Below are 72,089 nucleotides of genomic sequence, written 5' to 3' on the forward strand. Positions count from 1 at the left end.
ATGTAAGCGTATATGCATATGCATGTGCAGAGACACACATATATGTATGTATGTATATATATATATATGTGTGTGTGTGTGTAGAGAGAGAGAGAGAAGGAGATGTATTATATATTTTCATATATACACGCATAAATATACATGTAAACATCTATACAAATATATTTCTATACATATATATGCATATAGTTATGTAAGTATGTGTGGTGTGTGTGTGTGTAGAGAGAGAGAGAGAGAAGGAGATGTATTATATATTTTCATATATACACGCATAAATATACATGTAAACATCTATACAAATATATTTCTATACATATATATGCATATAGTTATGTAAGTATGTGTGTGTGTGTGTGCGTATATATATATATATATATATATATATATATATATATATTTCACTGTGAATGGTTCTGTTAAGCAGTGCCATTTCAAGAATTCTGTAAAAATAATAATAATAATAATAGTATTTTAGATGCTAAAGCATATAGAGATCACCGCACAATCGCACAATGACTAAGGGAAAATCGAGAGAGGAAATATGTTTTCCGTACGCGTCGGAAAACCTACTTTTTCTGACGAGGGCTGATATATCCCATTATTAGACTGTTTTTCTTTAGTTATTGCGCCGTAGTCACTATAAGTTTTATGCATATAAAATATTATTATTATTATTTACAGATATATATGTATGTGTTTTATTTGCCAAGTACACATGTACAATCTTCTCATTGAATTGATACAGTTTCCGCTTGTTCCTCTGAAGAATAGATTTTACCAATGCTACATGGGAAATATCTGTATCAGCTCTTATCTCATATCTCTCCTGTAGGTCTTTAGCTATCATGATTATGTTTATTTTATGGGTGGGAACGTAGGGAACATATTTACATGTTTCTTTCCTCTGCTGCATTTTGTGTGTCACATTAGATGCTTCAGATGACATGAAGTCCAATTTTAAGCCAAACGTAGACACTGCGAACAAAGTTACTGTGAGCAATATGCTTGTTGTAAGCCGAATATTCTAATAACCAAATTTTCTATACACCTTTGAGGTATTATTGGTTGTCTCATTATTCATGGGTCCATTATATCTCACGTTTTTATCATATCCAAAATAGTTACGTGTCGCCTGTTTGTAGAGGTTGTGTTGTCGTTTGTAGGTCTTCAGACGAAAGCAGTAGTTTTATACGTTTTAATTATCAACATGGACACTTGGACGCACCAAACTTTATTCCAACATCTGTAGAATGTTGGGTTATGAGTTTCAATTTTCCTGTTTTGATATGGCCTGTATCCGTCCCTTAGGCTTCAGGTCGTCGACAAAAAAAGGATATGATATACTTCTGGATCCATTTCTATGGTCACTAGATGTTGTGATCAGATATGAGAGTTGGTTTAACGAGTGTAAGATGAGCAACCCATTGGTAGAGAATACTATCCGACTGAATATTTTTATCACTGTTAATGACTAAATTGAAGTAATATGTTTTGATCAGGTTTTCCATGGCACTGACTAGAGGATGTGTTGACTTTGGGTAACTGTAGAATCTTGATAATCCAGCCTTGTAGCATGCTATTTACATCTCATGATGCCTTTTGCTTCTCGATCTAAATGTTTCCAGAAAACATTTAATATAATTCTATGTAGGAGTTAGAGGAATGTTATAACCTTTGCCTAAAACCGAAATTTTGGGGTTCAAACTTTATACATGCTTCATATAAGTCCTTGTTAAAATCGTAGATCCATTTTATAGAGTGATTTTAGTAACGTCTCGATTGAAAGTTATGCGTTTAACTATGATTATTTTATTTATTCACTGATATTTATATATGTTTTTCAAAACAAGCAATGATCTTCTTTAAAGGTTTAAACAAGGTTAGACTGGTCCACTGCTTGGGTAATCTTTCCTTTCAGTCTTTCTTTTTATTCTGCAATTTTATTTAAATGTGCATATTGAACAGTGATTCTTTATTCGTGAATTGATTTGAAATGTGGCTTGACTTATTTTTTTCCGTGTATAATGTTACCGTACTGTGTTTATATAGATACGTTAAGATATATGTATCCATTATAAAAATATGGGGCATTATCCTTTATTTTTTACTTGTTTCCGACTGCAGCCATACTGGGGCATCATCTTGAAGAAGAATTTTTAGTCGAATTAATCGAGATCAGTTGCTTTTTTTAGTCTGGTGATTGTTTTATCTGTCCTTTTGCCAAACTGTTAAGTTACGGGGACGTAAACACACCAACGCCAGTTATCTAGCACTGCTAAGGGTCAACTACAAAGACCCACACATATTAATGTACACACAAACACACATATCTATCTATCTATCTATCTATCTATCTATCTATCTATCTATCTATCTATCTATCTATCTATCTATCTATCTATCTATTTATCTATCTAGCTAGCTAGCTATCTATCTATCTAAACCAACTAAATCCACTCACAAGGCTTCGGTCGACCTGAGACTATAGTAGTAGCCCCATGCCCAATACGCAACGCAGCTGGACTGAATACGTAACCATGTAGTTGGGTATGAAACATCTTACAATACAATCACGCGAAAACAATTATGTAGAAATATTCAGAGATAATTATACCGCACTCTATAGCTCGATGTTTCCAATATTTCTTATTTCATCTTTACATCAGCAATAATTACACACGTCCGATACCACAATAGTCGCCTATATATATGTATATATATATATATATATATATATATATATATATATAATATATATATATATATATACATATATATATATATATATATATATATATATATATATATGTATATATATATATATTTCATATATATATATATATATATATATATATGCATTATGTATGAATGTACGTATGTACATACGTGAGTATGACGGTATGCATGCTTTTTGCACAGAAATACTGGAATATGTTTACTATCTGGCGTTTGAGGGAAGCAATGTGAAGAATTTATCAACAATAGTTTCTTGTTTTAATATAATAAAGTATGTTACTTCCTTTCTAATTGAGTCGTAAACAGACATAACCTTAGCCTGATGCGATTTCCGTGATTTTCAAGAAATAGGGAACTTGGAAACAATTTGTTTTTGATATGCATGTATATAGAACCTGGAACGCTGAATTGAAACTTTTCAGTAATATAGAATTATAGTTGCTTTGCAATTTTGCAGGTATAAACTTAAATATTTATGAGATCATGTTTAAGGACAATTGAGAACATCAGTATTGTTGCATAAGATGGTGATAAATGCAATTACATATAATTAGGGGTAAATTTGTCATGGCAATGTAAATTGTGATGAGACAAATTCACTTTAGATCTAAATGTCAATCTTTTATCTATTCAAATGCATTCTTCTTCAGAAATGTTTAATTTCTACTCATGATGTCATGACCTTATTAATGCAATGCTTCTACACACATATTAGTAAACAATGGCCGGTGAACTCAACCAAGGCATATGATTACTGATGCATAACTACAGAATTATATGTGTAGCAACACGGCGATAAAGGCAGTGTCACGAGGAAGAGGGTGAATGATCAATAATTCATTACTGCACTATGGCATTCTATTGTAACTCATACATCTATCATTAATGAAATCCCGTTCCTTCCTAGGGTAAAAATGTAACACGTAGTAGCAGTGTATATCAGAATAGAGAAGGAAGGCATTCGGGATTTATTAGTATTTAAGAAGTCTGCGATATCTTATGAATTATGGCCAAATGATTTAAGAGACACTGCTACTACGATTTTGGCATAGAAATAGTTGTAAGAAGTTTGTTTGAGGTAAATTCCCAATGAAAGTTTGTTACCAGACGACCGGTAGCAAGCTATTAAATATGTAAATTATGAATGTTATCTTATATCACATGTGAAACTAATATGTAAATAATGAAATTCTGACTAATTATAATAAAGCAACAATCGGGCATTTCTTTTCACTACAACTTTCGGTATGTGTGATATATCTTCTCAATCGCTTTCTTTTTTCTCCCTCTGCTTCTTTCTTTTTCTCTGTGTACATGTGCGCACACAAACACGCACACACACACGCACACATATATATATATACACATATCTATATTTATATATGTATAGGTGGGAGTAAGTGTATATGTCTTTTTGCACATGTAGAGGCAATGGGCAGAGCCTAAAAACTGTTTACTTATATTCATAAAAGAAGAGGGTTACAGAAACAATATATATTTATAATTCGATGCATGGCCCGCACAATGATATTAATTTCGTTGTCCTCTTTTCAGCAGTAGAATATATTAACAAACGAAACTAATTATCATTAATGCATGCAGGTCTATTTAAAGGATGCTGAGTTAAAGTTAATTCAATGGTTAGTGTATAACGAGATTAGAAATAATAGACCACAATGCATCAGAGCGTGTCGTTTCATTCCAGATGAAGCATTTATCAAAGAATCCATTGACATCTAGTTATGAACCGTATATTTCTAACGAGAGAGATGAACGTTCTATGTTGTTGGCTGTATAAAATGTGAGATTTACCGAACACAAGTTCGCAATAACAAATGCAGAAATAAATATTTTTCGGTGTTATAAAATCTTATATGACTGTGATATAAAATGCGACAATCTGAATCTTAGGAGCTTTATTAATATTACGCGCAAAGATGAGCTAATCATAGTTTTATAATTTGATTTTAGAAAAAAATATCTCATATATCTGAATAGCTGATTTACATGCACTGATATGAATATAAAATCGTAGTAGGTGTCGCTAATCCTGAGATTTAGTAGATGGTAAATTATTGCTCATGACATTCCATATTTTGTCGACGTTTAAACGTAACAGCAGTATGAATGCTGAAAAAGTTTACATATTACGAGGAGGATTTGTGGGATTTAAGAATATGATCACCTTCACTGATACCTCTAACTCTTCTTCATAGGCACACACACTCACGGACACATATATAGGTAGGGAGAGAGGAAGAAACTAAAAGCTATGTACATAAAAAAATATGCGCATATATATATATATGTGTGTGTGTGTGTGTGTATCTGTATATATCTATGTTTATATGTATATTTACAGAAAAAGGCAGTGAATGAGACAAAGTGGTGATGAGTTATACATTTCTCATGAAGCAAAGTTTTCATTTATTGAAGTATATTGACGAAACTTCACAGAAGGATCAATATGCATCGCACATAACAGAAAAGCGTCAAATATTCCGCCCTTCGGGTCCCATGAAAGCAAAGGGGTTAAAATCAATAAAGGGAAACTTGAGAGAAATGCAAACTTGTATGGTGTGTAGGAGATTTTAGTGCGATCTTCCAGTGTAGCTTTCCAGTTCTTTATGCCGAACTCCATTTAACTTCTCTAGTCTTTCTTTTGTCGCCCTCAACTTATGATCGTTTGACATTGGATATATATTTATGTTGTTGTTTGAACGGAAGATTCGATCAATTCACATATAATGCGCATGCTACTGCAAAAACACTTTTTTCTGAGCAAAATATGCATGTATAAATCATTGCTTATTTTCTTTGTATCAATTGCAACATGAGAATATGTTATTGAATCATTTTCACAATCACACGCACACACTTATGCACATGCACAAGAATTCGAAAATTTCTTAAAAAGATGAATGTGGAATGTTTAAAATTGCAATACCTAATACAAATTCACTCTTTCAAGTGGCAGCTGCTCTAGTGTGTGAGACAAATTGTCCTTCGGCTTATAGCTATACGTATCCATCTCCCTCGTTTAATACCCTCCGAGTTCATTTCATAATCATTCGCTTCATAATATTAGATGCTTGATAATTTGCCGGCTCAATGTAAGCAAATGTGATCAAAACGATAATATAATGCGGGTTTCTTTCTGTTATATGTGTATATGAAATATCAAATAGGCACAACAATAATGTGTTGTTTAACAAATTCACAAAATAAAACTACAATACAAAACGATAAATGTGTTCAAATGAAATTGATCGAAGACATGAAAATTTCGTCTGGTGAAAGGAAACTACTGTTAATTGATACTCTGTTCATTTGAAACGATTGGAATACCATATTACATTAAATAAACTTGCACTCGGAAATAGTCAATTATCGTCAGTTTCTCGTCTTGAAAAGTAGTCATACATCCCTCAAATTTATCACGTTTCGCAATAGGGATATCACTCCGAAGGTGCCATTTACAATTGTCCTATTCACGCTTGCAGGCAGAAACATTCCATTTCGTTCCTGTCGATTAAGATATATGATTGTGGTTCAAATACTGAATATTAACTGAAGTTTTGTTGTCCAACTAAAGATCTGCTTGCTTCCTATATAGCAATACAAAATCCGAAAAACAGCAACTAAAAAATGAGTAGATGTCAGGAATAATAATAATAGTAATAATCATTTTTCTAATGCACAGCGCCTAAAAGTTTGGAGGAGGGAACAAGTCGATTATATCGACCCGTGCACTCAACTGGTGCTTACTTTATCCATCTCAGAAGAACGAAAGGTAAAGTCGACCTCAGTGAAATTCGAACGGCTGAAATGCCTCTAAGCATTTTGCATGGAATGCTAACGATTCTGGCAGCTCACTGCCTTAATAATAATAATAATAATAATAATAATAATAATAATAATAATAATAATAATAACAATAATAATAATAATAATAATAATAATATAATAATAATAATAATAATAATAATCATAATAATAATAATAATAATAATAATAATAATAATAATAATAATAAATAATAATTTTCAAAAACCTGGATTTGTCCCATGAAAAAACTGGTGGGAACACAAACCACTTCCAGTGCTTGAAAATGACCTCATCGCACTCCTCTTGAACTTTACCATTCAAACTGACAGAAAGATAGATGCAAATAGGCCAGACATCATATTGAAAGACTCAGACAAAGAACATGCCTCCTCATTGATATGACTGTCCCAATCGATATAAACGCATCTGTCAAGACCTACCAAAAACTGAGCAAATATAAAGATCTTGAAATAAAAACCAGCAAAATGTGGAACCTGAAAATTAAAACAATACCTGTTGTCATAGGTCTCCTGGGAATGATAGCAAAAGGGGCTGATTGCTACCTAACTTAGATACCAGGAAACTCAAATATGGCAGAAATTCAAAAGATAGTGCTCATGGGAACTGCTCATATCCTACGCAAAATACTTTCTATGTAATCTCAAGGTTTAAAACAAATATAATTTTCGTTTTTTTCTTTTTTTTTAGACATTCACTAGGACAACACCCCCCCCCAAAAAAAAAACAACAAATATATGGCACACTAGGCATAACAACAACATGAACTTCCAACCTGTTGTCTCTTGAGGTCTCTGGGTGAGACTTGGAGCCAACTTGTACAAATATAAAGCAAAAGTCAAACGTATAATAATAATAATAATAATAATAATAATAGTAATAATAATAATAATAATAATAATAATAATAATAATAATAATAATAACAACAATAATATTAATAATAATAATAATAATAATAATAATAATAATAATAATAATAATAATAATAATAAATAATAATAATAATAATAATAATAATAATAATAATAATAATAATAATAATAATAATAATGATAATGATGATGATGATGATGATGATGATGATGATGATGATGCCTTGAAATGTTTCCACAAGGGCTGAAATTTTGGGGAAGGGGGCCAGTCGATTAGATCAACCTCAGTACGCAACTGGTACTTAATTTATCGACCCCGAAAGGATGAAAAGTAAAGTCAACCTCAGCGGAATTTGGACTCAAAACTTAAAGACAGACGGAAGGCCTCTCAGTATTTCGCCCGGAGTACTAACGCTTCTACCAGCTCGCTTCCTTACTAGAAAACATAATGGCAATACACAGACGTGGAACTGAGTTTATACGTGTAAACAGCAAAACACAACAATTTACAAGGAAAATTACCCAACAGTATATGTTTCACCAACAGGGAGGTGAGCCATGGAGAGGTTACCAAAGCTATCTCACCCCCTTTGGACTCCTAAGATTGAAGCATCTCCGGTAAGGCACCTCACTCCTCCTCACCCCATCCGGCCTACAGGCGCACAGATTTATTAGGCCCATTCACACGGGTCATCCTTGCTACATTCACCGACATTTGGACAAACTTACTGGTTGATAAGATCTACTTCTCCAGTCTTACTTTGCTTTTCAGGTGGAACTTGAAAAAGTCAATGAGGCCTTGACCAAAGAGGAAGGTGCCTATCTTCAGCCCTTTCAATCGCATCTACCATATCACCTCTTTCATCATTATCACCAGACAAAGAAAAAAACTACTCCTTCCCAGCCAAAGGAAGGAGGCGGGGTAATCTTGACGATAAGAAGAAAGAAAGAAAGAAAGAGGGAAAGAAAGAAAGAAAGAAAGAAAGAGCGATGATGAAGGTGAATAGGAGGAGAATGTTGATGATGATGATGATGATGATGACAGAGTTAACAATAATAAAACTGAGTTCTAACATTGTCTAATACAATCCTATTGTACAATATTAAATGAAAGTATAAGAATGAGTTTTTTAAACTTTATTCATTTGCTTATTTATTATACAATAAAAAGTAATTTGGAGAATTATATGTATTTTAGAAAATTGACATTATATATAAGAATTAAAGTAAGAATTCAAGTTACCGAAAATAAACTGTACGTTGCTACTGGCATATATATTAGAAACTAATTCAGGATAATATCCAAAGGCTATATTGAATTTGTTGCTTGTTTATCTTGTGTTATAATACGGGAAATAATCCGCTCATTCGAAAATACATAGTCAAATATAAGTGGAAGAGTATTTAAAATGTATTTGTGGTTATATTTTTTTTTTTGTTAAATATTTACTCATGCAAAAACAGCAGTGTGTGTATAGTCCATGATATTTATATCAATACACAATGTAATTAAACGACATTATCAGCTGCTGAATATTGAAGGTATAATTTTACACTAATGTGATATAAAGCAGGAAATTTAAATGTCTAAATATTTTTACCTATGTAATGCTATCATTTACAATCATAGCAATTTTCATTGTCCTTCTATCAGTGAAATATCAATAGCATTCTTTAAAAATTTTGGTACAAGGAAAATGATTAACTTATTGCATCGACATCAATGGTCAATATAACGACACCAAAATAATGGAATGAAACTAGACGTCGGTTAAACTTGGTTTCGTAAAATGTGCCGTTTAGAATTTTGGTCGAATTGCTAAAGATTCTCCACCTTGAAAACAGCAATCACAATGTTCCTCCCCTGTTCCCCCTACTCCTGCTCCACTTACTTTTGCCCGTCCTGATCCTGCTCCTCCTTATCCTCCTCCTCTACTACTACTACTCCTACTCCTCTCCCTCCTACTCCCCCTTGTCCACCTCCTACTCCTTCTCCTCTTCATCCTCATCTTCATCCTCCTCCTCCTCCTACTACTACTACTACTACTACTACTGCTACTACCACTACTACTACTACTACTACTACTGCTGCTGCTGCTGCCACTACTACTACTACTATTACTACTACTACTACTACTACTACTACTACTACTACTACTACTGCTGCTGCTGCTACTACTACTACTACTACTACTACTACTACTACTACTACTACTAAAAGTAGTAATAGCAAAATGAATTCAAGAGAATATAAGGGAAATTGTGAAAATGTCACCAGAATTGTTTCCTGCGTGGTTTGGAATGATATGGCGAAAAAGTAGGTAGAAAAGGACAGAGTAAAGATATTTGGGGACTTCATGATCCATTGTGGTCAGGGTATCAAATTTTGGAAACGCTATAGTTTGCTGGTATTCAATTAACAAAACCACGTCTAATCTCATATATCGCTTGAATATAAATTATGATTATCATTAGAGATTTCTTATCCTGGCGAATAGCTATTGATTGATTCACAAGGAAAAAGGTTTTTTTTCTCACGAGAGAGTAATTCTTTTTCACAGGAGATGAAACTTGCCTCACATATATTTCTAATTCTCATTCGGGTGTTTTTGTTTGAAATTTAATACAGACTGCTCATCACTTTCAACCACCGTCTCTTCCCTGTCCTCATATCTGAATGAGGCTGCACAAATATTTGTTCGATAAATACTTTATATTATTCTTATTTTAGTGACCTTCTTTCGACAATTCTAGCTTTAGGGTTATATATATAAAGTCGGTTTTAGCGTTATGTTTTTAGCTCCAAATAGCAAGCCAGTATAGATTCAAGATGCACAGCCTTTATGTGTCTTTTGCTCATAATACTACTTTCACGATTGCATTAGACAAACGTTATTACAGTGCTAACAGATCTGAAGTTGGATCATGCAAATCGAATAATGAGTTTTGAATTCTTCTCATCAGCAACCTCTACACAGGAGGAGTTCATGTGTTATTTTATGTTGCAGTAAAATATGAAACGATATGACCATAACATCCTGATCCATCTTTATACTGCAAAAATGTTTCATCCGAAATGTTAGCCCATATTTTGTCAGGAATTTGGTCATTGGTCATAGGCTCAACACAATCGCACACATGCGTGATATGACAGCTTTACTCCTCTTTAACAAATACTGTATGTAAATACTGCACGAATGTATGTCCCATATTATTTGGACCTGCGTTTTTGCCTAGGGTTGAAATATGAAACATATGCATTCCCTCTCACATTCACTCACAAAGGGAAAGCAATTTCTCTAAAAAATTTGTGGGGGCTGTTTCCAATAGATGCTTTGATTGAGTAAGAAAAGCAAATTTACCTTTAGCAAACAAGTAGGTTATTTTCTTTATCTTAGATCTGTTATAGCAGCTTTCGTACGGATATTCCTATCCTATATACAAAATGTTCCTATGGCTGTAATCTTCCAAGATTATGTTCCATGTTGAGAGTTTCTTGCTTGGAAGAACATTTAAGAATGACAGATTCTGTTATTCCTATTTACGCATGACGTGATAATTTTATGCATAATGTTGTTTATTGTTATTGTAGTAGTTGATTTTGTTCTCGTCAAAAATGTTCTTCATGTTTGATTTTTCCATTGGAATGTTGATTTTCTTCACTTTCTGTGATTGTGTGTTAACCGATACAGATTTCAAATTTGGTTTAGTTTTTTAATGTAATCTTTTGCACGAGCGAATGCCAAGATAGAAGACATTTTCGCCTCTATTTACCCTGGAACAAGTACATTGGCATATAAAACAATCCCTTGTATTGTCGAAAAGTCCCAATGTAAAATTGTGAAATGCAATATGTTGTTTCAAAATATCGAGCAAATTTAGAGCACCTTCATCACCTAGTAAGCATGTATTTATATATGTATAAATACATGTATATATATATATATATATTAATAGTTATCGCCATACTAATATGGTAGTCTATAAATAAGACTAAAGCTGTCGCTGATTAGCTCCAAGAGGCCACCGCCTCTAGCTAGCTATTTGACACACGATGTCTGACTAGCAAGGTGAAGCGGCTGACCTCCCCTGTTCGAAGGTTGTAATGGACGCAGGTTCGTGTGCCATATAGCTAGCTAGAGGCGGTGGCCTCTTGGAGCTAATCAGCGACAGCTTTAGTCTTATTTATAGACTGCCATATTAGTATGGCGATAACTATTAATACCCAGTAACGCTGCCGTAATCTCCTTTAGAGAGACTTAGTAATTTTAATATTTCTATTATATATATATATATATATATATATATATATATATATATATATATATATATATATATATATATATATATATATATATATATCACGTGGTGCTATTAAGTTAGACATGGCCTGGGCCAATCTTTAGTTGAAACATATCTAAGCTTATCTAAGTTTATATAAATATATATATATGTATATATATATATATATATATATATATACACCTAGATATTCATATTTTTCTTTTTCCTTTTGCATTCGACATGGTGTGAGCTATAAATTTCTAGTAGAAAATTATTTATAATAGCAATGATAATTGCTATTATTATGAATGAGGAGTGTTCCAGGAGTTCCAACAAAACACCTGAGACTGAAACAAAAATATAATGATAATAGTTTCACATTTTGGCATACAGTTAGCAATTTTGTGGTAGGTGATGAGTGGGAGAGATGGACCTCGGTGTTTCACTGATACTTATTTTATCGACTCTAAAGGATGCCAGCATAGTCGACGTCGACGGGATGGGGCATCAAAACGTAGCCTCAACAACAGCGCAGCTTACCACAATCACAGTAAAACATTAGTGTATGTAATGCATATAGAGAATTTGTGTTATGGATCATAAAGATATCTCTTTAAAACTGCAGCTAATCAGATTTTCTATACTTGCTGTCGTGAAAGACAACGAAATATTTTTCACATGTCGCGCAACCTGTGAAATACTCTTCTCGCTTACTTGTTTGGAATATTTGCCAGTGAATCTTGAAGGGTCTGGAAATGCATTATTTCAAAGAATGACCTATATATAGAAAGAACAGTTCTAAACTTACTTTCAAGATATTTCAAATGATTATTTGGTAAAAATTCTTCTCTGTTACTCTGTATTTTCTTCTGTGAAATAAACATAAATTTTGTATAAGGGAGTGTTGACGGTTTAATAAATCGCTGTTCAGCTGATTTCTTCGCTCTCAATGAATATTTTATGGAAGATGTACTTTTAGAATATTTTAATTTCTGTACAGGTGTATTCGACCTTAGCATAACATTCGCAGACATTTTATATTATATAAACGAAAATATGTCTGTGAGAATGTACTTGGTCATGTGTGTATCACACCGCTTATAAAATATAACAATTATTTGAAAAACCTCCCGCTGAATCTGACAAAGATTTCCTATGCGAGTGACTAAATTTAAAGGAAACAAAGAAGTTGTCTAATATCAGCTAATCCAATTTGCTTCGAGAATAAGGTCACAATCGTTCAGTTAAGTTGTTGTCTAGGATTTCACACCTGGGGAAATCAAATGTAGTGTCTCAATCGCTGCATACCTCAGAGTCGAAGTATCTTTTCGACCAAGAGGTTAAATTTGCAGTGATCAAACTTGCAAAGAAATGACGAAAACTGATGAAGATAAAAATATCAATATCAGCCCAAATATATATAACGAGGAACGTGCACACATACGGATACACACATATAAATATGTGCGTGTGTGTGTGTGTATTCTTGTGTCTATGTTTGTGTGTATGTTCGTATCACCTTGATCACCTGGTATGCATGTATGTATATATCAATACATATATGTATTTATAAGTTTATATATGTATATATACGTATATATATATATATATATGTATGTATATATAAGTACAACTATAGATATGTTTCTTTATTAGCCACACAGGGCTGAACTCAGACGGGACAAATTACAAGGTAGAGATTTTCTTTTGGGGGAGAAAAATAGGCGGGTAAGTTTTCGATCAAACGGGGTCGTAAAAAGGAAAGAAAAGAAAGAAAAGAAAATCAATAGGGATCGTGTATCACACAAATGTCATGATGTAAAGTGTAAAGGAGGAATCAGGTAAGGTTTATCCGTGGAAAGAAAAGCCTACGGAAAAGATCACGATAATCTCAGTCGATAATGTCACATGTTAACACATTTATTTGCAAGTAAGTAACCCTCTGTTTTAAACTGTTCATAGGATCATGCTCAAGGTGGCTTCGTCATTCATACGTGCCATCCTTGCTACATTTACCCATCTTTTTTTTAAACATTCGCTAGACTGATTCATTGATTGATTGATTGATGCGTGCATATATTACGTGCATGCAAACAAGCATATATAAATATACTGACATAGCGATTCATAGGTAAGCAATTAGGTGCCTGAAGACCTACCGAGTTTGCATGTTTTATGCTCGAGTATAAAGTAAAATAATATGTAGCATTGCGTTTAAAAGCAAATATTAAATTATACATTCCAACGTATTTCGTTTTTGTATTCTTGATGTGAACTCGATTGTTTAACAGAATTTATTATATCTGAGGAGGGTCATTGCACCATTAAAATACTGCTTCACTTCATTTTTTCTTCTTAATTATAATTCAACTGTTTAGATATTAAGCGAACAAAACTAATCGATTATGTGGTTGATTAACTGAACGATTACTCAAGCAGTCGATAGCTTATTTAATAATATAACCACCCAGTTGATAAAGGATAATAAAGTAATTAAATTGGACCAGTGGAAATTTTTGTTTTATTTGTGTAATGGCCCTGCCAAAATACAACAGTATCACCGGACGTTGACGTTTTTAATATAAATAAAACATCGAACAAGAAAGAATATGTAAGAGGAATCCGAAACAACGTTTTGATAATTATACCGAATTAAAAGTTGCAGTGTATCCTTAAAGTTAACAGGGAAGGTCAACGTACTGACTTCAGTCAATTTAGACATTATCTGTCAAATACATTCACCATATTCGGTGAGACTAAAACTGATGAAGCATGGAATGTAAGGCTCATTACTTTCAGAAGAACGTTTCTTAGACTAAGATACAAAACCTTTTTTTGCCTGACGTTCATTTTCCGGTTACTATTATGACATTTGCAACTTTAGTGTGTTCATAAAGAGCCTATTCTCATATAAATGTTATCCCGTTCATTACTATGCTGACGCCTTTGTAATTATAAGAGACCACATTGTTTCAATTGAGCCCTCAAACTTGCACAGTTCCACTGGATTCATGGACCTGGTATCATGATCAAGAGGGTGTTTATATATTTGTATAATGATTTATATATTAAGCACTTGCTGTAATATTCTTTTCAATGGTTGTTTGATACATGTGTTACTATATATTTCAGTGCATGTTATTTCAGAAACATATAGCCATCTAAATTTTGGTAAAATAGTATTATACAATTCGATTTATTCTCCTGTATAATATAGTAGTTCAGAGTTGCAATTAATTGGCAAATGATTTGATATGAAGATATGAGAACGTATGCTGAAAGATGCACATATCGTCAGCCACTAAGGGACATGCTCAACTTGTTAAGGTCAAACAACTGACTAGCAAATATGTGGTATTGAGCAGGGTAATTGCTGTAGCCCATATTTTATACCAAAACATAACAATGTACATGATAACACTTCAAATCAGTTAAGATCAGAAGCCACTGCCTGGTACTGTATCAGGGCAATTATTATTATTATTTTTATTATTATTATTATTATTATTATTATTATTATTATTATTATTATTATTATTATTATTATTATTATTATTATTATTATTATTATTATTATTATTATTAATATTATTATTATTATTATTATTATTATTATTATTACTATTATTATTATTATTATTATTATTTTCATTATTATCATCATCATCCGTGTAATAAAATTCATGACTACAAGGTATAAAATACTACAGCAGAAAAGACCCTATTTAGCAATTTTCTCCACATAAAAACTATTAACTTCAGTGAATGATTGATAAGACAAATAGCTGCAATATCTTTTCCACGCTACAATGGAATATAATAACATTCAATTAAATATATTAATCAAATTACATTTCATTATGTCCCTCATTAACTACATGTCAAACATAAACTTATTGCCATCTGATTCTCTATCTCCGTCTTTATTTTGAAATCACCTCGTCCTGGATTTTATGTGATTTACTTCGTCTGCATAAAAACGTAAATAATAAGCATCCATTTGTTTGATAATGTTTCAGTGTCAATGTTCATGTAAATGTCTGGATTTTATTTTGTCTGCAAAGTTCATATTTAAATTTTAAATACGGCTTTCCATTTATTTACGTATTCGCAGATGTCACATATTTGAAAAGCAGCAGTTAGATCTCAGAGACATTGGTGACTATTATTTTCGAAGTTTTATAAAATATCTGACGCAAACACTAATTTCTGATAAAACTTTAACTGCATTGATGCTTATTCTTATCTGATAGCACTTTGTTCACAACGTTTATTTTTATCATTTGAACGTAAACTTATCCGATTCTTGTCCGAGCTCTCTTACTGACGATACTTTGTCGCAAACAACAATAATATTAAAAATTTACACTAAAATCTGCACTCATTTATGGGATCTATCATTTGCTTTCCTTCATGGTCAGATTACTATTCTCTACTTTAACAGTCCCGTGTAGTCTTACACATAATGGTATAAAATCTGCATTGAGAAAACAATCTTGTTCTCGCCCAACATTTGCTAACATATTAACATTGAGATGTTGCAGCTTTCTCGGTTACATTTGCTTAGCATCAGATTGAAACTATCAGAACAGATTGTGTGTAAAATCTATCCAGCTAAATCCAACCCACAATTTAAGTAGTTATAGTGAAATTAGTTCTAACATTATACAATATATTCAACCGTCGTTTGGATTTCACATCTATCTATTGCATGGGCTCTATCGCTCGATGTATATATACACACACACACTGACATACACACACACATATGTAATATATATAAGATGAGGTTGCTTATCTGTATGAATGCTAAAGTGGTGAATGGTGGATGGTTGTTCAGAATGAGGGCTGTAGAACAATGATCAACATACGACAATTCATTTAGATGTCCTTGTAATACATTGTAACTAACCATATAAAACGCTTCAATTTATGTAGGCGACTAATTCCCTACAGGCTGCAATTTTGTCTTTCTAACATTGTGCCTCACCTCAAAATAATAATTGTCGAACTGAATTAGAAGAGTTGAACATTACTAGGTTGTAGAACCGCCTCAACACCCGGCTAAATGCATTAAAGATTACTTAGCCTCAGTCTATATGCATCGGAGATCAAGAAGTAACTGAAGACGATTTTACCTTCCTATTCACCTTTCCTTGGTCGATAAAATATCCAATAGTAAAATTATGGATTTAAAACAAATTGGCTGCACGGACATGTTCTTCGAAAAGGTTTTTGTGCTTAGGATAGAAATCAATATCGGTATTCAATACGTTATGAAACTGCACACTAACATATTTGTCCTATGACATTTATGACTACGAATCGATATTTTGTATTGTATTCACTACTATTTCAGTTAGGTGTTTTGGATGCCAATATAAATTGTACTAATTCATATTTCGGTGGTTTCAGACAAGATTTCAAGATAAAAATGCAACAACAGATCTCGCAGCTTGGAGTCACAATGTTTTAAAGCAAAAGAAAGCGCAAGCGGTTAGAGAGAGAGAAAGAGAGAGAGATTGATCCTAGATACAACTTATAATATTCACCTTCCAAGAATTTTCTCAGCTTTAGAATACAAGAATATTTCAACCTTCGTTTTAATTTTTCATTCCTTGATGCTATCCACGATATTCCTGATACTGAAAAAGTTATCTATGCCATTCGCTTCTAAATTCGAGAAAGTGGAAGGTCTTTCTAAACATCAGTCTGTCTACGATTGCAGAGCGACTTGAAAGTATCATTCTCAGTGGCGAATCATTATTTAACATTATAACATGAATGATATTAACGATTGAGTCGGTAATATACGTGGTTATATTTAAAGTTTTGTTGGTGCCTACATATTTTGACACTTTACATTGTTGGAACTTGTGGGGTGCGGCTTGAGGTTTCATCGCTTATGTTTTCTGGGAACATATACAATTTCTCGTTGCTTTTATATTTCCCGTCTCTGTAAATAATAACAATAATAATAGCAGCAGTAGCATTAGTAGTAGTAGTAGTAGTAGTAGTAGTTGTTGTTATTGTAGTAGTAGTAGTAATGGCAGTAGTAGTAGTAGTAGTAGTAGTAGTATAGGTAGTTGTAGTATAGGTAGTAGTAGTAGTAGTTGTAGTATAGTAGTAGTAGTAGTAGTAGTAGTAGTAGTAGTAGTAGTAGTAGTAGTAAATGATGATGATGATGATGATAGCACCGCGCTGAATAACAACATGGATGTGCTACACCGGGCTTCCCATTTAAGAACAAATCTAATCTAACAATTGGATAAAGGAACCTGTGGAATACATCAAGGAAGCGGTCATTTAACGAAAATAATAAAAAAACGAAATTTTACTGCCATACAAAGCACAATTTCTCCTCGCATGATGTCTCAGTGAAGCATGTGCGAAACACACGCGCAATCAACACCGGAAAGTTTACAAATTATAAAATAGTAATGGAACAAAATGGTAAGTACATAAATCGAGCAATTACCCACTCGAATGTCTACACAATCATATGTACAATTTGATACCCACAGGACTACACATACATCTCAATATTTACACGACTACGTGAAATTTGCTGGACACAAATTCACGCATAGGAAAACATGTGTCACAAGCGAAGCAAAAACAAAAACAACACTTTTTTCTATTCTATTTTAATATTTCGAACTAACACAGACATGGTGAACCATTCATAAGTTCAAAAACACCACCAAAAATTATGTTTGCAGATAAATCTATCAACAGAAGCACATACAGACGAATACAGCCTTAATAAGCTATGTTACGAGCAATGTTTACACGCAGAGAACTCGGTGAGGGTGTTGTCTCAAAAAATTGAACCTAAACAGACAAATCCGCCGCCTAATGTCAACGTCGAAGCTCGTCATGTCTCACTGATAACAAAGCAAAATACAAACCAGATTAGTCGTCGACCGGATAAAAAATGACCAGGTACATGATATAGATCAGTTAGCTTTACGAAGCTACTTTACGAGCAATGTTTACATGCAGAGATCTCGGAGACGGTGTTGTCTCAAAAAATTAATCCTAAGGATACAGATCCGTCCTCTACTTATGTGAACGTCGAAGCTCGTCATGCCTCACTGTCAACAAAGCAAGATACAAACCGGAATGGTCAGGGCTACGCTGAACCAATTTCGGGTCGAAAAATCAGCTACTGGTTCAAATCTTCCCGACACAAAGTGGCTGGGAGTACACTACGACAGGAATATTCCAACAGATAGCTAAAAATGCACGACAGCAAATGACCAAAATAAATGAGAACTGGTCTAGGTTAGATAACAAAGAAGTTCTTACGGTTTTCTTCCATGCCACATATGTCTCCAAAATCAATCTAAAACTGTACAAACCTCATTAAACCGGAGATAGAAGCACCTTGAAGTAAGACCCTACATAGGCAGTAACAAATTTGCCAACATCAGAAGAAACATTATGTGAAAAATGACTAACTGAAGTAGAGATTGACCAAATTTAACAAACAGTAAGGGATAAAAAGAACGAAGCTGCAGCTAAAGAAGATACTTCAGAGGAAATAATTATAGACCAGCCCAGGGCTGATGAAACTGCAGTACTGATTGAAAGAGTTAATGTAACTGATAGGCAAAGTGAAATACTCTCTGAAGCAAACACTAAGGCAGATGAAAATCAAGTAGATGAAGAAAGTCACACAGAAATTGACCCAAAATAACTACATGATCTAAAAATTAAATCATGATTAAATGGTTGAAAAGTAAAGAAACCAGAATCAATGAACATGATACTCTCCCAAAAATTCACAATTTTAAATAAAAAAACCTCAATGTAATTGGCAACATCCGCCTTGCACTGAAGGATATAATTTCAGCTAGTGATGTTGATAACAGAGATCACAACCACCGAGAAAATCTCAACTATTCTATGTGGGGAAAATATTAGAAAACTACAACATTGAAACAAAAGCCTTCTTGGCAAGAGCGTATTCAATACAAATTAAGCTACTAAGGTCTGACATAGAATGTTTGAAAAACCTTAAGTTTGACAATGCTATCAAACCTACAAAAAAATTTAAAGAAAAAATATAGTATGAAAACTATACTTGATTTCATGCCACCATAGAAAACATCAAACAAAATATATGTGCTAAAGCTGGCCGCATAGCAAGGTATGAAAAGCACGTTAGATTCTTCAAGGACACCGTGTTCAAAAATAACCCTAAACATTTTTAGAGGAAGATAGGAAGAACACCAGTTGCAGTAATGTCTGTCCCATCAAAAGAAGAAATACAGGAATTTTGAAATACAATTTGGGCAGAAAAAAAAAACATAATGAAAAGACCCCTTGGATTGGAAACAAAATCAACAAAAGTAGGTAGTAGTAGTAGTAGTAGTAGTAGTAGTAGTAGTAGCTGTAGTAGTAGTAGTAGTAGTAGTAGCAGCAGTAGTCTTAGTAGTAGTAGTAGTAGCAGTAGTAGTAGTAGTAGTAGTAGTAGTAGAAGTAGTTCTAGTAGTAACAACAACAGTAATGATAATAATAATAACAACAGCAACAACAAATTTTGTCGCTTTACATTCAAACTACGATTTCCCAGCATTGCATATATTTTACCTCTTGTATTAAGCAACCTTGCCCACATACACGCATTATATTTTGCAATACACTTTTAAAAAAATAGTATATATTTATGCATATATATATGTGTGTGTGTATTATAAACGACTTAAACCCTTTCCATTTAGAGATTAGAAAGTAAATTTATTGCCGTAAAATGTATGTTTCTAATGTTTTTTTTTACCAACTAAGGTGATACCTCAGTTATTACTTGTTTAATTATCCCTGCATGTATTCATGCAGTAATGTTGTCTCCAATTCAATAAACAACAATCTTGTTTACATCTTTGCTAATAAACAAATTGCATCTATTTTACAAATAACAATCGCGATTGTTCATTATAAATTATATTTGTGCCTAGAGCCACTATATTAAGGAATCATTTTATACTTGTGATACTCAGCTGGAAGTCGGAAATATAAATCCTGTATCAGGTTTTATTGTTTCATTTCATACTTAAGGAGATTATATTATTGAATTGTTTTGCACGTTGTAATTTGATTTCAATTTAATTTTCTATATTACAATTTGTGTCATTAGTCTCATGAATAATATTCAAGTCTGTTAACAGCTACCAGTTAGTTCCAACTTGATCAGAATGCTATTGTTGACTAAGAAAAAATAGGACCCAGGTAAAACTCGTGTAGAAGGAATAAGCATTTCATTGGGAAATCTGTATTATTAGTAGTAGTAGTAGTTGTAGTAGTAGAGCTAGAAAGAAATTTATTCACCTGTTTTTGTTTTCGTCCAGTGCCTCAGCTGTGTTGATTGTAGTAACTCTCTCCATGGTGCATTTAATTTTCAGTCGAAACTTATAACATGTTCCTTTTGAATTTTGTTTTATTTCTTTGCAAGCATTGGTAGCAACTCAAAGCGAATTGGGAATATATTCCCAGTAAACTACGCAGTACAAATGATACATTTTCAGTAAGTTTTATAAAACGAATTAACACACGCGTTACGATACGTGTGCCTAATGATGTTATTCATAGGCGACATAGCATTTTCCATTACAATTATACGTATGATTTATGTCTTAAAGTGAACCTCTGATAGAGTTAGCTGTCGTGTTTACCTCAAATGAAATCCTGCTGGCCGGAAGAAATGAGTATAACCCGTAAATTACAGTCCTAGGTAAACAGAAAATATGGCGTAGTCATATCTTAAATGACGATCAAATCACATTTAAGCAAGAAAGATTGACTTGAGGCCACACGAATACAATATTAATTATTTTCATTGGCATTGTCTTGTCAGTATCATTTAGATGAACAATTTTTGGTTATCTGGATATCTAATCGTTTGACAATGTCGTATTGTTCATATGTCACTTAAGCAAAGTATACTTGGAAAAACGCGTTTTTTCCACCAACCACGTTATGTCTGCTATATTGGATTATATTATCATGCCAGGTAATCTGCGGTGATTTTATAAATGTTAGATGTCCCCTACATTGTTTATAATTCGTTTATAATTTTGTCTGCATATAGAAAACTGTATGATTTTAATGTGTGATGATCGAAGTAAGAGCATTATACCATGGAATAGAAATGATATTAAATAAATCAAAATAATGTTTCTTTAAGCGTGGGCCACCATCTTGAAATTGAACACAGGAAGTGATTGTCTTATTGCTGATAGAATACAGTATCACAAAGGCATATTCCAAGAGGTCAGCCTCTCTATGATGTTGTTTATACTTTCTGGGAACCTCTTGTTAAGTATGTTAAGAAGTCTGAAGGAAATCTCACTGGTTCACAAGGAAACACAAATACAAAACTTACACATTGTTTCTTTGTGGATGACTTGAAATCATATGCAAACAAATGCATGAAATGAAAATTAGCCTTGACCTGGCTCTTTTACCTGGTTACCGTGACCCGTTTACAATATTCTCCAAGGATACAGGGGGTGCAGCTTGGTCAGGATAAATGTTGCTATATGGTTGAGAAAAGAGAGTAAACTGTAAAGCAGACTAGCAACACATCCATCAACGACTAGACTGTTTCACCTATATCCGATGAGAAATTGTTACAGGTATCGAGGGGTGGATGAAAACATAGCACCAGAAACAAAATACGAATCATTAACGAATATTACAGTCCAATAAAGAAACTTTATACCTCAGAAATCTCTGCATTCAATAAAATACATGCACAAATACTTACATACATAGTTATACACACTTTTATACCTGAATAAAAATATTTTTGTCCAAAATGTTTAACTCTATGTAATATTATTAACCGAATTAGCAAAGAAATTTGGACCAAATTCTTTTGCAACAATTTTGTCTAATCACTTTCAATGTGGGTAAAGATCTTAGGGTCTATTGGTTTTGCTGCTAGTAAAAATTGTTTATTATGTTTTAGGAAATCAAATTTGGGACCCGTTTACGATATTAGTCACTTCACCTTAAATGTAGGTGCTTACAAATATTTCTTTATATTAGCTTTTATTCGGTGAATCTGAAAATCACAATATCACAACTGATGTTCCTATAATCATTTTCCCATTTACTTCACTAACATTGCACGTGAAAAGTAGGAATCTTATCAAACCTATTTCATGGTTAATCTAAATCAATAGCATTGTTCATCCACTGATGGAAATGATTTAACATACATGGTTGAACGATTACATTAGTTAAAATAAATATTTACTATATGATGAACATACATTTTGAGATGATTTCGTTGGTGATGACTTCAACAATATCCATGAAATTGTTTTGGATGCTGTTCCAGCGTCAATTTCTTTTCGTGTGGCTAACAATGATGTTTACCTCATATCCAATAGGTATTGCAAAAATATACTTGAAATTCGAAACTGTATTATTACTGAATAACGCTGTAGCTTAAGATTTCGTATTTATATCATTAGGTCTAGTAAGCAGGAAAATGAATTGTTATTTAATAAAAATAACTACAATTATTATGTTGTAATTACCGTTGGAGTCGGAAATTGTAGAAAGGGACGGAAGCAAGTGACCTATTTTTGTCTAGTCAATTCTTATGGATCTTCCTTGCAATCCAAAGAAGTTGAGTATTTGTGGTTACTTTTCAATTGTGCTGGTGGCTTTTCTTAAATCCAAGCTCAACTACGATCCAAGAAACATATGATCAGAGTTAATCCAACTATCATCACATTTGTTTTTATCTATTTTTAGGTTTGTTGAGAAATGTTCTTAGGTATTCGCTGTTTAATAATGATAGTGTTTGAATTAACTGGAATTTGATTACTTTTTCTAGCATAAGTGAACCATAAGTGAACCATCGCATAAGTGAAACTTATATCAATAAAAGCATCTAATGTAAATCCATCGAATCATTTTTTATTCCTTTTCACATATATAGGATTCACTTGCAGCTTGCAATCTTCATGTGGTATAAGTTTACTGTGAATTTAGTGATGATATTATTGGCGGACTGAGACTGTAAAAAATAAACGTAGTAGCAATTGACAGAACAGCAGGTTATTAATGGCAAATATGAAAGACTGTACGCTTTTAGTCAGCTGTATCCGTCATAATGTGTATGAAAGTGTTTCAATATATAAAATTAATTTACTTCTACTTTTTTCCATAGTTTATTTCAAGCACAAAATTCAACATTTATGTATAGATTTATAGATGCATAAATACACGTTAGCATATGCAGACTCTCGCACATACAAATACACAGTTTATACATATACACACATGCATTAGGTATGCGTGACTGTGTTTAACTTGTGTGTATAGGAAGAGCGTCAGATGCAGTAAATGTTTAAACGGTTGTTAATTTTTTATTCCTCTGGCTAAATCAAATATGTATTATGACGTATATAGATTTAAAAAGAGAATTCCAGTGGTATGTAATACGTTTTTGCTTTCGTTTCTACCCCCCTCCTCTCTCTCTCTCTCCTTCTCTTTCTCTCTCGCTTTCTCTCAAAACACACACAAACACACATAAAGGTATTTATATTCCGCTGAAAGGCCACTGGTATTAAATAGTGTTAAACACTTACAGTATGCAAATTAGTTGCTATTGAACTTCATTAGTATAAAAACAAATTGGCTGCTTGTTGCTCTGAGATTGGCCAAATTGATTCGGAGACCTCAGATTTGAACCCAATGAGGTTCGAAAATCGATTAAGTCTGTTCATTATTCAATTCAGTCTACGAAAAATAGGTATATATATATATATATATACGCACATATATATATCTATATATATATATATATATATATATATATATATAATATATATATATATATATATATATATATAAGCAATAAAGGGTTTAGCAACGAATTGCCTTACCACATACCGAATTTAGAAATAGCAGTCAAAGAGTTATAGCTATTTCTTCTACTAAAAAGGGAGATCTCAGTAAAAACAGCAATTGGAAGGCAGACACAAACCTCTGCCTTCCAATTGCTGTTTTTACTGAGATCTCCCTTTTTAGTAGAAGAAATAGCTATAACTCTTTGACTGCTATTTCTAAATTCGGTATGTGGTAAGGCAATTCGTTGCTAAACCCTTTATTGCTTAGTATTACTTAAATTTTCCTCGAATGAGGCTTTTACATGCCGAAGACTACTTGGTGTAATTGATAATTATTCCAAATTAATTAATTTCACCCTTCATTATTACGGATAATTATATATATATATATATATATATATATATATATATACAGGAAATCTAAGACAGAAGACAAACAAAAGTACAACGCGAGGACGTGGTACATGTAAAGCATTAGTAGACGCTCAAAGAAGGAATAATATATATAAATATACATGCATGTACGTATGTATGTATGTATGTATGTATGTATGCATTTATGTATGTATGTATGTATGTATGTATGAATGTATGTATGTATGTATGTACACATATGTATTATATGTACGAAGAGTATCCAATTTAAATTGTGTGGATTAAAAATAATAATATAAACTGATGACTGGTATAGTGAATAATCATTAAAATATCGTCATTTGTAAAGAGATAAAAGTCTCTTATGTATGTGTGACTATATATTTAAAATAAAAGGAAAAAAACATCTGGTAAACAGAATCTATATTTTACAGCTTGGCGAATCGAATGCCGATGCTGCATTCCACCAAGTCACACAAGATGCATTCTATATATTTGCCAGCAAATAATATATATTGAGATCTGAAGCACATACTTTGCAACCGATACCACTCCATAATTCATTGTCTCAATCACGAACTCGACAATTACTGTTTATTTTAATAAAGAAAATAAACTAAAGAAATAGGTTTTGGGACTTGCAAAGGAAAGTTAGAAACAGAACACTTGCGCAACAGGAAGTTCGCAAAAGTGTTACCCGTGGAATAAAGAGAATAAGACTAATATCTGGTTAGACGGAATATGACTTACAACTTTGTCTTCGCTGTTTGTTTCCTTTTTCGGGTGAGTGATAATATACTCTTCTCTCTAATATCACTTCTTTGTGCCTGTCTTACTTTAGCGCATTTTGTATATCTTCTGTTAAATATTAGGACCATGCCTCTCGTTTGAGAAATGTCATCCCTTCCAACTAGCAGAGGTGGAGGCTACATCAAAGGAAGCAGAATGATAGTGTTACCATTTCCTCCTTGACTGGTCACTGGAAATACAGACGACAATTACTTTGCTATTGGTAACCAGTAGCCAACGGTATTACGCACATAGGAAAAATACCTCAGAGTGAAATATTAACATATCAATATTTTTTTCCCTAGCTTTGAGAATAGCAACACGTGTAATAAGGAAAACTGCTCTAGAATTCTATTGTCAAAATAGAAAAATTCTCATTTGTAGAGACGCGTTATATAAAGACAAGATTGTTCAGAGTTTTAACCAAATAACAAAAATTGAGTAAAATATTGTACAAAGCCGCCTTGGGAAGTAAATTAAATAAAACTGAAAAGTACTATCAGGTAAAGTCTATTGACTGCGAGTATTATACACAAATGAAAAGTGCATGATTAGGAATTACGGGAAGCTTAACTCACAAAAAGATGAAATGGATAAGGAATTAGAGACGTGTATTGCAGAAGAGGCAGACAACATATACCGTGAAATAAGATAATAGTTATGTAGTTTCTTGTAATACACTTTTCTAATTTCACATTCACGTCAGTATTTTGCAACTTAAATGTTTCTCATAATTCGTGTGTATGCGTCCTCTCCGATGTTACATAATTCTCTTATTCAATATATACCTCTGGCTTTGTCTACGTGACTATGTATGTATGTGTGCATGCCTGTATCTATCTTCCTATCTATCCAGTTATCTATATCAGTATACACACACACACACACACACACACACACATACATATATATATATATATATATATATATATATATGTATATATATATATATATATATATATATATATATATATATATATATATATATAAAACTTAGATAAAACTTAGATATGTTTCGACCAGAGATTGGTCCAGGCCATGTCTAACTTAATAGCACCACCTGATAGGATTATTCGAATCCTGTTTAAGTCAAGTTTTGTTCAAGTAGTGAGTTCTTGTTGGGTGAGTTGTATCCAGTTTTGTTCAAGTAGTGAGTTCTTGTTGGGTGAGTTGTATCCAATTATGGATGGCTTATCTGGTATTCTTTGAAGGAATCTATCCAGACTCTGTTTGAAGTTGATGGGATCCTTTTCCTCTTTGATCTCCCTCGGGACAATGTTAAATAGGGCAGGGCCTGTTGAGGAAAAGAAATTATGTTGCAGTGTACATGTATGTTGTGATCTTGAATTTGGCAGGGGACGTATAGCCCGTGGTCCAAGTCTCGGATGAACCTTGAAGCTAATGTTTAGGTCGTTTGGGCAAAGTTGGCGGTATATTTTCCATACATATACGTGTGTGTGTGTGTGTGTTATAATAGAATATGAAGCATTGTGTGGAATATATTGTATAAAGGATTGTGGGCAAGGCCAAAACAATTCAAAGTAAATGCAAGAATAATCCCAAGAAAACAAATATATGAATTAATGTAGACTTACCTTACATTCAATATTTCGGGGTTAGGACCCCATTTTCAAGAAACTGAAGAATGTTGGCGATGCTCATGTGTGTGGAGTGGACATGTCATCACCACAGACACTCACACATATTAATCTATATATTTGTTTTCTTGGGATTTACCTTGCATTTACTTTGCATTGTTCTGGCCTCACCAACGATCCTTTATACAATATATATATATATATATATATATATATATATATATATATATATAACAAGGAAAAGTGCGGACGCATGCATGTTCATATTCTTAAGTTATTACACCTGGAAAAGTACAGAAGAAGACACCTACAGTAGTATTTACCTAATTCGTCACCTCTCAAGGACACTAAAAGGTATTTAAAATTAAATTCTACAGTACTTAAAATATTGCAATGGAGAATAACATTTTAAAATTTACTATATTTTATTAAACTAAAATTATAAAAAATTACTGGATTTTTGTTTTACAAAAGTAAGACCATCCGATTTTAAGCCTATGGGCTTATATTCAGAAACTATTTTCATGTATAGCGCCAGTAATTTTATTACTTAAAAAAAAGAAATTATTAAATCAAAATTATTTAAGTCTGTATTTCAGTCGATTTCAGGCGTTAATCCCTGTCTGTGACATTACATATTTGACTGAAGTGTAGCTTATAGCTTACCAAATCTACAAATATGGACATCATCTAATTTCATTACAAACGAAGATAGTGACAAAGTGTAGAAGTGGTTGTAAGTGAGTAAATGTTGACTTAAAGGATATTATTCACACACATTAGTATGTGAATGGTATTTTTTGTAAAGATTAGTACCATGACATTCATCGTAATGAGTTCTATGATATGAGGTTAAAAACATAATTTAGGTTTTGAATTTGATTTTAGGCATTACCAACGTTTTCAGCATATTTGACCCCAGTGGGTCATTTCATTTTAAAATATGATTTGATATAATTGGGATCATCGTATTCCTTTAGTGTTGAATTTAAATATATTTTTCTTTTTAAACAAGAATATTATTGGCAATAAATAATCTACTTCAGGCGCCATTTTTCTTTTTTGTTACACATTTTAACCACAGTACTTTTTCCTACTGAATATTTCCGTATATAAATAGCATGATTATAATCCTTTCGTCGAGATCTATCACATAAGCTAAAATAAAATATAGATTTATTTACAGAAAAATAAAATTTGGACTCAAAATCGATTTCAGGCGTTAATCTCCCATTTTTGACCGCAGGTATTTTGCTGAAACGTTTTTACTCTCAAAGTAATTTTCAAATTTTGTACCTGAAAATGTAGCTTAGAATGGGACCAACCTAAAAAGATGAACATCATCTAACATGGTTAAAAGCTGAGTTAGTGACAAAGCCTAGAATTGGTCACGATATCGTATTGGATGTGACGAACCGTCTTTCCAGAGTCCTGAGTACGGACTTGTGGTTTTACAGGTACCGTTTCAAGGCCATCCCGGTTGATCTGATATATTTTCAAAGTTGGGTGTGGGTTGAGCTCACATTACTGATGCATCTTCCATTGGCAACATACCTGGAGCTGTTGTTTTTGCCCCCGGTGTTGCTGTGAAATTGGCGCTACTGTCCCCGATGGTGATGTGGGTACCGTCTCTCGTAATATTGGGCGTGGGGCCAGTAGCTGGTATCAGAGTGGTCGTCATCTCCAGCTACTGCTAGTGATAGGGTCGTAGGTGTCAGTGATGGTGTTTCTGTCGCTGTCACACTTACTAAAACCATCGAAATTGTTGGATGATTTGTTGTTGTTTTACTATGGTCACTTGGTTTTCTTATCACTACAGTCTCATATATATGTGTGTATCTGTCTGTATACACATATGTATGCATATATATATATATACATCTCTGCATATACTTCCCCAGAAAACATAAACAGCCATGAAATATAATGTAGAATTTAAATAAAGTGTAATATACTGGATACAAGTGTAAGCAAAATAGTACATTGCAAGTGATACTGCGCCAAAGTGTTTTTGTAGAATCAGAAGCAAATTGTAGATATGTGCATTACACATCACGTAGACAACATTACCAGAAAGCTAATGAGAATGGTTTAAATCAATATAAGTTGAATCTCTTCTAATCAAAACCCAAACTTCAATACGAAGAAATATACATATAAATATTTGTATTAAAATAATTTTGGATGGTATGTGTCTATTAAATACAATAATAAAAAAGAAAAGAACCCTAGAAAGGATTCATAATATAGACGAAACTTTATAATGTGACTACATTAATTAGAAAAGTCATTAGAAATAATCAATGAATCTGCAAAAACGTGATTGATGTTAAAAGGACACAATTTGTGTGCAAACGTAGGTAAATAAAAAAAGTGCTACAAAATCTAAACTTACATTCTATCGCAAAAAAGCCGAGTACGCATAAAAGAAATGGAGTAAACAAATGACAACGCATAACATCTTACATATAACAAAAATAGGGCAAACACATATACTCCTAAAGCATATGCACAGGCATACACATAGACACGAGAAGTGACAGAAGTGATTGGCAATATATTTATATATACTTCACTAAATAAAGCCAGTCTTGTTGACAGCCCATGAAAATTAAATGTTCATCAAATAGGTAAAAATGTTGGAACAGGCAACAAAATAACATTGCTGAGTTAAGATTTTTTTTTCCTTTCTTCTTCAATCTCTTTCTATTCTTTGTTACTTTGTGCTTGCTTCGGAGATTTTCTGACTTCTAAAAATTTTTAAACTGTTAATGTCAAGAACTATTCTACACGCTGAGAAATTTTAGTTAGATTGATACCTCATTGTACAGTAAATATGTCAGCAAGAGTAAATGTAGAATAGTTTTCAAATAACCTTAATTTACAAACACTGATAAAAGTAATAATAATATGACTTACATACTCAAACAACCTATGCATTATATATATTTACCACATATAGGCGCAGGCGTGGTTGCATATACACACACACACACACACACACATATATATATATATATATATATATATATATATGTGTGTGTGTGTGTGTATAGATATGTGCCAGCACGCCCATTGTTTCCTAACTTCGTAAAGTTTTCATTTTCATTGTATGTTCATTGGATTCATTCGGGTAGGCCGAAGGAAAATATTCCTCTTCATTAATGTATAACAACGTGGAAGAAACAGACGAAAGGTTTCCTGTCTAAAGGATTACACAAAAGACTTTTTGCAGAATATTTCACGAGAATACCTACAAAAGGATTGCTGAGCGTCATTGTAAAATTTTAAACAATATTTGCAATAAGATTTATGAAATATATTTTAAATATCTTAAAATACATTAATATTTTGGTAATTGTTATCATATTTTAACATTTCATCTCCCTCTCTCTATATATATATATTTATACATGTATATATACACACACACACACATATATATGTATATATATATATAATATAATATATAATATATGTGTGTGTGCTTGTATGCCTGTATGCTTATGCAAAATGAAAAAGAGAGGGAGATGAAATATTAAAATATGATAACAATTACCAAAATATTAATGTATTTTAAGATATTTAAAATATATTTCATAAATCCTATTGCAAATATTGTTTAAAACTTTACAATGGCCATATTATAGCCGCTTTTGAAATCAATGACGCTCAGCATTCCTTTTGTAGGTATTCCCGTGAAATATTCGTCAAAAAGTCTTTTGTGTAATCCTTTAGATACGAAATAAGTAGGAGTTATTATAGTTTTACTCAAGGTTACGTAATTATTATTTCCTATTTGTGTGCTTATTGTGTGTTTAATATTTTGTGTGCATACGGTTACGAAAATAATTAAGAGACGGTTAAATGTTTCTATTAATTTTCTAAAGAATTACTTTTTGATAAATCCAAGAGGATTTTCAAATAATGAAAATTATGTGCGAGATAAAAGTTTTGGGTTTACTCCTCTTATGAAAATATAGAATCAATTGTCGCGAACTTTTAAGTCTTATCCAAAATTTATTGCTTTTCAAGTATTTTCTTTAATATTTCCAGTACGTCGTTTTATGCTTGCCTTCGTTTTGGCTAATTACAATTTATTTTCGCTTTGTAATTTGACATTAATATAACATTCCATTATGTTACCGCTATACTGCACCCAATACCTATGTTTGAATCCAGAAATCGCGAAGTCGGTTTCTAATGTTATTCATTGAATAATATACCATCCTATTAATTAATCGATTTTACTAAAATGTCTATACATATATTTTATGCGTTTATGGTAATCTTATTACTCGTGGATTTTGTTGCATAAGCACCAAACAAGAGCATTACTCTTCGACTTGGTCTTGTGTAGAATTTGATTTTTACCTGCTATTATTCTTTAGGGAGTAAATTATTCTTTAGGGAGTACAACTCATAAATGAGGCAGAGTTAACTCATAAAAGAGGCAGAGTTAACTCATAAATGAGGCAGAGTTAACTCATAAATGAGGCAGTGTTAACTCATAAATGAGGCAGAGTTAACTATAGTCTACAACATACATTAGCAGTTCTTCCTGTGTTGCACTTTATAAATAGTCCATTCTTGGATTTTCCTAAAGGAAAGTTTCATTACAACCAGTGATTGCGGATATGTATTCGACTATTTTCCAGTAAATGTCTTTAGTTTTCTTTCCGTCTTTTTTTCTACATTTATTTTATATTCCTGAAGCTCAGATTTCTATGGAAATTGCTCTTCAGTTTACGACACAGCTCATAGCCATCTGAATCTTGGGATATAATAATTAGGTATTATCTCTATATTCATATATTTGGATTATAATTATTATTTTAGCAGACTTGTTTTTCGCATCACCGTTGTCTGAAATTAATTGGCTTGTTTGAATGTGGCAAGCAGGTGTTTGTATCATTTGTATTTCAGTCTTATTTGGATTAGAATTTCATTGCCGTTTATTGGATAATTTCATAGAAGTAAATGGGCATTTTATAACAATATTGTAGACACATGAGGTACAATCCTCATACAACTCTCATAAATATTATGTTCCAATAAATTCAAATTATTTACTTCGATTTTATTGTTTTAATTTATTATCAACAACAGATTATCATAACATATTCCAAGTGCAGCAACCAAATTAATACTTTTGATCTTAGTTTGCTCTTAACTTTAAATTAAGGACAATCTATAATTATCTATAATTAAGGAGTAATTTATAATTAACCTAATTTTTCTTTGTATTTTGGTTCGTTGCAGTCTGCCATGGGAAGAGATTTTCAAACATAGACAACGCACTAATTCAAAAATTTCTTATCTCACATTCGAATGTTGCTTGGTATTTATTATTATTATCATTATTTTCTTCATCATAGTCCTTCAATCCTGCTTCCATTACTTGCCGAGTGTTTTCTTCAGAACTTTGGCAGAGAGATACACTCTATTATTTTAGTCGTTGTTGTTGCCGTTATTATTATTATTATTATTATTATTTATTATTATTATTATTATTATTATTATTATTATTATTATTATTATAATTACTATTATTATTATTATTATTATTATATTATTATTATTATTATTATTATTATTGAGTAAGCGAGCGGAGCATGCCATTCGATGGTACTGGGGTAAAATAAACGAAGCCCAGTATAATCACCATGACTATCCGTCTGATAAGGGTACACCAGACACATGCATCACAGACATATGTGTGCCACATGGTGCTCTCATATGAACATATACAGCGCATGACCTTGCTGGTGTGGCCCAGTTAGAATGTTTGTCACGTCGAGCAGCCTATCATGCTCAAAAGGTCCCTGAATAAGGGTTGTTTAAGGATGCTAAGCGAAAGAGTTACGTTTCCAGGCGTGAATTATCCAAACCTCAAAGAATTCCTTTTAACACATGGCTATGATTATCCCCCACTACTTCTGTTGTTAATCAGGGATGCACATATCGTCAGCCACTGAGCGACATTCTCAACTGGTTATGGTCAAACCACTGACATGGAAATCTGTGGTATTGAGCCCAATATTTGCTGTAGCCCACTAGTTTTCATAATCATTCAATTGTTTAGAACCACCGCTGACATTCTGACCTGTCGATAAGAGACAATGCTTTCGTTGTTGTTGCCGTTGTTGTAGTGGTGGTTGAGGCTGTGTTTGTGATTGTTGTTGTTATTGTTACTATGATCATCATTAGTACCATATTTTTATCTCGTCGTTTATCCTTAACTTCAATGACTTGGTGCTTTGTAGCCAAAACTTAAATCTCTGTCAGAGAAGCAACCGTTTTGTGATTCCCCGTAATTCCACCTCAAATAACATCCACGTTACACGCGACACAGCACAAAAACTCTGAAAAAACAATCTTATTTTGTTTTTCTATTTTGATCAGTAGAAAATTTCCGATAGTAATGTTTAGTGTCACTTTGAATCTGACCTCAAAGAGCTTGTTTAGGATGTATTTACAGTAATGCATAATGGTAATTCCATGTTAGTGAAAGAAAACAGACATGTTTCGGAATCTTTCTCATGTATTATGCTCCTACTATAAGAATCGTATTTTATCTATACTTCCGATATTTCTGTTGTTTTCTTCACTATCACCATATTGCGTCTGAAACCATAAATCACAGCAAAGACCTTGTCTTCTGCACTCACCGAGAATTATTTTCCTTTCGATTTTGGTAAGGAAACTCTAGCTGGCAGAATCGTTAGCACGTCGGCCGAAATGCCGAGCGGTATTTCGTCTGCCGTTACGTTGTGAGTTAAATTTCCGCCGAAGTTGACTTTGCCTTTCATCCTTTCGGGTTCGATAAATTAAGTACCAGTTACGCACTGGAGTCGATATAATCGACTTAATCCGTCTGTCTGTCCCTTCTGTGTTTAGCCCCTTGTGGGTAGTAAAGAAATAAGTATTAATTTTGAGGCAAAAATTTGCACTTCGAATATCCTAATTTTTTAACTTCATTTCACCCTGCTTTATTTTCACTAATTTTATTAAAGGTATAGATTGTTTCAAAGCTATTATGGTCCACGCATCAGTTGCCTTAAAAGCATCCCACAAATTTCTTCTTCTTCTTCTTCTTCTTCTTCTTCTTCTTCTTCTTCTTCTTCTTCTTCTTCTTCTTCTTCTTCTTCTTCTTCTTCTTCTTCTTCTTCTTCTTCATCACCATCATTATTATTATTGGTAGTAGTAGTAGTAGTATTTGTTGTTGTAGTAGTATCATTAGCTTCATCAAAACTATCGCTGTCGCCGTCATCCAGTCAGACTTCATATTACTCTTTAATTTTAAATATGTGTTCAGACTGAACGCAATTAATTAGTGCTGTGTTAGATGACAGGACAGCTAGAGGAAACTGTTTGGATATTTTTTTTTTTTGTTTAGTGGTATGACATGTGGATATTTCTTTACTGACAAACGAACTTGTTACCACTTCAAGATACACATAAGTGGTAGCTACAATGTGAGCAGTAAAAGAAGCACCAACAGAAAAGCAAAATTGACAAGGAGAAATACATGTAAAATAACGAATGGTTTTACTTCCAGAAACGTTGGGAGTAGTCGTCTCAAAGAATTGCCCAACAAGTAATAACAACACCAACAGCAATACGGAACACAGACATATGTATAAACTCATGCACCTACTTTGCTCATGCACCTATGTCGAGGAGTAGAAAGGGAAACAGAATATTCCAGGATATTTCTAGAACAAGGTGAAAATATACCTTTTCAGTAAAAGAAAATAGAATATTTGACACAACAATGAAGTGCAAATCAGTTACCACCAAATGCAAACATATAACGAAATTGACCGCGTCCACGACCTCAACCAGAAAAACTATATGTACAAATATGGAATCAAACGATTGCTAAGATTAAACACAAAGAACATGCTACAACGACAGCTGAACATAAAATTACTCCGTCAAGGATATGAAAGCACATAAGCCTCATCACTAGTACAAAAGTGACCACAGGTGGAATGGTAACAAGCAGACTAGCAATCGTTATAATTTACTCACACAAACCAAAGCCACAACGATTTAGTTGTTTACAAAACATAGCATAACTCTGGTCTTTCCGTAAATGCCATTTAAATATGTATACATTAATTTCTTAAAGAGGACGTTGAAAAGTATTAAAAAATCAATAGGTATAAATTTCTAAAAGTGAATAAATCTGCCAAACAACGTAGAACAACAGTTTGCGTTAACTAACCCAGTTTGCGTAGGCGATCGCTTTTTTTTTGTTCTGCAGAGATAAGGTACGTGGCCTCTCTCTTATCCTATATTTTTTTAAATCAACACTGCCATTTTGAGACTGCAAAATATATGTGTGTTGGCGTGTACCATCGTGGCAGTAAAAATACGCAAAACTTTTAACATACTATAGTTGATGTTAGAATCAGCAACACATGATTTTCAAGAACGAACGCGTCTTCTGTGACAACGAGGCCTACATATTTCCTACTTGCAGGCGGATTCGAAGTGGAGTTGTCGAAAGAACTTTATAGTTACCTACTATAACTTGATCGTGCATGGAATGAATACAAGGGAACGTAACGCCTTCAGAATAATACCAGTCTATATCCTAAACGAAGCGCATTTGTTTGGAAGAGTACAAAAAATCCCTATTATGGAGAGTTCATATCTTTAGCACGAGTAAGAATTGGGTTATTATTTTAGATGTACACTGGGATTGTGTCTAGTCGACAGAACCGTGTGTAAACTCATGCAAAATTGATGAAACCCCGCAAGCTATCTGTGATGCACTGACGACTATCTCAAATGCGTTTGAGACGGCATAGATCTAAAGCATCCCATAGCAGATTTGATATCTAACTGGCGTATGCTAGGCCAGGAGACATAAATAATGGATGGTATCGGATAATTTGAAACGCTTATTTACACATGTATCAAATTTTTGAACTGCAAGATAAGCTCAGAAACTATCATAACCTTCACCTTGTAACTGGAATCTCAATGAAATGTTCCTGGTGTAAATTGAGACGAGTTACAAATAACTAAATGACAGTTAACGTGGATGCTCTCAACAACATACACTTTATCTCTTCAATGAGATAGGATTCTTATATAATCTATAAGATTAAGCAAAACAAATGTGATAGTGAACATGTTATAAGGATTACTTGTGAGTTAATTAAGAGAAGAGATTTGAAAACTTATTGTGTCCAAGACATGAATCATGTGATTTTCCAGTCTATTTTATTAAAGCATAAAGCCAATTGAAAGTTGTAAAAATAAGCGAACTGCGTAAGACACAAAGAAACAAAACGCATTCGATTACGTGATACAGATGAGATACCACATGGCAACACGCTAGCAAGATATTCTTATACATATGGCGAAGGACATGTTCTCTACTAGAGTACAACCAATCATAGTATTAGGCGCTTTGTAGTAATTCCACCAATTACCAGTGATTATATATCGATATATATTTAATTTATTCAAAAGCATGTGTGCATGCGTCTTTTGTATGTACTACACAGCTTATTACCGACATAGTGGACAAACATATTCACATAATTGTAATCAGTAAATCATCTGTCAGACTCTTTTTACAGTAAAGCACTCTATGCTGCACCGAGTATATTGCTATTTAAACGCAGTAACAAAGATATGTTTATATGTGCTTTCGCACACATGCACACACACACACACACATACAGTTGGTAAAAGTAACATAGACAAAGAGAGAGAAAAAATATTCAATGTTTTACTAAATTTGAATTACATAATGTTGTAGGAAATTGCTAAATGGGGACGGATTATTTAAATTATATATTCAGTGAATCAGAAAATATGAATACAGACATTAATAATACAAATAATGTTGCTAGATGTAAAAATACATATAAAACACTTGATTAAATATTTACATGATTTGCGTGTTTAAAACTCATCATTTACTTCTACATTAAACACAAAATCATTTACAGTTTGCTACATTTATAAGCATTATTTTTTATTTTTCACTCTCTAATAATATATAAATCTTTCTGATCCATGCGAAATTTAACTAAAGAATTAAATAATAATGGCTTTTATCGATCCGATTAAATATAAATTTAAAATATTGGGGTGAGGAAGATATTACCTGTTGAATATAAATTTGTTTACGTTTTCTTTCAAAGAAGAACATTTTTTGTTTGTTCTTTTTTGTAATACACTAAATATCACGAATCGGAATTAGGAAATATTTCATTATATTTGTTTCAGACGGAATAAATGGCATTAATATCTTGATGCGTTACGCACCTTACATATTTATGTTAGTGACAGTATGCGATAGGGAAATTATTAATGTGTTAAGGTGGCTAGACAGTAAAGTTTCTATTAAATCTGCGTGTTTCTCTATATAAAATGTCTCATAATTTCACACTCTTGTTTGCACTATGATTAAAATATTACAATTCTTTGATTCATAAATGTGTGAGAGTTTGGGTATCAGTGTATGTATACACATACATATACAAACATATGGAAGGACTGTAGTTACACTCTCGGCAGACTTGCCAGACACCCATAAAATTATCAACCATCGTACAAACAATAACTCTGTGCACCTTTTCCAACTCCACCCATCTAACACCCGTGGACATACTTACAAAGTCAGAAAACAGCACAGCTCCCATGACTTTAGGAAACATTTTTTCACGCTGAGAGTTGCTGAAGCATGGAACAAACTGCCGGCATCAGTTGTTAGTTGTCGGAGCACTGCATCATTCAAAACTTCCATGCTTTCTGAGATTCGCCAACACTACACCGGATTTTCTCCCCTCCATACACACACAAGCATGTATCTGACTCATGCATTGTTCGCTTTCCAGAAATTTGTACATTACTGCATATACTCTGACAAGTTATGGCGCACCTGAGCACTGTATACAATCATTTCCTTATTATTATATATTTATATATATATATATATATATATATATATATATAATATATATATATATATATATGTGTGTGTGTGTGTGTGTGTGTTTGTCCTGCTAGCATTGCTTGACAACCGATTCTGGTGTGTTTATATCCCCGTTACTTAGTGATTCGGCAAAAGAGACCGATAGAATAAGTACTGGGCTTACAAAAGAATAAGTCCCGGGGTCGAGTTGCTCGATTAAAGGCGGTGCTCCAGCATGGCCGCAGTCAAATTACTGAAACAATTAAAAGAATAAAAGAGTATGTATATATGTGTTTATGCATATGTGTATACGTTTGCATGTATGCGTATCTGCTTAATATACAAGTACGCATGCACACACATATATGTAAATGTATGCGCTCGTGCATACATCGACAAATACTTCTGTCTCTCTTTCTCTCTGATTCCTCAACCCACACTATCACATTAGCCAATAGAATAAAAACATAAGTTTATTTATACAATCTTGACCATTCTTAGCATTCTTCCCTTCCGTTCTGAGGTTTACTACTCACTTTAGAAAATCCTCTGCAATACCTTGTTTCTACCCATCCATTAGTGTCATTCTAACATATCACTCTATCTCACACACCACACAGATTTACTACTTACATTCTTATTTATCTCTGTCCCTTCCCTACTCCTCTCTCATCCCCGTCCTAAAAACCTTGGCCACCAAATAACACACCTTTCTCACTTTGTTCACATTATTTCACTCTTTTCTCCTTTTCTCTTCCTCTTTCTTTGCTTCTTTTCTCACCTTTTCCTTTGAGCCCTGTCCTCATTTTGACATGCACATTGCTTCCCCCCTCTCTGTCCGCTTAATACTACCACTACATTCTCAAATTGTCATTCACACCACAAGACCCCTTTGGATAAATAATACATAGAATCCACTTCACCACACTTTCTATTTGTAATGACAATATATGCCTACCACACGTTGATAATAGGCAATACACCTTGAAACCTAGGTCCGTGTGTGGTATCCGCTTCTTGGTGAATGATCTCCCTTTGCAAGATAGAGGACGCCGTGATGGCGTCGGCCTATCTGGTGACGTTGATGTTCGCCTGGGGCTAAACGCAACAGTGACACCCCCACCACCCTGCCCTGTCCCTAGCCATATTCAGTTGGCTAATATCCCTTATATTATGGAGCAGTCACTGTCTATGTCTCATTTAGAGAATTATTATTGCTGTCGAACGGATTTTCGAAATCAGTAAATGTATTTACTTGAAAATCCTTATATATATCTTGCACTGTTGGTCGTTCATCGAGAGGCGATGCCTACCACACGTTGATAATAGGCAATACACCTTGAAACCTAGGTCCGTGTGTGGTATCCGCTTCTTGGTGAATGATCTCCCTTTGCAGGAGAGAGGATGCCGTGATAGCGTCGGCCTATCTGGTGACGTTGATGTTCGCCTGGGGCTAAATGCAACAGTGATACCCCCACCACCCTGCCCTGTCCCTAGCCATATTCAGTTGGCTAATATCCCTTATATTATATATATATATATATATATATATATATATATATATATATATATATATATATATATATATATATATATATGTTATTTCTGCATTCATTCTCCTGTTTCTCTACATGCTCTTTATTTCCTTTCTTTGAAAAATAACTCCTTATATTGAACTCTAATATTTCCCTCTATTGAACCAACTCACATCCTCTCTGATGAAAGGATATCACTAATATCTCAGTAACACCTGTAAAACTAACTTTCTCTTTATAAGATGCCCTGTAAATTCCACACACCCTTGGCTTTGTTGTTTCATTTTATTTAACACAGAGACACACATATATACACATACACACACATTCACACACAAACACACACACAAACGAATATATATATGTGTGTATATATATATATATATATATATATATATATGTATATACTCCTACCGTAAATTATCTTACAATTTTGATTTTAATCTCCCTAGGTTTTCCTACCAAGCCCGTCAACCATTCTTTTCAGTATATCGCTTCACGCTTCATTGTTATTCACTTACGTTGTACCCCACGTCTCTCTCGGTCTCACTCCCTTCGACCCATTTCAATTCAATACTTAAATCTATAGACATTTTACATCTTACACTTTCCTGTATCTTTATGTATTCTTACTCAAACAAGACGCTTTATTTTATAAGTGGTTAATTTACTATTTCTTGTCTTCATTTATGTTGTAATATGAATTTTGCATGAGTATTAATATTACCATTTTGCATGGATTTCAACTTTACGACTAGTTTCCTCAATAATATATTTGTTAGTTTTTTTTTTCCATACATCATACAAACGGTTCTTTTCTCGGCATAATCTCTATCTGCGGCATATACAGGCCCAGGATCTACATTGTTTATGTATAGACAACATTGTAACATACTCCACCGTTGTAAAATACAATAAACGCTAAGTACGCTTTTAACTTTCTCCCGCTCTTTAATATTTGTCATGCGTGGCTGTGTGGTAAACACTTTACTTACCAGCCACATGGTTCTGGATTCAGTCCCGCTGCGTGGTACTTTAGACGAAGATCTTCTACTATAAATTCCAGTTGACCAAAGCCTTGTGTTGGTTGTTTTTCACAGACACTGACAGAAGTGTACCGTGTGTCTGTGTGTTAGAGTAAAAGAGGGAGAGATAGAGAGAGAGAGTGAGAGAGGAAGAGAATTGGATAGACAAGAGAAAGAATGAGTGAGAGTCTTTGAGTCTGCTGCCCCCTTCTCCATAACCTAATGCTTCGCAGGTGTTAGTGCGTATACTTTTCGATGCTGTAAAAAGGGACCGAAAGAATAAGTCCCAGACTTTCTAAAAAATACGTACTGGAGTCAATTCTTTCAATAAGCTCTTCAGGTTAATGCCCCAGCATGACTGTAGACTCATGTTTCAAACAAGTAACAATTAAAAGGATTACACACACACACACACACACACACACACACACACATATATATATATATATATATATATATACATATATATATATATATATATATATAATATATATATATATATATATATAAACACACGCACATACACACACACACATACACATACACACATATATATATATATATATATATATATATATATATATATATATAATGCATATATATGAGTAGTAGACGACCGATGATGTAAAAATTAAGTGGACACGTAAATTTATTCTTTCGAACTCTCTCTTTACAAAACAGCACAACATCCTCAAGAAAATTACAAGTACGCCTACAATTTTATCTAGCACTCTCTTATTTTTTCCTAGGCATGCTCGCATAATTAAAGAATTAAGCCACACTATAAACATCAGTTTTCGATTTTATTCTGTGAATTGCTTCAATGTACTGATAATGTTCTGTTTTAAAATCAAACAACAAATATTACGAAGAGCCGAAACCGAATATACTCCCACATTCTCATTAATCTAGCATCCCATCTAATTCACTACATACACACACAAACACAAACGAAGGCAACAATATTTTCTTATTGTTAAAGATTACTGAAGTACTTTCATTAAATTTTTCCTTAATTAAGCAATTACGGAAATTAAGCAAGGAATATATATGAGGGAGATATATTTCAAGTTGAATGTTAACTATTCAAATAAACTATGCAAATAATGAATATCATTCCTATAGCGTTAAGTCAATTAATTAAGACCTGAGTTGGAATTTGGAGTTTGCAAAATCTAGAGCTTTTATTTCTGTCTTTGCTAATGGGAAACGGAATGCGATTTATATAATGACTTACAACAGACGTCAAATTAAAATTTTTGGAGTCCTAGTTTATCAGTTTATCTTGCACAGTTTGAGTTTTATTTCTTTTGCATATGTTGCTTCCTTATGTTTTATTTTCATATATTTTGTATTTTGTAACTTCTCTGAAATGTTAGTATATCGTTTGTATGTATTCATGCTCTGTGGTTTATGATTTCATGGAAGTATATTATTAACAAATTCTTGAATACATGTCATGCAGAGTTCATGGTTGTAATTTCTGAGTTGTTTATAACTGTGAAATATATTTCAGTTTCTTCAAAAATGAATGGAGTGTCACTGCGTGTGTCTTAATTAATATGGTTAGAAATGAGCATACGCATATGTTTCTACACGTGAATATTTTTCAAATAAATTTCATGCCGTTGAATTTCGTTTCTAATACTTGTTTTACTTTTGCATTGAATATGCTGAATGATGATGGAAAACTTTGTGTTAACTTCCCAAGAGACACAGTATGATGTGTAGCATATGAGATATCTTTAGTGGATTAAATATCACGTATTATCAAATGTGTTTTGGAAGTTAAATTCATCTGTAAACGAATTTCGTATACTTTTCAACTAGCCACATGATCTTGATTCGTATTGTGATATAATATTTTATTTTCATGTTGCATATTGGCAATCTTGTGTAGGGTGTCTCGCCTTTGAATATTTTCTTTTTTCCTTGGATATAGTTCTCCTGGGGTAATAATTTACGGCAGATTTATAATTAACAACATTTTTTGCAACGCCAAATTTTAGTTTAACGGTTAAAATTTAAATTTGCAACTTTATAATGCATAATCCTCCTTATCAGTCCTAAAACTATTATTTACGTAATGACTTAAAGTTATAGAATTCTTGTAACAATAAAATTGTAGTTAATTTTTAATATGGTTAGTATAATTTTTGTCTAGTATAATTTTAATTCCAAATTTGTCAATTATAAATTTTATATTATAAGCTTTAATATTTAGTTTAACGTTTAATTTTTAGTTTAATTGACATATTTAAGATAGGTAACGTTTTTACTTTTCAGAAAAAAAAACAGGAAATTCTGTCTGATTACTTATTTAACTAAATAAATTAACCACGGAAATTATTTTTGTTTCCTTCATATATATATATATATATTGCTATTTTTCCTATTTGTAATATTTGAAGTATTTTTATAATTATCTCCCCTACTCCAGAAACCTTAAATAGAGGATAGTATTTTCTTTAGTACTGGTATTCATTAAATAAGAATTATCTCCCATACATGAGAAATAATATAAATAGAGGACATAACTTCAGTAGCCATCATTAACTTGCAGAGTTGACTGGTGCTCATCAAAAAGATAAGTCATGCTCATACTTTTCTTTAATATTATTAAATCTTATCAATTATTTATAAAGTATTGTGTAAGTATATCGTCTTAATTTATGCTGTAAATTTATTTTATGATACTGAGACCTGAAGAGAGACTATTTATCGTTGGATAAAAGAAATTTTAATTTGATTATTTTGATATTATAGATTCGTATACGTAGTCACGAAACGCGCGTCGTCGTTTTGATGGGTATTTTTTTGGTGTATATTATTTAGCATAGAAATTGTTAGTACCATGTTAATAATACTATATTTAAACTTATAAAATATATTTCAATATTAATTGAATTACGGTACTACTAGCGAATACTGGCCCCGGTGGGCACACACGCGCAGTCGCGCGTCCTCGCTAGCTAATAGTAAGTAGTCGATCCTACGACGACTTGCGCGTATGTAAATGAGTTAATTGGCGATACATATTTGTTAGCGAACAAAATAAAATAATTTTTTACAGAATAAAATAAAAGATTTTGTTAAAGAAAGTAAATAAATTATTTCTTAGAACAATGTATATGATTTTTTTACACAAATCAAATAAAAAGCAAAGTAAATAATTTTTTTAACTAATAAAATTAATTATTTTTTAAAACAATGTATATGATTTTTTTTACACAAATTAAAAGGTTTTTGAACAAAGTAAATAATTTTTAAAACTTATTTAATTAATTTTGACAATGATGGGGGTACACACTAACATGGTGGAATCATACCTAGATGAATTTCTGTGGAGGGAACAGTATGGAAAATTGGACAGGAATGTTTTGAAAACATTCTTAAGCACCTTTCAGAATGGTTCACATTCGAGGAACTCAAATGAACTTCAACATTTTATTTTATTGTTTGGTGGCATTTTCGAACGAATTGCAAGAACTCTGAGATATTCAATTTTTTTTTTGCTATTTGCTTTTTATTTACTTAGTTTAATTTGAGTAAAAAAATTACATACATTTAGTATATTCATTAAAAAAATTAATTAACTAAGTTTGTGTAAAAAAATCATATACATTGTTCTAAGAAATAATTTATTTACTTTCTTTAATAAATTCTTTTTATTTTATTCTGTAACAAATTATTTTATTTTATTTTGTTCGCTAACAAATTTGTATCGCCATTTGCATACGCGCAAGTCGTTGTAGGACCGCCTACTTACGACTTGCTAGTGCGAATGCGCGACTGCGCGTGTGCGCGCACCGGGACCAGTATTCGCTAGTAGTACCTTGAATTACTTTATATATATATAAATATATATATATGATTATAAATCTGCTTTGGAGTTTGTCAGCGCCTTCATCTGCCTAGGCTCCACATTATCCAACAAAGGAAACTTGACTCCGGAGATTAACCGCAATTATGATCTAAACGCTGGGATCAGACACCCCCTATGGACTCGCTTCCGGTGCCACTGTTCTATCTCCCGGAATATGAAGCTCTGCATTCACAACGCATCGGTCTATTTTATATTCTTTTATGGAGACCACAAAAACCCTAGTAAAGAAGATCAACTGCTTCGATAACAGAGCTCTAAGACCCATGCTGTAAGAACTTCAGTTGGTAACATCACATTTCAAACAAAGAACTGCGTGCGTGCAAGCATCGGCCAACAGGCTTCCAGCTCATAGCCATCTCTTCGCATGCTCTGGTACGGACATCTTCTCCATCTCTCACAAGATCATTTTACCAGGGATTTCCACTCATTTGACTCAGTATTTGCGGGTTGTAAGAACATTGTGGTAGTCCCCGTACAAAATGGATGGACATGACTAGAGACTCGACGTTACCTTGCACACTGGGACTGGTATCGGACCACCAGCGATGGAGAGCACTGGTGGATCTCGTCGGGTCATGATGAGGCCTCCCATCAAGCAAGAGCAGGAAGCCAAGCCATGCCGTAAATATATATACAGGTGTGAGTACCAAAGAGTGCAAAACGTCTGTAACCTAATGTTTCCTGGTTAAATAAATGTATATTTGCCTATCATACATCTAGATGTTATGCATAAGAGTTTGGCTGAGCGATGTAAACATGTGCAACCAGATTTTCATATATATATATATATATATATATATATATAAAACTAATGGACTTATTTTGAAAACATTGTGAATATTTTCATATCTACATAAAGATAATTCAGAGCATATGCATATTCTGTTGCTCCCCTTGTAGAATCTGCAAATTTACATGTTTTTATCAATCATGAAATATTCGTCACCTGAAGTTATCAGTTTAACTTACATGAATATCCATTTCTTCGCACTATGAATAATTAATTACTATAAACACAGACTTAAATAGCTAATCTCAAGCATCTTACAAATATATATCTACTTTTTAATTTATATTCGAAGCCACGAAATGTTATTATTTATTAACAGATTTTTACATAACTTTGTCAGTAAGAAAATTATTTATGAAATTCTTATTACTTTTTACATAATCGGTGTATTTCACTCATGATTAAACAAATCAGTCATATCAAACGTACGTAATTATTTAAGTCGAAACAGATAGACTAAGATTCTCAATCATGCGTTTGGTGTCCATTAGACTAATACATTAATTTTATAACTAGTACGCCTACATTAAATATTCCAGTCAAATCCTTAATGTGTTTCTTTTCTATGATAGCGTAATCCTTTTTCTGTGTTACTGCCACTGAAAGGATTGAAACTAACGCCAAAAGTGTTTCTTGTTCGGCACACAGCATTGTACAGGTGGATATGCACATAAACCCGGACACCAAGACACAGGATACTCACACAATATATTTGCAACGTATGTATTGATGGATATTCAAAGGTTGAAATGTAATATTCCGCGGAAGGGGCGAAATAGATTACACCGACCACAGTGTTCAACTGGTAATTATTTTATAGACCCCAAAAGGATGAAAGTAATGATTTTGCCAGATCACTATCTTAGAGGTGAAATACTATATTGAAACCAAGTTCTGTAAACACATTTGATTTGCTATATTCTCAACTTTTTCCTCCAAGCAACGTACATGTGCCCGCGCGTTTGTGTGCCGTTTATGTACAATAAATTTCAATTACATCTGTGAAACTGTATTTGTTGTTATCACTTTCGAAAAGTGATACTGCGTTAATTGTAACACCTTTCGTCAGTCGAATATTAGCGATGTGTCCTCTAATGTGTAGGCTGCCTTCATGGAAAAGAGTTTTAATTACGATTGATGCCGAGTAAATTACGTCGAGGTACCCTGCGTCAGGACAATGTACTACTTCACAATTCCATTCTGGTAACCAAGTACTAGACAGACAAATGCATCGAACTGTAGTCTACCCTCTTATAGATCAGAACTCCTTGTGGCTTTGGTTGTACCCCAAAATCAGAGTAGGACTCAAGGGGCGTTGTTTGGAAGACACTGAGGAGATAATGGTGCTTGTGACAAGGGACATGCGACCTTCATTTTCAGAACTTCTATTCGGCCTTCACGAAGTGACTGGAGAGCTACAACAAGTATACTGAAGTAAGAGGATCCTACTTGAAGTACACTTGTGTTTTTATTTTGTTTCTTTGAATTTAATAAATATATCTTCTTAAGAAAGTCTCCAAACTTCTAGAATGCATATTATAAGACATTGTGGATTATTTGTTGTTTGTCGAGCTTCTCCACTAGATTTACTTGTTGGCTCCATTCAAACATTATTCATGCATCGTACAAATAACATTTGTGTTGATGTTGTTTTTCTTCTCTGAGATATAGAAGATGATTCATATCCTAATTATACTTATTTATCAGCAGAATTATGTATTCAGAGCTATAAACTCCTGAAGTATAAAATATTACTTTATATCCGAGACAAAATTTAAAGAAAAATATAAATAAAGATAGCTGAAAGATGGAAGAGAAATACGAAGAAAAGGAGAGAAACATCAGATTGTGAAGCTCCTTGAACAAGCTGATTAAGAATAAATCAGAACATAAAATAAGAAATAACAAAAAAATGTGAAGAATACCGAGAAATATTGAAGATTACGCTAAAGAAATAGTAAAGATGGAGACGATAAGTAAGTGAGTGAATGAAGAATACCAAAGAAAATGTAGTACGATACAGAACAAGCAATGCACAAAAAGAATATAAAACTATGCATACAATCATTTATACACAAAAATATTCAACATACTCATCAAGCACAAGAAATGAACTATGATTCAACATTGGCAACAGAAACGTAAGAGATAAAAACTCAATAAAATTTAAGAAAAAAGATAGAATGAATAAAACGGATGAATATAATGTGAAGAAAAGATGAAAAGGTAACAGGAGAAATTAGAAGAACAGAAAAGAGAAAAAATGAAAACGATAACGAGTATAGAAACCTTGTTAAAGAAAAAATGTATGAAAATATGAAATATCAAGAAATAAGTACAGAAAATCATAAAATAAGATGTTCAGGAAAGAGGATTAAGCGGAATAGAAAAGTGGGGGCGAACGAGTCATTACAATACAGGTATGAATTTAAATCGTTCTAAGACATATATATGTTCCACTGAACAAGGAATTTGTTTCATTGTGCAGAAGTGGTTCAACCGACAGAGTGGTAAATATGCTTATTGAAGTTACGCACCTACACACACGCACACACACATATATTACCTACTTGGGAGAAGATGCGTGGCGTTCAATCATATAAAATAAATAAATAATATATATAGGCATATATACATACGTATATGTACATATTTACATCTATACATAAATATATATATGCATATATATGTGTGTGTGTATATGCATATGTGGGTACAGGACGTCATGAATTGTGTAGAACAAAAATATACGAAGTACGGGTACATGGAGTATGAACTATTTTTCGAACAACGAAAAGCACAAATGGAAAACAAGACAAACAGCATAAAGAACGAAACTTCATCAGTTGTTGGCTGTTTTGCTTCTCTCGCAGTTCGAGCATTTGACAACAATATATGCTAACATATTCATATTGCATGTACTCGTACTTCGTATATTTTGTTTCATGACGTTCTGTGTCCACATATGCATATATTTATTTATACGTATATATGTAAGTATGTACGTATACGTATGTATAAATGCATATTATATAATATATATATATATATATATATATATATATATATATATATATATATATATATATACATATATATATATATATTATATATATATATATATATACAGATAGATAGATATGTTATATGTTTCAATGCAACGCGCTGGTCATGCTGGAGCATCGCCCGTGTAATCACCTTTCCTGTGACAATTCTTATGCAATTAGTTTTTGGTGAAAGGGGAAGTTCGACACAAGTACCCTCTTGCAGTTTGTGGATATAACATGCCTTCATCTGCAATCTTGGAGAGCAGGGGATCAAGTTGTTTCTTGAAAACATCTACCCTACACCATGAAGATACTTAAGATATTTTGGCAAGGCATTAAAAAGCTGTGGGCCCTTGGATCCCAGGCTAGTGAAGTACATAGTCCTTATTCTACACAAGAGTTCTGGGACCATTGGAACAGTGCAGTGACAGCCATTTCCGGGATAAGTATAGTTCTTGACGCCAAAGCTGCTTACCAACCCATCCAGGAACGTCCACCGTATTTTCATTGCCTATAGGTGTCAACATACTGAGGTTGTAGGCATTTAAAAATAGGGAACTTATATAAATAACAATAGGTCTCATTAGAGGGTATAAGGAACTTTAAAAATATCAATATTAATACATTAAACGTGATACACTTTCTATTTAATATATATAAAAAACAACAAAAAAAACAAATAGCCAGATACATAAACATATATACACACATATACATACATCAGCAAAGTGTATACACTATTTACATGCGTAAAATACATAAATAAATACTATTAATCAATACGTTCAAAATATAAAATATAAAAGTATAAAATATTACTGCATACTTCTCTCGTCTTCGAGCGGGAGAGTAGAGTTGTTTCTCTCAGTAGATCAGCTATTCAATTTCCGCTTCAAGTTCCGCTATGTATTTAAAACTGTGTGGTGACCACAGTTGCGAGCAATTATCCACAGGGCTAACTACTATTATCCTCAATAGTGCCTGCATTGGTTTGCTGGTCTCTTGTTCTCAAGGTTCTCAAAATTCATCCGGTCATTCGCATGCAAACGGCCACCACTTTGGCGTCGTTGTTCATATCAATCCCTAGATCACTCACTCACCTGATATTTGATTGCTACTACGTTCAACCAAAAGAATTGTTGTTGCTGTATATGAGCACTATCTACTTGGTAGCGGAGGCTTGGAATTTACTTTCATTAAATTGCATGTTGTTTTCTTCAACCCATTTACACATGGCATTTATGTCTGTCTGTAGAATTAACCATTGAAAGGATGCTGAAAAAAGACACACTCATACATACGCACTCACACGTATGATAACCATATTCTAACTGCATGTTATATGTTTATATGCATTTATATTTGTATACATTTATTATATGAATGAATATATATATATATATATATATATATATATATTTTAAACTTTTATCGTAATTTTCTGATATGTTAGAATCTAGTATAATATGTATGGTCTAGTGAAGCTTACTATAGATATATTTATTTTTATTATTGATAAACGCCGGTGCATCAGCATGGCCGCAGCTCTGAGCTGAAACTAGAAATAAACAAAACAACATATTAATAACAATATTAATAATAATTATTAATAATAATAATAATAATAATAATAATAATATAATAATAATAATAATAATAATAATAATAATATAATAATAATAATGATAATGATAATAATAATAATAATGATAATAATAATAACAATAATAATGATAATGATAATAATAATAATAATAATAATAATACTAATAATATGAATATGAATAATAATAACAGTATTTTTATTAATAATTGATTGTTATTTATCTGGTCATACGCATAGACGTGTTATAATATTGCTATTATTGATAAACATAATAATAATAATAATAATAACAATAAAAATAATAATAATAATAATAATAATAATAATAATAATAATAATAATAATAATAATAATAATAATAATAATAATATTAATAATTAATTTTTATTTATCTGTCCATAAGCATAGACATGTTTAGATGTTACCCTGTATTTACATATGTATATGACGTATAGTATATCAACATGAACGTATTTTTTAATTGTATTTATTTATGTATTTTACGCATATAAACAGTATATACACTTTGCTTATGTATGTATATGTGTGTATATATTTTTATGTATATGACTATATGGATATTTGTTTATTTTTTATAGATATTAAATAATATGTGTATCACGTTTAATGTATGAATATTGATATTTTTAAAGTTCCTTATAACCTATGACGAGGCCTATGTTTATTTATATAAGTACCCTATTTCTATATGCCTAAAACCGCAGTATGTTGACACATAGGCAATGAAGATAAAATTATCTACTTTTAGCCATAGGCTGAAACAATTGTAAGAAGTGATTTTAATGATTTCATTAATTTATATTATGAACTTATAATTTGTATTCTTATCTTATATCGTATATGTATGGAAATATAAGATATATATGTATCCTATTGATCTTCTCATTTTATTAAATGGATAAATAATCCAGCATTATAATATCCGAAAGTTGATGAACAAACTAAATTTGTTTCTCCATTTTCTTATTTATATTATAGATTTACGGTAAAAATATTTCTTTACCTTCACCCGTTTAATACAATAAATGAGTTAATTGCATTGCAATTAAAAACATTTATGTATTAAGAATATGGGTACTGTACCAAGAGTATATTGGATAAATGCTATCCCATAGTGGGTTACACCCATAACCCCTATCTACTTGTACTATACACAACACACACACACACACACACACACACACACACACATATATATATATATATATATATAGATATATATATATATATATATATATATACGCAATTCCACCGGTATTAAATATGACTGCCATCTATGTTTTCTACTTCACCTGCATACATCGTTGAAAGGCATGATTCTTGTATTTTTCAAGGAGTTAAAATCTCAATTATAAGTGCTACTAAAAGAATCCAATATACAGGGGAAGAAGACGAAAAATCCACGCGTATGTACCTAACGATGACACCAAATCCATTTAGTCTTTTGGATCCTTGTGAATAATGTGAATTTCAAGTGACAATCTTAGAAGAAATTCTTTGCATGCGATACAGGAAGGAATGTCTGGCAGATTCATTAATACTGCAAACAGCCGGAAAGAACACTACTACTACAATTTCGTACACAAAAGTTCTATGTAGTTGCCGTCGACCATTTCTAATATAGTTCAAACAGGCAGCGGTAGTGTATATGTCAGTAAATATTTGCCAGTGTTTGTTAAAGAAAAAGAAGCTTAACAAGAAACATATATATGTATTTATGCGTGTTTGTGCGTGTGTCTTTATATGTATATATTTGTATTCATAGCACACACAGACGCGCATTCACACACATTTATGCACAAATCCATACACATACACGCACAATTATGATTATGTACATATATGCATATGAAGAGGTTAAGAAACGGGAGATATGATATGTGGAGTAAGAGTGGGAGGATTTTAGAGAGGCAGTAATGAGATGTGCCACTGAGGTATGTGGTACACGAGTAGTTAGAATGGATGTGAGAAAACGTAGTAAGTGATGGAATGAGCAGGTAAGGGATTCGATGGCAAAGAAGGAAAGGAGCTTTGAAGAGTGGTTGCAGAAAGGAGATGGAGAAGCCTATGATTGCTACAGAGAAGTGAAGAAGAGAGTGATGAGGGTGGCAAATTGGGAGGCGATTGAAAGATTCGGAAAAACGTTGAGTGAAAATTTTGTAAGAAATCAACAGAGGTTTTGGAAACAGGTATAGAGGGTAAGAAAGATGGTTGGAGTAAGGGAAGAAAAGGTGAAGGAGGCGAATGGAAATTTGGTTAAATTAAGTGGGAATGTACGAAGGAGATGGGCAGAGTATTTTATTGAGCTGTTAAAAGTGGAGGATGTTGGGGGAAAAGTATAGTGACTGTAGGAAGAGAGAGGGGAATACCTGTTGTTGGGAAATATAACTACCGTGAAATAGGAAGAGGGGAGGTGAGGGAATCCTTGCGGAAAATGGCAAATCGGAAGGCACCAGGTATAGATGATTGTACAGTAGAATGCTCAAAGAACGGAGGAGTGGCTGTGATTGAATGGTTAGTGGGGCTTATGAATGTATCCTGCATATTTATGTGGTTGCATGTCCGTGTTTGTGTATGCAGGATACATACATACAGATACACACACATACATATATACATATGCATATACACACATATATACATACATACACATGCAAACATACACACATACATACATACGTACATGCATGCATACATAGGAACACACACACACACACACACACACACTGACCCACACACATGAGCACAAAGGTAGTAGGTGTAAATAACGGACAGAGTCAAGACAATTGAAAAGGTTGCAAGACAACGAAAATTTTATGAAAATAAAAATAAGAAGTAAGTGGATATTTTACCGGTGAGTGAGTTACATTATAAGGCACAAAAAGAAAATTACTCTCCCCAGACACAACAGAATATGCTTCAACACACGAACTCATATAAAGAATCATGCAAACCAAATCCCAAAACGATATATATATATATATATATTGGCCTGCTCGCTTAGCCGGCGGGGTGGCGTCATTTGAAGGCTAAAACAGTGCGAAGCGCATTGTAACCAGCGATGTGTAGCAACACCTGATAGCCTGGTCGGTCACGTGATCACGTGTTATATATATATATATATATATATATATATATACGATACTCTGGATCTTTAGTGAGACAGAATTTATGTATGGTTGTACCTTATGAGACCCAGCTTGCGGATGACACCAGGTAGCTCAACAGTGCTCTACTCAACACTTCAACACACTAATCAATATATACTTATTAGAGTGGTTGTATGGTCAGTAGCTTGCTTATAAACAACACGGTTCTGGGTTCAGTCCCATTGCGTGGCACCTCGGGCAAGTGTCTTTTGCTAAAGCCTCGGGCCGACCAAAGTCTTGGGAGTGGATTTGGTAGACGGAAACTGAAAGACGTCCGTCGTATACATATATATATATATATATATCTGTGTGTGTGGTGGTGTGTGTGGTGTGTGTGTGTGGTGTGTGTGCATGTTTGTGTGGCTCTGTTTGCCTGCCCACCATCTCTTGACAATCGAACCTGGTGTGTTTACGTCCTCTTAACTTAGCGGTTCGGGTAAAAATGACGATAGGATAAGTACCAGGTTTACAAAGAATAATTCCGGTGGTCAATTTTTTTTTTTTTACTAAAAGCGGTACTCCAGCATGGCTGCATTCAAATGAGTGAAGCAAATAAAAAAATAAAAGAATATGTTACACACACAGAAACACACATGTATTCGTTTGTGTGCGAGTGTATGTGTACGCATTGGGTTTGTTCATAATGTGACCGATAAATAAAAAAGATTAGGAAGCAAAAAAATGAAACACGTCATTGCTTCCAAGTCATCCATATACAGTATCATTACTGCAGTGCATACGTTAATGCGTTTCCTAGAAATGGCTAATATCATCATAACTACTACTACTACTACTACTACTACTACTACTACTACTCTACTACTACTACTACTCTACTACTACTACTACTATACTACTACTACTACTACTACTACTACTACTACTACCACCACCACTCCTATACTACTACTACTACTACTACTACTACTATACTACTACTACTACTGCTGCTGCTACTGCAACTATCACCACCACTACACCTGTCATCGCCACCACCGCTACATCTGTCACCACCACTACCATCACCACAACCGACATCATCATTATCATCACCATCGTTGTTATTATGAAGCTTATTTTTGTTTTTGTATTGATTAGATCATACATTATTAACAATGTTTGTTGTGTTTAATTGAATGTGCTTAGTCAGTCAACAAATTTTAGGAAAAGAAGTTTTTTTAATATTTCAGGTGAACAGAAAATAGTTTTTCATTCATAGTATATCTGTTTACTTCAAACCAAGCAAACATCTATACTATTCATATCCTCAAAGGGACATCTGCTTTATACCCTATATATTTTTCATATCAAATTATTTTTACATATATACCATTGGTTAACGTGTAATACATTTGCACCAAGCGTATTCGCAGGAGATAAAATGTTACATTCGGAACTATCTTCAAAACGAATATGAGATGTTTCTGCGAACTTCATCATTTTATTTTAAACATGGCAGGTTTTATAAAAGCTTGTTTTACAAGTGTATACACAGCAAAGGTAAATATAGGTTTACAATTTGTGGGGATATGAGTATGAAGTGACATATGTACATTTTCATTAATTTAGTTATTAAATAATAATTACCGGAAGAGATAATGATGTTGAAATGGAATAATTACTTTCGTTTATGGAATCACTTTCATGGTTGGGTGGAAGTATAAAACAGTGCAACACTAACAAATACGTACACATATACTTATGTGCGCACACGCACACACACAAGAATATGTACACATACACACACATATACATACATACATCTATTTATATATATATATATATATATATATATATATATATATATATATATATATATATATGTATATATATATATATATTATATAATATATATATATATATATTATATATATATATATATATATATATAAGTATTCATGATGAGGCGGCAAATACATTAAAAAATAATCCATTAATTGAATTTAAGGAACAAACTATCAACTTCACATATTTCGTTATGGCTTAAATTGTTTTGTCTTTCAAAAACCTGTATCCATGTATATATATATATAAGTATATATATATAATATATATATATATATATATATATATATATATAATATATATATATATAGGAGCACAACGTCGGTTACGACAGCGTGGGGCCCAGCTGATACGATCAACGGAACAGCTTGCTCGTGAAATTTACGTGTAAGTAGCTGAGCACTCCACGGACAAGCGTACACTTAACGTAGTTCTCGGAGAGATTCGGCGTGAAACAGTGTTGCAAGGCTGAGCCTTTGAAGTACAAGCAATACTCATTTTTGCCAGCTGAGTGGACAGGGTACACTCAGTTGGTTAGCTGATAGAAAGAGATACAAAATGAGCAGTTGGCTGTAGCAGCAGTTATAAAAGTAGTACTACGACGTATATCACCACATATGTTATGCTTACTTTGTACACCACAGTAACCGCATCTATACCTTCTGAAACAAAAAGTATTTTGTTTAAGGAGAATACTGATAATTTAAATCGGTGTTTAACAACGGTCATGAAAGTCACAAGAAATTACTGATAATCCAGTGAGTTCGATTAAAATGGAAAACTTCGTGGCAAGCTGATTAGGGAGTGTACGAGAGTGTTAAAATAGCCGAGTTTGTACAGAAAATGGCAAATTGAACAACCACAAAGGTAAGACGCAAGTAAAATGCGTTTACAGGAGAATGATTAAAGATGTCGTAAGCACTTACTAACTGTCTGTGGAAAATGTGAAAGAATCGCCTCTTGTAATAGAAGCTGAAAGTACAAGTCGTGTTGCCAGAAATATTAAGTTGTCTCGAAATGACTGGCCTGTCGTATACCCGATCAGAAAGTGTCGTAATATGCCAAAATACGTACGAGCGTTTGAACCAAGTAGTCAATTTTGTGAAAGAATATGTATGCGTGTGTACGTGAGAATGCTTTATGTTATAGAGATCAGTGTAACAGTTGTGAAGGAAATCTTTCGTCAAATGTATAAATTCACAAATGTAATAAATAACAAATAATAATTCGATGAGCATTAATTTAATAAGAGAAATTTAAGCATTTTAGCAGTGATACATAATGTTTGGCGCACAGTGTGTTTGTATGCAAACCTATAAGACAATCAGAAAAGGGAATTGGCGCTAAATCATTATCGAATCTTTCGATGTGCTACGCCTCACAAATGAAGCACCCTAAAAGTATGCAATATTTTACAAACTGTAGGTTAGCTTCTAATGTACATTGGACGCAAAGTTGAACGCAATCGGATAAAAGCTTCAGACGCTATGTCGAAAAGAGCATTTTATAGACGGTTCTTGTCATCCTGTGCTCAAACGAAACGGAATTCAAAAAAACTAATGACGCTATGAAGCTCCTTAGGTAAAACTGCAAAAGTATGTTTATTTTGATCAAAATCGAGCAACATTTGAAAAAATGTTTATTTATCGATGTTTATTTATTGATTTTTCAGGGAGATTCGATATCAATAGCGTCACGACCCGTCTTGCTCAATAATGCATCGATATGTAAAGTTTCAAAAAAAAAATCGTCGGCTAGTTTCGGAGAAGAATCCGGACACACAGACACACAGTCAACCTGTATTTTATAGATATAGATTTAACTCTAAGAATATAATACAACAAAAAATTAGGTGTGGACGGTTCTAATATAGCTAGAGGCGTTGTCCTTATACTGATTAAATACGAAAACCTTTCTCCATTCTAATAAATTTATATTTTTCACAGTATTTAGTTGTTATATTCATAAAGACAGGTCTACACAACAGGACCGCGTGCGCACACACATAAGCCACCACCACCCCCGCACACATATTAACACATGCACACAAGTGAAAAAAAAGGAACATATGGATGTACGTGTGTTCTTTCTATGTATGCTATAAATCTGTGCTCTCTGTCTGTGTGTTCAGTGTGTGTGCTGCATGTATATACATATAAAATTGTGTATGATGAAGTCTAATGAAACTTGCTTGTGATAAATGATATCGTGGAAATATCGAAGGAGAATTAAAATGTTAATCCTAAGCATTTGCTAGAAAAATATACCATAATCAATTTCTATTTTGCTGAATAGTCTACTTTATATAAAAGTGTAGCACAATTGGAGTTAATGAGTGATAAAAAGCTTCCGAGTAAAACGATTCATTTTCAGTAACATTCTAAATGCTTCCGAACTGACAATTAAAAAAATATGAAATGATGTTACTGGCTTTCATGAAAAAAAAAGAGAAATTTAATGTCAAAAATTAGCTATCGTTGCTAGCAGTTTAGTACGGAGAAAAATATGAATAAATTAGTGAACAATTCATGGAATCTTGAGCATTGAAATGTATTAAGTTTATGCACTCCTGGAAACATGCCATCAAACTTTTAGTCACTGAAATATTCAAGCAAATTTTTTTCATGTAGCTAAATGTGTCAACGCATATGAGGGTGCGTATTTGTTTAAATATATAGATGAGCAATTACATGCAAATCTACGCATACTCATACATTTATATCAATATATCGACTTGCCTATATATACATCTGTTTACCTCTCCCTCTCTCCACACACGAACACACACACACACACCACACACATATATATATATCTCAAATTATAAGACGAAGACAGGTGTAGGACAAACGAGCATGTGTATCAGTTTAAAACTCGGGTCAAATGTAAAGTCTTTTACGTTTCGAGCCCAAACTCTTCCATATAAAAGATACCTGGAGAGGGAATGGAAAAAATGCGGTGAGAGAATAAAACAGTGTAGAGTTTACCGGTCAAACATGGCGTATGCATGCATATATATATATATACACACACCACACACTATATGTATGTATATATATGTATGTACGTATATATACATATATATATATATATATATATATATATAATAAATATATATATATATATGTGTGTGTGTATATATGCATGTACGTATATATATATATATATATGTAGTATATATGTATTGTATATATATATTATATATATATTATATATATATATATATATATATAGATATATATATATATATATATATATATATATATACTTTATTTTAAGCAGCAGAAAATTCAACAAAATCTGTTACTCTGAGTTTCTCGTTGCCGTTCATCAGACAGTTTTGGCTAGAATGGAACTGATATATCAATTCAATCTATACTCTTACAAACGCTACACCTTTAAAAAGAAATGGACTTGTTTGATTGGCCCTTTAGAAAAAACGGTCAATCTTCGAGCGATAAACAAAAAGGTCAAAGATATATGTATATATATATAAAAACTTATAAAAATTATATATAAAAAACTTATAAAAATTATAAAATCCGAGGAAAACCATTGACGTTAATGAAAACAGTGCAAATTAATGCATAGAAATTAAACCTGTTATAATACTGCAATACATATTTATATTAAAATCTACATATATATATCAACATACACAAAAGGATGCGCGTAAACGCCATACATACATATACAGACGTATGAATATAAATTTAAATATACACATAAAAGCATGTGTACATATATTCACGCAAACCGTCTCGCACGCAAGCTAAAATTCATCTATGTAGCAATTCTCATATACTGGGCAAGGAGGGGGAACGAAAGAAAGGGAGAGAGAGAAAAAGGAACGAAGGAGGGGTGGGGAAAAACACGAAATAATAAAAAATAAAAAATAAAAATAAGAAAAAAATTTATGTATACAGGCAGTGTAACGCTGTTATTGGCATCTATAGATACCAGTATACATACACAAGTTTGAATGGATACATATACATACCGTCGTGTATATGTGTGCTTAAGCACAAACATACTTTCACTTACACATACACAGATAGGCATGCTTACAAATACATATGCTTTGCTATACACATACTTATATAAACATTATAATTTTGACAACATTGCTTTTTTTAAAAAACATTGCTTTTAAAAAATGGGTGCATTAATAAAAATATATACGAAAGACATATAAAATAAAATATAACATCCTATTTTGGGTCATTTATAAATAATCAAGGTAATATAAATAATCAAGGTAATCCTATGCAATACAATAACATGAAAACAAGTTTGTAGGTTTTTCCTAATATATATGTAGAAACATAAGACTTTACTATAACGGATTAAGATCCATAGTTTGGAAACAAAACAAAAACAAAAACAAAATCAAAATCAAATCCATCTTAGCGCTCAAGAGTCAAAATCAAAATCAAAATCAAAAATACAAAATATATACTCTATCCATATGGTATATTTATATTCGACATTTTAAATTTAGCCGCGTGCCTACATAAGTTCATTAACTCACTTCTTTGATTCAAAGAATTATTGTCTTTGAATAATATGTACATTTTCTCTAATAGACAAAGTCTGCACTTGAAATTATTTTTGTAAGCTCCATGCCTGTATGGTGCCGCCCTGTCCAGAATGCTCCATGTCACGTTGAAAGGTGGGACTTCCTTTTCTTTTAGTTCCCAGACATATTTTGCTAGGCTGGTTTTCTTCCTATTCTCTGGGTATTTAAATGAATTTTTATGAGAATAAAATCTTGTTTTAAATGAATTTTCTGAAGCCCCTGTGTATGTCTTGTATTCCGATGAGCCTTCCACTTGCACCTTGGCTCTATAAACTACTCCTTTCACTAGACATTTCCCTTCTAACGGACAGGAGCTTTCGTTTTCGAAATTACATTTCTTAGTGGGCTCGGCACCATGTCTAATCTCAATTAGCTTCCTATTATGTTGGATAATGTAAGAGGCGAAATTTCTGCAACAAGAATAGCTAACCTTCAGGGTTCTTCTATTAAATATTCTGTAGAATTTTTGACCCTGCTTAAAATGCTTAGAGACTAATCTCAAAAATTCCTTACCTATATTAGTCTTTACGGCCAAATTGAAAGCCGGGTTGAACCACAAAACTTTCCTGGTCCTAGTTCTTCGTGCAGCATTATTATCAGCATTAAGCTGGTTGAACTGGATCTTCTCAGAGAATCCACTATTCTTTAATGCGCTATCGTAATAAGGTGCAGCATTATGGAATGCTGCCTCGTCCGAAGAAATTGAAGATATTCTTCTACCTACATTGCTGACTAAGTTCCTAAGGATAACTGGTGGATGGTTCGAATCTTTGCTAATATACGATAGCTTTTCATTGGGCTTACGGAAAGGTTTGAATCTATCCGATCTTACATTAAAATTTACGTCTAAAAAATCTACACTATTCAGGTTAGCATCTATCGTAACCCGTAAGCCCATCCTTTGAAAGAAAACTATAAGGTCCTTCCTAAGTCTATCTGATTCATGGCTGTTTAGATTATGCGTGGTTATAAGGCCGTCATCCCTATATAAACCTGCATCTATAAATGGGAATTCTATTTTTAGATTATGGAGAATATATATATAGTAGTAGTAACAGAAAAGAGGAATATATATATATATATATATATATATATATATATATATATATATATATATATATATATATATATATACACGTATGCGGAGTTCGATGAATAAACTTCAGTCTAAATTACACAAAAATGAAAATAACACTGACATCGCATTTTAACAGATATATTTACTAAAACAACATAGAAATATCTCGAAATACTAAAGAATAAGGTTATTCAATAAAATCATCATCCGCCTCAACTACGGCATCCAGGCGACCTTTGAGTCTGCTGCAAATCTTCTGGACGATCTCGTCGTATAAGTTGGTGAATGCTGCCATAATCGTTGCCTTTATTTTACAAGGATATTTTGGGTCTCTCGCTTAGCTGCACCCAACATGCAATAATTAGAGAGGTTGCAGTCTGGGGAATTAAGTGACCAGATGTTAGTGATGATGTGGTCGACGAAATTGACTGACAGCTTTGACTGGGTTCTGTTGCTTTTGTGGCACGGTGCAGAGTCATGTTACCAGACGTTGGGTCTTCCGGCAGCCGCCGTCTTGACTCGGAGCAGCACTAACTCCTCCAGTCGTTTGATGTAGGCCACTGAGTTGAGTCTGGGGCCGTGTGGGAAGAATAATGGAGGCATAGCATCGCCATCACTAGTGCTCAGTCCGAAAACATCATGATGTTGACTGCATGTTTGATTTCACCACTCTTGGTACATATCATCAGATTGCACTCTCCTCAGAGTGACACCCACAATACTCTGAAATGTTCCCAATGGACCTTCCGTTGCGGATGCTAAGGAGTACAGCATTTAGTTTCTAAATTTCTGGTCGAGCGAACTGCGTCTAGTTGCTGTTCTTTTTGTACAGATGGTGCCTAATTCACCCTACTATACTGTGTAGTCGACACAGTACAGTATGGTCTCTGAAGAAAGAAATGTTGATAACTGAGATGGATGGAAATGGTTCGCCAAATTTCATACAATATGTTATTGACACGGTCGTGAGAATTTGAACTTCCGCTGGATTTTCCTATGTATTCTTCTTGAAGCCATTTTGAACCGCCTTTTCATCCATTTGATACTTTCGATCAATGCAATTTTGACGTATATGTATAATAACTTTCTGACTACTTCCAAAGACGGACTTACAATTTCATACGATGACATGCGGGATTATTTATGTTTAATATTTTCTATTGTATCTAAATATTTACATTTACGTATATTTTTATGAAGTATTCCAATGTTAGGAGATATATTGACAAAATGAACTCTGACTCCTGAAATTTGCTCTCCTTCTATTAATCTTTATATGTATATAATTGTTTATATATTAATGTAGAATATACTGCACAAAGCCAGAACACCGCAGTAATTCCCTAGAAAAATATTTCCCTATCAAAGTTTAAATGTATACCGCTTAATAATATGCTAGATGCAAAAGAAAAACATGTAGCAGTGCCGTTGAAATTGTTAAATTTGCATATATATATATATATATATATATGTATATACAATATATATATAATATATATGTATATACAATATGTATATATATATATATATATATATATATAGAATATATTTTGTTTTCTCCAGAAATAAATATATCGATTATTTTGTAGATAATTTGTAGGCTACCTTATCACTTTTAACAGCAATAAAAGTAATTCTTGACAAAGATTTATTTTCATATATATATATATTAGTGTGTGTGTGTTTGTGTGTGCGTTTGTGTGTGCATTTGTGTGTGTGTGTGTATGTGCGTTTCTCTGTGTGCGTGTGTGTGTGTGCGCGCGCACGTGCGTGTGATCAAGTATGAATTAGCAGCACCGATAGGATAAACAATATCAAACACATATTGAACTATGAAAATCATAGACATGCACGTCGACTCACCCCAAATCTAATCCTGTGACGATGGAGATCAAAATTTCGCCATAATTCTGGCTTATGTGTACAAGTTAAACATCGTTTTCCATGTTGTGACTACTGTTCTTTTTATCCATTGAATCTACAAGAGTCAGCGCTATGCACTCACGTTTCCCTCTGGCATTTCAAAAATCTTATTCAGCAATATTCTGCATGCATTATGGTCGTGTAAACTCATCTTTTTATAAGGTGTATAGTGAAAACGCTGCAGCATGATTTTAGGCATACTCATTCGATATTTTACAATTATATTAGCCATCATTTTCTAAAAATTCAAATCCCTAATTCTATTTTCCAGAAGTAAATATATCGATTATTTTGTTGATACATCGTGGGCTTGTTTATAACTTTTAACAAGAATAAAAGTAATTGTTGACAAAGAAGATTTATTTCTCATCCATCTTACCTATAAATATACATATATTCTTATCCCCAAGCGAAAGTATTTTCAGTTTTATTGCATCCATTTATAATATGGCGTTAAATGCCAAGAATTCATTGATAACTTCAAATATATACAAACTCTTCCTTGACAATTATACATAAACTCATACACAAACAATAGCACCGCTGTTAATCCAATTTTGTTATTCTCCATAAAAATGGAAATAGCTAATTTGCATTTTCACTTTCTATATAAACTCTGCGCTCATTACGAAACATTCCGAACAATACAATAAAAGAAAACGTTACTATTTTATATGCATGACATTTTCCACAAAATCGAGAAGAAAAGTTTTGATCTTGTTAAACATAATCATTCTTCTAATGTTCCTATGTCTAGTTGCAGCACATCTAAACAACGTTCATTACATTTCCCAAGCATATGCTTACTGGCTGAATTCCCAATTTATATTGTTACAGTGAAGGACGTTTCTTATGTCGGTCTAGCTACCGAGGTCTAAAAAATACTACGGCAACACATCATCTTCAGTTAAACTTGATAGGAAGTTATCCAGATGTTTATAATCTCATTTTTTTTTAATGATGCCAATACAAAATTTTCAAGAGATCTTCGAATATTATCAGTTTTTATTTTCGATAGCACTATCAAGCCAATAAAACAAATTGTCAGATGTGACTTATGTGTATCATTTCAGCTCAATGCGGCTCAAGTGCGAAGTTGATTATACACGGCAAGTTTCATTAAGTGATAGACCGTCCCCTAGTCCATTGTTACTGCATTTTCTCCTATTACATTCAAATTCCTATGCTACAGAATGGCATGATGTTTCTGTTTTGATTACAAATACAGTTAGGAATTCTATAATTCATATAATAGTGAATTGGACATAAACAATTCTGTATTTATTTGGGTAGGCAACATTTCAGTATTCCATTCCCTTGCTCTCATTTTCAACCCAGCTAATCAGACTTATTATTTTGTTGACTTATTCCCGAACTATAAGTTCTATGTTAGCGTAAATTCATTACAAATTCCTTGACAGCATTAAATGTGGATAAAGACCTGTCGGTTACTAGCCGGTGTTTGTTACAGCCAGCAATGTTTAAGTGCATAATAAACGATTCTGCCAATAACAGGTTAACGTAGTCTATCGGTTTGCCATTTCATGATGCTGGACCTACAAGGTGAAGGAACTACACTTCTGATGATGACAACTTCATTTGACATATAATTGTAATACATGAATGAATGATGAGGTTTTTATAATGAAAATATGTTAATTAATTCTTTAAAAAATTGTGTAGGTAAATATACTGTATTGTTCAGTACATCCATTTCATTTCTATAAAGAGTTTCTCTTTAATAAAATGTGAGATTTATTACCAACAAAGCTTTCTAGAAAGAAAAATATTTAGTTCAGATCCTACATGGAAATTTATATTACTTCACAAACACTTAATATATCTAATTATAATATCAACACACACATGTCTGTGTATGCGTACGTGAACGTTTTGTGTGTGCGTGTGCGAGCGAGAGAGAGTGCTATGTGGGAAAGAAAGAACACATCTAAGTATATAAACATACATCCATACATATATACCTATATAACCACACACATATATGTGTATGTATATATATATATATATATATATATATATATATATATATTATATATATATATATATATATATATATGCAGGTGAAACTAAGAGCAGCAGGAGACTACTTCGTCTACAATAAGAGTGTCTACATTCTTCTGGCGATCAATACTGAACTTAGATTATATATATGTGTGTGTGTGCCTGTGTGAAGAGGGTGTATATATATAAATATATATATTTATATATAAATATATATATATATTTATATATATATATATATATACAAATATATATATATATATATATATATATATATTATATATATATATACAAATATATATATATTTATATATATATATATATATATTTATATATATACAAATAAATATATATATATATATATATATATATATATATATATATATATATATATACATATATATATATATATATATATATACATATCTATATAGAGATATATTTATTTGTATATATATAAATATATATATATAAATATATATATTATATATAAATATATATATATATTTATATATATATACAAATATATATATATATTTATATATATATATATATATATTTATATATATATATACAAATATATATATATTTATATATATATATATATATATATATTTATATATATACAAATAAATATATATATATATATATATATATATATATATATATATATATACATATATATATATATATATATATACATATCTATATAGAGATATATTATTTGTATATATATAAATATATATATATAAATATATATACACACATATACAAATAAATATATATATATATATATAGATATGTATATATATACATACAGATACGTTTTTATATATAAACATATACAACTCTCTCTCTCTCTCTCTCTCTCTATATATATATATATATATAATATATATATATATATCATGGACTTCTATTATCTCTTATAATCCTCCTTTTTCTGCATCATGCAGGTATAAAATGTGAATGAATTGGAATGAATAAATACGTTGCGTACATAATACACTGACCTTTACTTTAGTAAACATCTACAGATTATTATTTGCAGTATCGCAGTCTCGTGTTTTCATATTTTTAACTGGTAATGATTTGTATAGAAAATAATATCAATAAGCTAATCTTGAATGACAAAAGTATGTCTGATTTTAGAAAAATACTGATTTATATCTATTGTATCAAAATGAATATATTACCTTTGACCCAAAATGTATTGGTTAAAATCAAATTAGAAGCTTTTCATTACATATTTAGCCTAGACATTTAATAGAACTTATAATTTTAATACCTTCCAGGGTTCATGAAATCGATATAGTGCTGGACTTAGTGGTTGTCTGCATATATTTCCGACCCTCTATGTTGTGATTTTAAACTGCAAATAGGTCGATGTAGATATTTTCATTCTACGTTTATAGCAAATATTTCGTCAATATTCACGATTTTTATTGTTGACACTTTCTGTCCGTATTTGAATTCTGTGGTAGAAAATTTACGAAATTATGAGTATTTATGAAAGATGACTCTATACAGTTCACTTATGAATATCACCATTAATATATTGACGTGTTCATCTTCATCGTTCGGAAACTCGATGACACGATTAACATCTTCAATAGTAATTAGATTCATCGTGGATAACTTACATATGTATGTACACACGTAAATATTAGAATTGTAGTACACTTTAAGTGATTCTTGCGTCACTACATCTTGCAAAATGCCTACGCATAATCTAGGTAAATATTCAATTTCATACGACACCATGGTGTCTCTGCATTTCCATATTGTACGGCTATAGAAATTTGACATTCTTATTTTCTTAGATTCTTGGTATTTCACTTGTGGCAGATGAAATTTGGTGCCTACATTGATTGGTCGTTTTATTGTTACTCTGAACATAAGAAATTGACATTTTCTTAAATGCAATAGTAATATTGCATAACAAATTGATGCATTTGTGAATGTACAACAGTTTTACTCATTAATACTTATTATAATATTAAGTTTACTGTTAGAACGGCAAGCTAGCAGAATCGTTAATTCGCTGGGCAAAATGCTCCATCTTCTGAGTTGAAATTCGATGGTTTTAACCCTCAACCGACAGTAAAAGTTATATCATTGTTTCATCGACGAAACTATGAAGAAGAATAGTCACACTTCCCTCTCTCGTAAAACCGAGAGTGGTGTTGTTCGATGTAAACTCGATGGAAAATTGATGTGTGTATTTTCGGTGTATAACAGATTGTCTATTTAATCGAATGGGAATTTTCCTTGCACCATAACAACACTTACAAATAGTGTCGGGTGATATTTGCCAATGGAGTTTTGCCAATGGATTACCCTTATCAACCGTGTTATATTGGATATTCTATAAAAGTACATATTAGGATTAGGCTAAAGCAAGTAACAGTTGAGATACGCAATTAGGAGTACACGTGCAGAAATCGATGAAACAAATTTCCAGGGTAGGTTCTTTAATATTTCAAACAGTTCAGCATTGTATTTGCACTCTCGACATAACAAAGTATAGGAATATAATTTGTGGGGGATATGATGTCATAAAGAGTAATGTATAATCCGATTGCTAATACAACCACAGCAGACCTAACCTTCAAATAATGCCTCATAATTTTCTATAACAATAAATAAATTTTGCGGATGAAAGAAGTGCAATGAGACAATCAAAGCGGTCTGGGAAGCCTAGTTTCGACAGGTATAGTAGCATAGAATTTCTGACGGCTTACTTACTTCAGAAAGAATGAAAACAAAAAGAAAAAAAAAGGAATGAAGAACCATCTCAAACTTCTCCAAATATACTTCTGTTCGCAAAAGAGTAGTGAGCGAGTACATATCACCCAAACCTGTAACAGATATGACTAGGAGAATTAGAAACAAATAGAGGTGACTAACAAATAGAGGAAGAATAATAAACTAAAGTTAAAATAACACAAACTCCCATCAATTATACTTCGCCGTCTTGGATGATAAAGGAAGATGTTGATGCTGGTCACTGAGACGCGAAGATAGAAAAGACAAAGATATAAGGACAATCAGTCTCATCCAATGCACGAACGATATCGAAAGTGAAGGAAATGGTGAAATCAAATTCTGTCTTCCAAAGGTGGAAACAATGTTACACTGTCTTCTTTTATTTCTTCCTCTTTCTCTTCTTTTACTTCCTCTTCTCTTGCTTCTTCTTTATCTTCTTTTACTTCTTCCACTTCCTTTTGTGTTACTTCTTCCACTTACTTTTCTTTTTCATCTTCTGTTTCTTTCCTTCTTGTTTTCAATCGTCTTTTTTTTCCAATTTTCTTCTACTCTTTTTCTTTTTCTTTTTCATGATCTCTTTCTTTTCTTCATCTTCTATTTCATTGCCTTCCTTTCCTCTTCTCCTTCATTTTCTTCTTTTTCATCTTTTTTCTTCCCTTTCTTCTTTTATTATTCGTCTTCTTCTTCGTCTTCATTTTTCTTCTTCTTCTTCTTCTTTTTCTTCTTCTTCTTCTCCTTCTTCTTGTTTTTACTTCTTCCTCCTTTTCTTCTTCTTATTGTTATTATTATCATTATTATTATTATTTTATCTATTATTGTTATTATTTTGTTTTTGTTGTTGTTGTTATTATTATCATTATTATTATTATTATTGTTATTCCTTCGAAACACAGCGTAGGTAAAAATGCACCGGAGACTTCACTCATCTGTCAAGTCCCAACAAGGACTTCAGCCAGATAATACTTTCTTTAAGACGTGCGTTGTGCCCAATAAGGCTGCTTTTTGCAAGACATCAATCGTGCATGGAATTTGCAGTTGCCTTACGAAGTCTTGAAGTTTCAATGGGATTGAGCCCAACGCTCCGATTACCGCTGGTATCACTTTTACATTATCCTTGCAGTTCGGTGTTCTTGGTGATATTTTCAACTTCTTTAATCACTACATTAATGTCATTTGGTATGGCTACATCAATGAGCTGACATTATTTTTCTATCTTATTCAATATGACAATATCCAGCCTATGGTGTTCGATTACACGATCAATTTGAAGATCATAGTCCCAGAGTATCGTTACTTCCCGTCCTCCTGCATAACTTTACTTGGTGCATGCTCATACCAGTTCTCTCTTACTTCATACTGGTATTTACGGCATAAGAGCCAATGAAGACACACACACATATTATCGTGGCGCCTCTTGTATTCTTTTTGTGCAAGGCTCTCACATCCACATTCCAAGTGGGTCACATATTCCACACCCTTTCCACAGAGTCCTCTATTTCTGGGTGTCAGAAGATTTATAGATGTTATATTTCACTGACTTGGTGACAGGAGGCTGTTCTTGTGCCGCAATGACCAGGCTTTCGGTGGTACATTTCAAATCACCTCGCTCAAACCACGACCACGATGCTGTATTACCCTTAACGTCCTATGTATTCCTTTCAAACTGTCCATGCATTCTCATTTCAAGATCTTCTTTTCTCTTCTCCTTAGCTCTTTGGTTAGCAGGTCCTCATTAATATTTTTCAAATACTCGTCAAGCGTTCTACTCCCACTCCTTATACAACGGTCACTAATAATTAGTCCTCTGTCACCATTCTTTCTTTTCATATACAGTCTGTTTATGTTAGCTTTAGGATATAGCGTCCCATGCAGCCTCATGAACTTTCTCGTCCTTCTAACCAGTGTTGATATTTCCTTCTTAGTCCATTTGAGGATGGACGCACTATATCTAACCACCAGAACTGGCTAGATATTCATTGGGGTAATCGAATGTTTTGGCATTCGGGTTGGATTTCAGCACCATCTTCACACTTTTTTGATACTCTTCGCTAAACTTGAATTTCATTTTTCTGTGTAAAATGTCATCCAGCTCCAAAATTCCTAAATATGTATACTGACTATGGTCGGGTTCAACCATGGTCTCCCCTAATGTGAACCGCAATCCCATTCAGATTGTTGTCTTTCCTCTTTTCATATTACGTTCTGAACATCTGGTAATCCCAAATTCCATACCGATGTCCCTACCACAATTCTGGATTGTTTTGGTTGAGGAATGTATCTGTTTTTCAGATTTATCAAACAATTTCATGTCATCAATAAACAAAAGATGATTCAATTATGGGCGTTTCTTCCCACTTCGGTAACCCATCGTAACCATCTTAGTGTCGTTATTATGAGTATTAGTGCAATTACAAATAGTAATGGAGGAAAGAAGTCATCCTGGAAGATGTTCCTTTTAATATTAACTTCTCCAAGAAATACATTACTGAACTACAATTTAGTTTTCCACTCTTTCATGCTATGCATCAACAAATTTGTGATATTTTCAGCAACACCAGACATTTGCTCGCATTCAACGATCCAAGAATGAGGCATCGTATCATATATTTTCTTTTAAGTCAATCCCAGCTAAAGACATGTTTGCATGATGTTTTTTCAACGCCTTAATGACAAATAATGATTAAAATATTTTTGTAATATTTGACACGTCAATTCGGTTCTTACATTTCCCGCGCTGACTTTTACGTGCATAAACCAAAAGGAATTTTGAGGTTGCATCAAATCATGTTCATTATTCTTTATATTTGCATAATGGCAAATAATATTTAGAATATAATTAATAAATTTTAGATATACATTGGAATTTCAGATTATAATAATTAAATGCAATCACACAATTTACACTAATTATAGAAACAAAATTATTATTACATTCGTTCAGTTGGTGAGAAACAGTAGTGAAATATCACGTTAACGTCTTACAGAGAGTGACGTGAAGTATACAAATTGACAGCGTGGTTATGGCTTTAAATGCCTTTAATACAAGGGCTGTTTGCTCAGTTGAAACCGTGATTTCCCGAAAGAAATATAGTATTTACTACCTTATATCAGCTATCACACAGCTTTCACTGAGGTTGTTTATAATTAGTAAAAACAATATATTCTATGATCCAGCGTTGCAGCTTGTGTACAGCAAATATATCTTGATTTATCTTAATGAATGCAGTACCATCTCGCGAATCGATATTACCAACATTACTATCTTACAGCATGAGGGATTTATAGGTTTAATTAATGTTTGGGTCAACGCTGCAGTGTGTAGATACGATATTCATGGCGAGTGTATATGATAATTTTCTCATTGATTGACTACAATTAATCCACATCTTTAAAGTACCTGACAGGTATAACATAAATATTATATCCGATGATTTAGAAAAAAAATATATAATTAAACGTGGGATGATTTGAAATGCACGGCACATTTAAACGATAGATCGCCAAATATGTATCGTTAAGCTATATAGAGTGAGGCTGATCAATATTCCCATTCGAAATATTTGATTATCCATCAACAAACAAAAGTTCTATCGTAATCCATACAATTGATGGAAGTCATCAACAGAGACAATGGGAAAATATATAACGAAATCGAATCAAAACATGGACTAATATATTAATGAAATATATATACCATATATGCAGGATATATATGGGAAGTCATGCAGGTGGAAAAGACTTGGATTGTTTATCGATTTGTAATATATATTATGGGTGCCTCAACAATATATATTAAGAAAATAGTGATTTATTGACCGTTTTTATTATATTTTGTCCAATACAACAGTATTCTCTCATAATCTTTGATTTAGACAAGATCATAAAGAACTGACTAGAATTTATAAGCAAGCAACACATATACTGAATATATTTTATGTGAAAACGGATATATAGCCGTAGGGTTATATCAAATTTGGTTGTGTCCCTTTATTCTTGAAATATGTTAGTGGAATTTATTTTATCTTCTTGGTAAGAAGGAATTTCAATGCTTATCAGATATACTGGGACTCCGAGATTGGTGAGAAAAAGGAAGAATTTTATCTTTAGATCAATGAATATAACTCAGATGTTTTCAATTCATTTACTTCTACCCAATCACATAAAGTGAAAGGAGGTCATATTTTGCCAGACGAGGGATTGTATCCTAAGTAAAACAGCTATGAGAGAATTTTGATTTCAGAACACAAAAATCTTGGAAATGTAACTGCAAAGCTTTATGTCTGTTTTTTCTTTCTTTTAAACAAGTTTTTAGTCCGCCACTCAAGATAGATATTTTTCTTTCTTGACTAGAAGGTGATGGGTGATACATTTGACGTTGAAGTGAAATTTAGAATATCGTATGTTTTTAAATATTGCAATGACTCTCTTCGCCATTTAATTATGTAGGTTGATTTTGAACGCAGCTGAAGTTTTATAATCTGGAAAACATTTCTTTTACCAAACTTTCTTTATATCGAATCCAAATTACTAGACAATATACCTAACAATTTTCCAT

The 72,089-nt window shown here is 32.6% G+C and overlaps 1 long non-coding RNA gene across 1 annotated transcript; it reads right to left on the bottom strand.

Moving 5' to 3' along the window:
- Nucleotides 1–24,231: 24,231 nt before the first annotated feature.
- On the bottom strand, nucleotides 24,232–51,067 carry LOC118766148. Its single transcript, XR_005002058.1, has 4 exons — nucleotides 50,943–51,067; nucleotides 39,243–39,250; nucleotides 37,265–37,274; nucleotides 24,232–24,268 (listed from the first exon to the last, which is right to left on the bottom strand). It is a non-coding gene; the product is annotated as an uncharacterized LOC118766148 (long non-coding RNA).
- Nucleotides 51,068–72,089: the final 21,022 nt, after the last annotated feature.

This window comes from Octopus sinensis, linkage group LG1 (assembly GCF_006345805.1).
Source record: "Octopus sinensis linkage group LG1, ASM634580v1, whole genome shotgun sequence".
Taxonomy (NCBI): Eukaryota; Metazoa; Mollusca; class Cephalopoda; order Octopoda; family Octopodidae; genus Octopus; species Octopus sinensis.